The following is a 60,948-nucleotide window of genomic DNA, read 5'->3' on the forward strand; positions in this document are numbered from 1 at the left end:
CCCCCCCCCCCCCCCGGGGCCCTTGGATCCGTCAGTGGGAGTTGGTATGATTAATTTGAAAGGGTAATATCTTATTAACAGTAATTTTTTACAACAAATTACTCCCTCTATTCCATAAGAATATGTATATTGTTGTTAGCACGATTTTTAAAAGCAAATATTAGGTAAGTGTGTTATGAGTAGAAAAAGAGACCTACTTTTATTATAATGTTATGTAGTGAGATAAAAAAAAAAAAATAGGAATTTGTGGTGGAACATATATGGTAAAGTTGTGAATAAGTTGATAAAATAGGGGGAAAAATAAGGGGGGTATGTGATGGAGTAGTGTCTAAAAAAGCAAAACATACACTATTATGAAACATACAAAAATGATTTTAAAAAATGCACATTCTTATGGGACGAAAGCAATATAATTATAGAATGATAAATTGAAATTGAAGATTAGTAAACGTACATCCAAATATATACAAGTTTTTGTTATATTTCATATTGCATATGTATCCATGCACACCTACCAGAGAGAAACAAATTCATTAACTATAAAAATGAGTATTGAACAATATATGCGAGGTGGGTTATTTTTATTGATAAATTTATCATGAGAAAATAATAGTAGTTGATAAAAAAATTCTTTCTTTAAATCACTTCTTTGTTTTCTCTCGTTATCTATAAAAGAAAATTTCACCAATTTAAATTCTTTTTTTTTATAACTTTAATGAGAGATAATATTATCACATCAAAATAGAGAAATAATTTTATCTTGGAGTAAAAAGAAGGAATGAAAAATAATGATTTTTTTTTGTAAAAGATGAGAGAAAAGAAAATAGTTACTATCTAAAAAGAATTTTTTGTTTTATTATTCTCTTTAATCTTTCCATGAAAATTTTATGATGTAAAGATAACACACTCGTAAATCAAAATAGAGATGGTCTTGAGTACAATTGGGTGTACTGTATAATCGGGTTGACCCCCACTCAGACCCAGACCCAAACCCGTATTTGGACCCTGAGCCGTATTCTGATCCGAACTCACATCACGATTCAAATCGTGTAAATGACAATATTCGATTATACAAATGATATTACATGTAATTGACACTATTCTGTTATACTAATGACACTACGTATAAACGACACTATAACATTGTAAATGACACTGTGTATAATTGACACTATTCAGAAATATAAATGACATTTCCTCTAATTGACACTATAAGATTGTAAATGACATAATAATATTTTAAATTACAATATAAGATTGAAAATGACACTAACATTTGTAAAACATTACAGTGTCATTTATATAATTAATGTCAATTATAGACAGCTTCATTTACACGATTTGGGTCAGAATACGGGTTCAAATCAGGATGCGGATTAGGGTTTGGATGCAGATCAACCCCATTATATGGTACCCAATTGTATCCAAATTTTTGTAATTAAAATATTAGTCAATTTAATGAAAACAGAAATATAACTGTCGCATTCCAGAGTTCCTACATACTATTTATAAATTCTATATTTAATATCGATGATGACTGATGAGTCATGCTTGCAAATTTTTAATAAAAAATCAATTCATTAATTTGTTCTTGATGGCTTCCACATTAGAATTTGACCTTGGAATGACTTAAAAAGGAAAATAGTTGGTTAATAGTTGGCTTCCACCCCTCCCAAGCCGTTGGTGTTGGCTCAAATCAGCCGCCACTCTCTCTCTCATCTCTCACTCCGTTGCGGCCTCCCTTTCCTCCGTCAGATCCGCCCAGATTCTCGGGTCTCCCCACATCACCATCTCCAACTCCCCGTTTTCCACCGCCCAAATTCTCGGGTCCAACGGTTTGAGGGCTGATGTTTTCTCATGCGGAAAAGCGGCGAGCGAGCGAATTAGAGCTCACCCACTTTTCTCAGGCGGCGGCTCTGGTTTCCATTTGGGCGCCACTACCTATTTCGTTCTCGGAAGAACGACGATTGGCGATTTGAGAAAAGGAGGGAGCGAGAGAGATGATGGGAAAATTGTTGTCACTGAAATTTGAGGACTGCTGGTGGGGGAGGGAATTGGGAGGGCGGCGGAAATAGGGAGGGTTAACAGAGGCACGAGGTGGTGGAAATCGTGGGGGAAGAGGGAGGGGCGGCGGAGGTTGGTAAAGGAGAATGATGAGGATTTGCAGTTGCAGGGGCGCAAAAATCATAGGAAAAGAGGCGGAGGTTGATAAAGGAGAAGAGAGGTTTGAAGGGGCGCGAGGCGGCGAAAATCGTAGGGGAAAAGGGATGGCGGCGGAGGTCGATGAAGGAGGGTGATGGTTTGCTGCCCCGTGAAAGAGAAACAGGGTGGGGAGAGAGAGAGAGGGTGACGTGGGAGAGACGTGGGAGGGGATGATGGGTGTGATTTGGCTTTTTTGATGCCACGTTGGCATTCCGATTGCCAACTCAGATTTAGTTTGGCCGAAAAACACCGGGGATGCCAATTGCAATAAATTGAAAGGTCGTTCAATTTCTTGCTATAAGTAAAAAGTTTGTCAAAAAATCGAAATTTGGTATAAAGTGATGCATTTTCATGCAATTTGCCCTAATATAAACTTACATCTTTATCTTATCTTTTATCCTTGTAAATACTCTTTATTTACAAAAATACCAACCTCAATTCAAACTCAAGTTTCAATGGTGAAATCCTTTCTCCTTATAAAAATAACCACCAATTTTATTAAAATCTATGCCCATCAAAAGTGCTATTTTCTTTTATTTTTTTCCTACATTTAGATGCCTAAATTTGAAATGGCCAATATTTTTTATTGTGAACAGTATACTAGTAGCTCTCTACTTTTAATTTCACAATGCAGAAAATATGAATATGCATATCTTTAGATTCATAATTTGTATCTGATGACTATCACGTTCATCTTTATTTTGTTTTAAATTCAATATAATATTCAAGGAAAATATGATAGTCACTTAAAAAATATGACAAGTAAAAAAAAAAAACTAAAAAAAAGACCCTAGATCAAATTTAATATACAAATAACTCAAAAACAACAAAAAAAGAAAAAAAAAATGCAGGTGGAGGCTCAGATCTGTTTAGAGAAAAGAGGCAAAGAGAAAAGCAACACCGCCATGGCTGCCAATCACCGGTTGCGTTGCTACAAAAATACAACGCCATCCGAATCAGCCAAGCCAAGATACGGGTCGGATCCTCAATGCCCGATCCATTAGCTCAGAAAGACAAAAACACGATAGAAGAATCGTCATAGCCTCTTCATACGTAATCCCAAACCCGGATACATCAAGATCCGAACAGGATCTCAAGATGTAAACAAACAGCAACAACAGTCAACAGCAACAGTCGCAAATGCTCATCTATATCTCGCTCTCTCTCTCTCTGTATATATATATATATCTATATGTGTGTATGGGGTGTTTGGCATAAACAGAATCCATGTTCCAGAAATATCTGTTTATTTCTTTTACAAGATAAAGGGCTGTTGGTTATTGAATGAAGGAATCATCGGCGGACGGAGAGGGGCAACCACCCTCGAAGAAATCCCGTCTCTCCGCCGCCTCATTTCTTCATTTCTGAGCTAAAATGGATCTTGGAGATGGGTGGGAGAGTGTCCGGTTTTTATACACGGATCCGACTGCCCGGGTTGCCCATAGTTAAAGTTCGGATTTACGCTTTTGCCATCCGGCATTTTCGGATTTTAGGTTTTTTCTAGCAAAATTGCAATTCCTAATATTTTCCTTTTTTTTTTTTGCTTGTTCCCAATGTTTTCTTGGCAACTGTATAGTTTTGAAACTTTTACGTTCAAATGCTTGGATATCTAAAACTATTTTTCTTGGGATTCTGTAGTTTATCAGATATTTAAATAACAGAATTTACAAATTAGAAAATCTGGATAATATTTCCTCTATTCATCCCATTGTAAGTGAGATTTTTTTTTGGTACGAGAATTAAGAAATGTGTATTCTATTGTAAGTGATTTTTTTTTTTGGTACGAAAATAAAAAATATGTATTTTGTGTATTAATGAAAAAGCGAAAAAACGGTTAAAGAGAAAAAATTTTACCGAAAAAAAAAATCTCATTTATATTAGAATGTCCAAAATAGAAAGAGTCTTAGATACAATGGGACGAAGGCAGTAATTTTTCTTGATACATATCTTTAAAAAATTCAATCACAAAAGTTTTGAGTTTACTTCTGAATTTGTATCGGATGACTGCGATGATCAATTTTATTTTGTTTACAAAACAATCTTGTCTTATTTTTACAGAAAAGGATTAACGTCCCCAAATCAGAAACTCAAATACTATTAAAATATGAAAGGAAAAAAAACACTACGCAAAATATTAACATACGAATAAATAAAAATCAACAAAAAAGAAAAATAATTGAAGAACAAAATTGCAGTTGGAGGCTCAGATCTGTTAGAGAAAAGAGGCAACGAGAAAAGCAACACCGCCATGGCTGCAAATCACCAGTTGCGTTACGACAAAAATCGCAACGCCGTCCGGGTCGCCAAGCCAAGATACGGGTCGGATCCTAGTGCCCGATCCATTAGCTCAGAAAGAAACAAAAAGGATAGAAGAATCGTCACAGCCTCTTCGTTAATTCATACTTTAAAACCCTAGTACCCAAACCCGGATACATCGAGACTCGAACAGAACGAAACAGAAAGAAGCCAGCAGCAACAGCTCCAATGCTCATGCACATCTCTCTCTCTCTCTTGCTCTCACCACATATACATATATAGGGAGTGGAAAAAGCAGATAACCATTTTCTTCGTCTTCGTCTTCTTCTTTTTTTTTTCTTTTTTTTTTAAGATAAAGGGCTGTTGGTTATTGAATGAAGGAATCATCGGCGGACGAAGGTGGGCAACCACCCTCAAAGAAATCCCGTCTCTCCGTCGCCTCATTTCTTCATTTCTGAGCTAAAATGGATCTGCGAAATGGGTGAAGTAGGTCTGCGCTGATTTTATAGTCTATGTGAATTTCATCTACATGTGTTTTTCTTTTTTATATATTTTATTTACCAGATTAAAATAAATAACGGGCTGACGCGGGCCGGGCTCTCCATGGTCTTGGACTTGGGTTTTAGAAAAAGCTAGTTCCAAAAATTCGGATCTGGGCCGGATTGATCTGAGTAGGCTCGGCCCAGTTCTAATTCAGCCGGTAGAAAGTCCGAATAATTACATGATTTATTGCCTTTTTATTTTCTTTCTTTTGCCCCTTATTTTTTCTTCAAAGATTTTTGCTTTCTCGTTTGGAAAATAGTGTTACAGCGACAATCATCGTTTACTTTCTAGTTGAAAGAAAATCTTGATTGTACATATGTCAAATCGTTTCTTTAAAATTAAAATATAATTACTCTTAAGTTCTCAAGTATGTAATAGTGTACTTATTTTCACTTCTCCTGGCCTCCTTTGAATATGTATTTTATTTTTGTGTCATGCATCGTAATTCAAATTTCATTTTAATGTGTAATTCAAGTACTCACTCGATCCTTGTCGATACATATATATACTAATTTGAGATGCAACATTTGTGGAGACATATTTTACTTAACATTAGAAACGAAAAAGAAGACGGTTATACCCCTACCAATCTTCTTCACAAGAATAGGGATAGCCTCCCAACAAAGCATTTTGCTTTAGGGACTCAAATTACGCACGCACCTAATTAACTCCACCCCTACAACTACAATAGAATTACAAAAGAAACTCAAATAAAAACAAGCACTCCATAAATCAAATTGATCACTTCCTAAACTGCTTTCACAGCATTAAATCTTGGCTCCTTAGGTAGAAACTTCTGCTCAACATAAACCGACATGTAGTCCCCAAACAAAAACCTAGGATACTTAGGTGCTGATGAACCCTCCTCGTCCTCGTCCTCGGCCGCCAGCAGCTCAGGCGCTGGCTCAATGGTGGCCTTGTAGGAGGGGTTGTAGAACGAGGCAACGGACCTCCGGTTGCCATCAGAGCGGGCCAGGACCCGGTGCCAGACGCTCTTGTACCTCCCATTGCTCAGCACCTCAATCTGATCACCAGTGTTGATCACAATGGCATTCTTGATGGGCTGCACATCCACCCACACCCCATCTTTCAAGATCTGGAGGCCACCCACCTGATCATCTTGGAAGAGGAGGATGACCCCCCCGGCATCCGTGTGGGCCCGGAGGCCGTTCACCCTGTCCGGGTGGGGGCAGGCCGGGTAGTGGCTCACCTTGGTGCCAAAGAAGGCTGCATCTTCACCATTCAAGGCCTTGTTGATGTAGCCCCTTTCTAACCCTAGATTCTCATCCATCACCTCCATCACCTTGATTGCTAGCTTCTTCAGCTCAACTCTGTATTCCTTCATTGTCTCCCTGTTGTTGAGGTTAATTACCACATATGCTTAGTTTTTCATCTAATGCATGCACATGTTTAGTTGTCTTGCTACATTGGTAATAGGAGGCAAGGTTTAGTAGTTTATTAGCCTTTTATTCCACTTGTCTTGTCCCAACATGCATGGGCTCAACGTGCACACATATATGTCAGTTGGACCCACTATTTCGCATGTACTACATCGACCATCATTTCGCACGACTTTAATTTCTTATATACTCCCTCCGTCTCATTATAAATAACTCAAAACTTTTCGACACGAAAATTAGAGAAAATATGTAAATTAGTTAAAAGTGATAGGCTCTATGCTTTTTTAAAGGTTAAATTTTTCTATTTATGAAAACAAGCCACTTATAGTGGAACGGTATAAAACGAAATACAAGTCATTTTTAGTGGGACGGATCGAAGAAACATTTTTCATAAAGAAAAAAAAAAGATGGGTCCAATTGATTTGTGACATGTAGTAGATACGGGAACTTACTTGAATCCTGGGGTCCTTGATGGCCAATCATGAGAGTTGTCATCGGAGAGGAGGAACACCTCCTCCCAATCCACATTCTCAACTCTCCCATCACTCTTCTTCTCCAACAGCTCATTCAGCAGTTGAACCGGTTTCGAGTTCTTGAAACCGGGTTCTCGCTCCACCCGGTAACACTCCGACGCCACCTTCTTCACCCGCTCCAGCAGCCCCTCGGATATTCCATGGTTGATCAACTGTCCAAATTTTTAAAAATATATATAAAATCAAGAAAATAATCGAATCATTATTTTACTGTAATAATTACGTACCTGAAAGAATCCCCACTCCTCACAGCAAGTAGCAATCTCAGCCAGAGTTTTGGCCCTCTCTTCCCCGTTGAGCTTCGAGAAATCAATCACCGGAATCGCCATTGGAGTTTTGAATTGATCAATAACTCTCTCTCTCTCTCTCACTTATTGCCACTCAACCAATGTGTGCTTAAACAAGTTAGCCTTGGGGCCTATTTATATAGAAGCAATATCTTAACCTCCAACTTGGATGTCAACTTCACACACACATACACGTAATTAGTGTGTATAAATATATACTTACACACATATGTATGTATGTATATTTAAAATGATTAGCAGCCGTTGAAGGAAGGGAATGGAATGGAATGGACGGTGACAGAATGTCAAAGAAACCTCACATAAGGTCAAGGCGACATTTGCTAATTGCTGTCCCAAGAAGATAATCATTATCATCACCATTAAATTAAATTAAGGATTCAAATTCCAAAAGTATTTTCACACAATATTGATTATATTTTGAATTATCAAAAATACTTTTTTATATCATGAACTAGTGATTTTGTATCAATTAATTGTATCCTCCATTCATCCTTCGGCTTCGAAAAATTGATATGACTTGCTGAATGTGACAATGTAATGTATTTAAAAATAGACTAAAGACACGATTGATATAAATTCGATAGTTCATGATTTAAAAAAATATTTTCAAAAGTTCAAGATATAATTAACATTGTCGAAATAATTTGAGATTTAAAGTGATATTTATCTTTTATTAAACCTTATTCAATTCACATAGGCGTCTAACTTGTAACTTCTAACATTAGCCGAAGCATGATTCCGCCACGTAGCAGGTTTAGCGTGTATTAATTCCATTATTATGGTGCTGATGAGTGATATATTGTGTTGCTTGTTTTCCTGTTACAACTGTCATGTTTCTAACTGTCTCGATTAGAATAAAAATACTATATCTTCTTTCATTATATCATTTTTTTGATGTAATGAAATCTTTGTTTTTATGTGAATTATGATCGATATACTATAATTTTCACCATTGGTAACTTCTTAATTTAGATTTTTGGAATTGCTGAACATGGTTTTTCAACAAAAAACCAGTCTGTCACCACATGCAAAAGTTTTGGATCTTAGCTATTTAATTAATTTAATTTAATTTAATATTCCTCACCATAAGTACTCCTCCAAAAAAATATTGCTCACCATACATATATGAATTTTACACTGCATACTCCATATAGAATGTTATCTAGATGCAGAAGCGGCATGAATTAGTTGGTGAATTTTACAAAAAAAAATTATCGATCAGTATATTATAGGAATTAGTTGGTGAATTTTACAAAAAAATTTAACGATCAGTATATTATAGGAATTAGTTGGTGAATTTTACAATTTTTTTTATAATCAATATATTATAGGAAAATTCTGCTAATAATATTTAGATCGAGTGATTTACGAGAGTAACGTTTTATAGGGGTAAGATGTAGGGTGTGCTTTTTTCCTTTTATCTAAAACTTATTTAGAAGATCAAATTAAATTTAATACTATTATATATGATATTTTTACAACTCATAAGATATCATATTACATATGCTTTTTTTCGAATGAGTTGTTTAAATTTCCACGCAAAATGGAAAAGGTTATAAAATTTTATAAATGTTAGATAGTGATGGGAAAAAATTAAAAATTTAAATATAATCAAGATTAGAAAGATGTCTAAATTACGAAGAGTAATGTACGCTTTTATAATTTTAATTAAAAAGTAGATAATACCACCCGTCCTATTAAAATATGCCACATTTTCTTATTTGGACGTCCTATTTTAATATGTCACTTTCTGAAAATCAACGCATAATAAATATCCACATACAACTCATTATTTACATTATATGTCATTGTGACCTATACATAATTATTTTTCTTTACATTTAAAAAATTAATATCTTCATTTTTCTCTCTTATCTTTTGGATAAATATATTCTCCAAAAAAAATGCTTTCTTTTTATTTTATTTTATTATAAACTATTTGTGGGCTATTAATCGGGATGGAGTAATACATTTATAAACTCGGAAATACCTTCTAAACGAAATAATAATAGATCTGAATGCATTTGACTCAATATTCAAATGTGTGCTCCCTAACACATGCAGTTCATAGAGTTGACTCTCAACTAATTTTCTTTTAAATTAATATCCATTGCATTTGACTTTGTAACACATGCTCAAGCTTAGATAAATAATTGATACACACTTATTTGTAGGCATAATTTGTGGGCTAAGGAAACAGGAAGGTGAAATTCGAGATAAACAAAATAAATTACTTTTGTAATTTATAATAATTAATGTTAAATTTTGTTAGTTAATTTACTGATCTGTAATTTGAAGCAGCTCTGTTGTACGAATCGTGGGCTTCTGATCTGGATTACTCATATTGTTAGAATATAGGACACATTTATAGCTGTCACAGGTAACCTTGACTCTTAGATTAACAACATTATTCAAAATGAATCCATAATCATTTATAGTACTATTTTTTTTTAGATATTTAAGTCCCAAAGCTTTGTACTTTTGCGAATTAGATCCAGCTTTTAAAATATTTCAATAATTACTTAATCTTTAGATTTGTAGTATATTTCATCCATTGTAAATTTTACGTGTGATCGGAGCTTAGACATCGAAACTAAAATTGGTTAATTCATGTTATCAATTTTGTAATCGAAGTTTCGATTACTAAACGAATGAATTGTGCGACGAGCTGGTTAGAGCTTTCTAGCGATCCAAGTTGTAATTACGGATGTTTGGCAAGAAAATTGACGTCACGTCCAAACAATGAATTTCCAAAATTCTCAATCAAAACTAAGACATTGAAACAAAACATTTTAAAACTTGAGTCTACTTTGCAATATATAGAACCGAAAATATTGTGATTTTATTTGTGACTCTACGTGTGATTAACTTATTATTGAAGTCTGCCCTCAAAAAAAAATATTATTGAAGTTTCGTAACATTTCTTGAAAGAGAAAGGAGTTCATGCGAAAAGAAATATTTTACTATAAATTGAATTATTTGGATGAAAAATAAATTTTGGTGAGTTAATGCATGATGAGCATGTATCCCTCTAATATTAATTATTTAAATCAGACCATAGCTTTCGTGCCACCTTGCATGATTTAGACCAAATATATTGTTTAGTACGTAAAGGTACAATCCACGCGGGTCCGCGACAATGATTTATTATTATTGTCATCTCTAATTATTACTCTATTTATCGTTGACTCAATTCGTTTTAATTAATTAAGAAAGGGAGAAGGTGTGTGGTGGGGTGTAATGCATGAGTTATTAGGCATTAGGTAACACAAGACTATATAAACCTCGATTGTAGGGATGGCTGAAAAAAAAAACATGATTTTTTTGAAGTTGAGATTTTTGAAAGATAGTAATATTTTCTATGCTTCTGTTTGATAATAACGGCTTTTGCATAAAAATTTGATAGTTTAACGATTTTATTTTATTACTATTTTTTTATTTGTTTTTGGGGTTGAAGGTCCCCTCCCTCTCACATGTGTCCGCCATTGCTTCGATGAATGTTATATTTTTTAACACAAAATCTTGGGTACACCTGGGTGTATCGTACAATAGGATTGACCCATACCCAAAATAGGAGTATTATTTAGATGAGTTGGATCATGATATGGGTTCAAATAACGGTGCGGGTCAAAGTTTAAGTGAAGGTGTAACCCCCGATTATACGGTACACGCGGGTATACCCAAGACCACCTCATATTTGAATTTTCTACAAAGTTATCTGTCACAATTTTATGTCTCATGTAGCTCTTAATTCATCAACGGGGTTGGCAGAGGTGGATTCAGGATTTATCACTATGGGGAGTTGAATTTGTTAAACGTGGAGCATTAAAGTGTTTGTACAGGATTCGGGTGCAATAGGTTTCAAGCCAAATTTTTTACACAGTCAATACGATTCATTTTTATGTCCAAGTAAAATATTAATGCTCTTAGAACTAGAATTCAATCACTTATTGTAATAAATATTTGTTCTCATTTCAATGATTCAATAAAAAATACTCTGAAAACACAAACAAACTACATCCATGCGCTTTAAAAAAAATCATTTTTTATAAAATTAAACTAATTTTCATTATTAATAGTTCATAATCTCACTTTAACTAGAGAATTGACTCGAACTTAAAAATGAAAATTAACTAAGAAATGGAAAGAGAACAAAAATACCACAAATTTAACAAATTAATATAGCAACTTTACGTTTTAAAAATATATATATAGCAACCTTAAAATATTAAGCAATTAGTTTGAATACTATGATTATTAAAAGAAACAATAGGGCCGAATGACCCTATTCAACATACAACATCAAATTTTGTCCACCATTTGAAAAAACATAAAATTTGGCAATTTTTTGTATGTCATGACTATTCTACCCTTCTCTCTCTCTCCTCTCTCTCTCTCATCTCCCTCTCTCTCTCTCCAGCGGCTCATCTCTCTTTCTCATCTCCCTCTCTCTCTCTCTCTCTCTCCAGACTCCAGCGACTGCGCAGCAGCGGCGCCGAGCTTGGAGAATTCGTCGGAGCTCTCACGGCGGTGGTGGATGAGATCCCCCCCTCTCTCTCTCCAGCGGCTGTCGCTCTCTCCTCTCTCTTTCTCATCTCCCTCTCTCTCTCCAGCGCGCGGCGGCGGTGGATCTAGTCTGATGAGGCGGCGGCGGTGGATCTGATCTGATCGTTGCGCCGCCTCCTCCATCGGCAGATCTGATCTCTGCCTCCTTCGATTTCAGCCATGGCAGATCTGATCTGATCTGTGTGCTGCACGTATGGCACTTATGGCACTATTAGTTCCATAAGTGCCATACGTGCACACTTCCCCCTAGGGTTTAGATATTCCAGCCATTTAGGGTTTAGATTATCCATTTGAGGTTTAGATGTTCCTTTTAGGGTTTAGATTATTCATTTAGGGTTTAGATGTTCCATTTAGGGTTTAAATGATGTTGTTGTTTCTATATTTGTGCTGCACGTATGGCACTATTAGTGCCATAAGTGCCCAAAATGATTATTTTACTTGGTTTTATTTTCGATTTTCATTGGCACTTATGGCACTATTAGTGCCATAAGTGCCAACGAAAATCCAAAATAAAATCAAAGTAAAATCTTGGCACTTATGGATGGCACTAATAGTGCCATAAGTGCCTAACCCGACCCGGCACGCGACCCGCGTGCCTGATCCTATCCGGTCCGCCTCATTAGGGTAAAAACGTCCAAATCAATAAAAATGGCCAAAATTTGTGTTTTTTCAATGTGTGGCCATAAATTGTGTTTTATGCTTCATTTTGGCTACTTCAAAATTTTACTCTTATTAAAATAATATATTATATAATATCTCGTATTATATATATATATATATATATATTGTATATATTTATTATAAAAAAACCAAAATTTAGGAAGGGCTTCAACCCCCCCCCCCCCCCCAGCCCTTTGGATCCGTCAGTGGGAGTTGGTATAATTAATTTGAAAGGGTAATATCTTATTAACAGTATTTTTTTACAACAAATTACTCCCTCTATTCCATAAGAATATGTATGATTGTTGTTAGCACGATTTTTAAAAGTAAATATTAGGTAAGTGTGTTATGAGTATAAAAAGAGACCTACTTTTATTATAATGTTATGTAGTGAGATAAAAAAAATTAGAAATTTGTGGTGGGACATGTGGTAAAGTTGTGAATAAGTTGATAAAATAGGGGGAAAATAAGGGGTATGTGATGGAGTAGTGTCTAAAAAGGCAAAACATACACTATTATGAAACGTACAAAAATGATTAAAAAAAATGCACATTCTTATAGGACGAAAGCAATATAATTATAGATTGATAAATCGAAATTGAAGATTAGTAAACGTACATCCAAATATATACAAGTTTTTGTTATACTCCCTCCGTCCACCAATTCAAGGCCTACTTGCCTTTTTGGGACGTCCACAAAAACAAGACCTACCTATTTTTGGTAAGTTTTTATTCATTATTTAATCAAAAAAAGTCAAAGATTCTTTACAAAAAAGTGGGACCCTTTCTCCACTAAACTAATAAAAATACACTTCTTCTTAAAAAGTGGGACCCTTTCTCCACTCAACTAATAAAAATACATTTTTTCTTAAAACCCGTGTTTTTTCCCCTAGGCCTTTAATTGGTGGACGGAGGGAGTATTTCATATTGCATATATATCCATGCACACCTACCAGAGAGAAACAAATTCATTAACTATAAAAATAAGTATTGAACAATATATGCGGGGTGTGTTATTTTTATTGATAAATTTATCATGAGAAAATAATAGTAGTTGATAAAAAATTCTTTCTTTAAATCACTTCTTTGTTTTCTCTCGTTATCTATAAAAGAAAATTTCACCAATTTTTAATTCTTTTTTTTTAACTTCAATAAGAGATAATATTATCACATCAAAAATAGAGAAATAATTTTATCTTGGAGTAAAAAGAAGGAATGAAAAATAATGATTTTTTTTTTGTAAAAGATGAGAGAAAAGAAAATAGTTACTATTTAAAAAGAATTTTTTGTTTTATTATTCTCTTTAATCTTTCCATGAAAAATTTATGATGTAAAGATAACACACTCGTAAATCAAAATAGAGATGGTCTTGAGTACAACTGGGTGTACCGTATAATCGGGTTGACCCCCACTCAGACCCAGACCTGTATTTGGACCCTGAGCCGTATTCTGATCCGAACTCACATCACGATCCAAATCGAGTAAATGACAATATTCGATTATACAAATGATATTACATGTAATTGACCATATTCTGTTATACTAATGACACTGCGTATAAACGACACTATAACATTGTAAATGACACTGCGTATAATTGACATTATTCAGAAATATAAATGACATTTCCTGTAATTGACACTATAAGATTGTAAATGACATAATAATATTTTAAATTACAATATAATATTGAAAATGACACTAACATTTGTAAAACATTACAGTGTCATTTATATAATTAATGTCAATTATAGACAGCGTCATTTACACGATTTGAATCAGAATACGGGTTCAAATCAGGATGCGGATTAGGGTTTGGATGCAGATCAACCCCCGTTATATGGTACCTAATTGTATCTAAATTTTTGTAATTAAAATATTAGTCAATTTAATGAAAACAGAAATATAACTGTCGCATTCCAGAGTTCCTACATACTATTTATAATTAAATTCTATATTTAATATCGATGATGACTGATGAGTCATGCTTGCAATTTTTTTTTAATAAAAAATCAATTCATTAATTTGTTATTGATGGCTTCCACATTAGAATTTGACCTTGGAATGACTTTAAAAGGAAAATAGTTGGTTAATATTCATGCATCTAAAATTAAAAAATTAATTTAATTCCCTTCAATTAGAAGAGTCTACATAGCTTAATCATAAATTCCCACATCACAATATCACATGTTGCTGACAAATGGTGTTACTTTCAATGCATTATTAGTTTAATTTAGAAGTGTTGTCTAGGGTGGCTGTACACAGATTTGAATTTCTAATGTTATTAGTATTTTTTTCTTTTCCAATCATTCTTAGTTAATTAATGAAGTACTTACATATACCAACGTCACTTTCAGTCATTTTTATTTATAATATAATTTTTAAATTTGTATAAATATAATTTACAATATTGATCTATATTCCGTGAAAATTAAAATTGATATAATTGCCGAAATACGTTTAAAGTGGTCGAACGACAAGTTCACGTGTGCTATTAATTTCGGCGGACACGTCAACTTTTGATTTTGTTTAATTTGAATTGATATTGTAATTTACGCAAATTAATAATCGTTTTAGCCGATAAGGCCTTGTTTTAGTGACAAAACTGAGACATCCAAAGATTTTTTTTTGTGAGAGGTCTTGCGTTCAATCCTGTTTGACGGCGACGCAGGACATTCTCGCCTACATGCGGCTCGCCTGCGTGAACCATAAGATAAAATGGGTTAGAATAAGAACTAGTGGTAATATCATATGCAATCAACCACAAATTCGTACTATTATATAGTAGTTATGTCTTTCAATGATTAGAAAAATCATTAATTTGGTCCCAATATCGGACCTGATTTCGTTGAACTTGTGGATTTGTTGTACTGTACAATTGGTCTTGAAATATATTTATTTTGGAAATTTGAAATCTTTATGAGTTGTGATTTAAATCCGTAATCATACAACTTGAAGATTTAAACTCCCCATCATATATCGGAAGATTTAAATAATTAATCAGATATCTGAGGGTTAATCGCATGAATTATATTGTCTTAGATTGGTGTCTGTTAAATAATTAGATTGGTTAATCAGAGTATCTCCTGTCCTTCCATAATATTTATATTTGTCCTTTTATTCGAGTTGCTTGTATTTTGTGACAGCCTAGTACTTTCTAATCTTTTACAATCTTGCTGTAAATTTATATACATGGAGATGTTTATTATCGATATAATAGTTTTTTATCCTATACAGAGAGAACTACATTATTTGTGAGAACGTGAGAACCATCAAATCTAATGTATATACTGTAAAAATTAATACATTCGCTGTTAAAATTAATACACTCAAAAAAATAAAAAAAAAATCTTCCTTCAGAATTCAAACCCAGGATCTGCATTCATCCAACAAGATGATGCATCCACCGTAGATCTTGATGATCGAATGGCTGAAAATGGTTCTCCGTTCTTCTTTTATTTAGTGGTTCTTTCTTGAACCTATCCTTATATATATATATACTCCCTCCGTCCACGAAATGAGTACCCATATTTCCTTTTTCGTCCGTCCACGAAATGAGTACCCATTTCCCTTTTTGGCAAGTGTACCCCACACATCTCTTTAATTAATACACTTAAAAAGTGAGACCCTTAAACTATTCGCACTACACTCCATATATTTCTTAAAACCCGTGCCGTCCACAAATGGGTACTCATTTCGTGGACGGAGGGAGTATATATGGGAGATATATAGGGGTGGGCTACCGTGAGAGCACATATTAAAATAAGAAATAAAAGCAATTTTTAATGTATGAATTTTATGTAGAACACGTATGAATTCACTGTATAAAGGTATGATTTGTGAAAAATAAATTTTTGCTACCTTTGGGATTTGAACTCAGGACCATAAATTCATCCAACAGGATTACGAATCAACCGTAGATCTTGATGATCTAAGGGCTGAAAATGATTTTATTTTATATCTTAAGAAATGTTCTTATTTTAGCTCTCCCCTATATATATATATATATATATATATATATATATATATATATATGGTGCGGTTATTCAATAAACCACCCTTATTTTAAGAATTACGAACCAGCAAAAATGCATGAATTTTATGTATAACTCGCATGAATAAACTGTATAAAGGTATGAATATCGAAAAAATAATTTTTTGCTACCTTTGGGATTCGAACTCATGACCATGAATATATCCAACAAGGTGATGAATCAACCGTAGATCTTGATGATCTAAGGGCTGAAAATGGTTCTTAATTTATATTTTAATAAGCGTTCTTATTTTAGCCTCCCCCTATATATATATAGGGCGCGCTCCAATGAGACCCCCTAATTTTAGTGAGTTCTATGGCACGATCTGGTGCGTTTATTTTATCAATCATATGGCTAATATTGTACTCCCTCCGTCCCAGCTTTTAGTATCTAACTTTCCTTTTTTGGCCGTCCCACATTTTGGTATCTATTTCTATTTTTAGTAAAAGTAGGTGGGGCCCTTACTCCACTTTAATTATTTTAACTCTCACATAAAATGTGAGACCCTTATTCCACTCACAACACACCAATCACTTTATTAAAACCCGTGTCATTCTCAACTGGATACCAAAAGCCGGGACGGAGGGAGTATTTGGAGGGAGATTTTTTTTTGCAGAGTTCGAATCCTAGAGGGAGCAGAATATTTTAAATTTTGTTATTCATCAATATATACTACCTTATTCATCAGTATATATGTTTTATTCATTAACAATTTTTTAAATCTTATTTTTCATCAGTATATACATCTTGTTCGTTAGATATACATCTTGTTCATTAGTATTATATGTCTTATTCATTGTCTTCATGTTATACGAAAAATAGTGGGTCTCACTGGAGCGCGCCCCTATATATAATGAGTTTATTGTACAAATTTCAGAAAATTACCCTTAAAATTTTATTTTAATAGATAAATATTGATGTATGAACATAGAAAGTTCGTGAATGATTAAAATAAAATAAAATTACTAATAAAGAATTGGAGTCAAGCTTGTAACTAATTCACTCAAATTTCATCAAAAAATTTAAGTCGGATATAAAATTATACTCCATCCATCGATCAACTTCTTTTTGGCACAGAATTTAAAAAATTAGTATTTTAAATGTGTTTTATAAATACACAATAAAAAATCAATTTTAACTGAATATATTAGAATTGAATATTGAAAAAAATAAGAAAAGTAAAGAACAATTCACAATTATAAAAATTGATATTATGAAAAGGCCAAAAAAAGTTTTAAAAAAGAAAAAGGAAAAAGAATACAATAGATTTATTCAAAAGAAGATGAGAGGTGAGACGGATTTTTTTTTACAAAAATAATATTTAAATAAATATAACTTTTACATTTTAAATCAATCAATACACCCCCTAAAGCTCTTAATCTTTGATTTGATATGCATATTAAATAACTATAATTGATCGAATTTCATAATTTTAAAATGAAATAAAACAAAAAAAAGATAAAGAAAAAAAATATATAATTTACAAATAAACCTTCAATTTATTATAAATACAAAATTGCCGCTCAATTTTGAAATTGATGTCAAATTGAAAGTTGTTTGTTAGTAATATATTATAGATTATAGATTATAAATAATAAATTTGTTTTATAATTAAATATAAATATAAATATAAATATATAATTATTATTAATAATTCAAATGAAAAGAAAACTATAAAATATACATATAAAAATATAAATTATACTCCCTCCGTCCACCAAATATATGTCACTTTACTTTCGGCAAGGGTTTTAATAAAATGTGAGGGAAGTTGGTAGTGGAGTAAAGGTCCCACTTTAAATGTGAGTGAAATGGTGTGAACTCCACTACTAAAAAAGATGTGGCATATTTTTTGTGGATGGACGAAAAAGAAATTTGTGACATATCTTTGGTGGACGGAGGGAGTATATCACAACACACACACACACATATAAATGATCATAGCTTGTTTAGTTTAATTTTTTTTTACATATGATATACTCCCTCCATCCCGCGAATCTTGAGGCAATTCTTTTCGGCACGAAAATTAAGAAAATAGTATTTATTGTGTTAAGTGAAAAAGTGAAAATGTAAATAAATGAATTTTTTTTGCCATATAAGGAAATGACTTAAGATTCGTGGGACAGTCAAAAAAGAAAAGTGACTCAAGATTCGTGGGACGGAGGAACTATCAAATTAAATATCTTATCGCAATTTTTAATTTACAATACATACTGAATATATTTTCATCTACCAAATAGCATGATTTTGCAAAAGAATAAAATTATGAGAGAGAGGGAGAGAGATACAAATAAATCTATAATTAGATTTATCTAAAAAAAAAATCTTTAATTTATTCTAATATAGAATTTGATTTTTAGTTGAACATCGCTTTAGAATTCAATATCGTCAATGCATATATGCCAAGTTAATCAAATAATCAAATAACGGCATTAAATTATTATTATAATATACTCCTTCCGTCCATCAAATATGTAACACAATTATTCAATTGGACGTCCACAAAGAGTGTAACACTTTCCATTTTAGGAAATGATCCAACTTTCTCCTTTTAATTACAATCACTCATTTTTTATGGTCCTACCCTCAATTCAATCACAACCAGTCATTTCTACTTTATATACGTTTACCAACTATTTTTCTTAAAACTCGTGTCCATCAAAAGTGTTATACTCTTGATGGACGAAAGGAGTAGTAATTTGATGATTAGGAAAAGTATATTTTGATGGCACATTCATTTAGCATGGTCAGTAAGATATGATCTTCAAATATCTAAAAATTAGTTCCATGTTTATATGTTAGGTTGTTGGCACCCTGTCGTCAACAAACACAACACACACTATTCACTTAGGTTTACAAAATAAGTGTTTTAATTTTTTTAGAGGGGTTTACTAAACAATAAGTTAATAATTCACTTTGTCGAAAAAAGAACTACTCTCAACAGCAATTTTGGTTTATAACAATAATAAATGATTCCAAAGCTCAAATTAGTACTAATTCACTTGCAAAACATAAACATACTAGTTTGTAATACATCGAATTTGACGCAAAATGTAATTTATAATTTTTTTTTTAAATAAGTTTGTACGTGGATAAAATTCAATAATATGGAATCACTGGTCATATTGGATAATGACAAAGAGCCTTTGTGATGAAACTTACTATTTTATCACTCAAATACAATTAAAGAGTGATTTTATCGTTTGTTCTAATATACAAAATAATTTCTAGACATAATATTATTCAATATACTCAAAACAAATGTCAAACATTGAGACTAATGTTTCATCATTTGTTACAAAATTGAACAAGATTTTTCTTCGAGTAAAACTCTCATAAATAAGTAAATAACACCCAAAATATCACAACTATGTAAAGGTCATTGTTGTCCAACAACTTGCAAATAAAATATTAGCCCAAATGTAAAGTAATACATACACCCTAGCTAATTACTTGTTGACTTGAAAAGAAACACTAAAATCCCAATAGAGAAATTGAATAGTAATTGTCTGTCTCACAACTTTTTTCTAATACTCCCTCAGTCCATCAAAAATAGTCCTAGAGCTGGACTTAATAAAAATAGTTATTGTATTGTGAGTGGAGAAAAAAGTCCACTTAAAAATAGTGTTTATAATAATATTCTCTTTGTCCACTAATTCATGACTTAGGGGAGGAAACACAGATTTTAAAAAAATGTATTGTTTATTAATTGAGTGGAGAAAAAATATATATTGTTTATTGAGACCCACCAATTAAAAAATATATAAATAGTTACTAAAAATGGGTAGGACATAAATTGGTGGACGGACAAAAAAAAAATAGGACATGGGTTGGTAGACGGAGGGAGTAATTAATTGTATTGTGAATAGAGAATAAAACCCATTATGTAATAGAAAGTTTTCAAAAACGAAATAAACTAATTTTTGTGGACATCCCAAAATGACAAAAAATGTCTATTTTTTATTGACATAGGGAGTACTAAATATCAACTAGCTTTGATTTATTTTCACCACGTAGCCGGCACGCCAAAAAAATGTTGGCAAAACTTATAGGAGTTTTGACGAATGAAATCACGAACTATTTCGAAATTGTAATTTTAACGTGATCCTCAAAGTGTGACGAATTAAATCGCCACATTTTCAATTTCATTCCCCCAATTTTTTTTTTTCAATTGCCGGAGTGTTGAACTGAAGCTTACATGGAATCTAGTAAAGATGATGTCATTTTGGTAAGGCCTAAACGTCGTCATTTCATATAATTTCAATTAAAAAAAATCCCCAAAATATAAAAGGATTGTATCATGTATCTTTACCCTAATTTTCAAAATTCAACAATTTTATTGCAAACGACATCGTAACATAAATATTACGTGGCGGACTAATCCACATAAGCTCCAGTACAATATTCCGGCAACAAGAAAAATATTAGAGGGGAGTAATTGCAAAAGTTGAAAATATGGTAATTTAATTCGCCACACTTTAAAAGTTACATTAAAATTATAATTTCAAAATAATTCGTGATTTTATTTGCCAAAATCCCAAAACTATATATTACCAAATTTCAAATTTTTAAATGATATCTCAATAGAAAAACTTACATAAGTGATGACCAACCTGTTGGCAACTCATTCTTGTATATCCATATATGAGACAAACAAATAAATAATAATAATAATAATAATAATAATAAATCTATTTCTTAAACACATCATGACAGCCAAGTTGTATCCACACCAACACACAAAAATCAGACATAACAGCAACATTTTTCCCTCATAACATAAAGATCAAACACAGAATCAATATATAGTCCATATATATGGTCGGATCGCGTCGCGAGAATGTCACACAATTAGTGAAGAACATATATGGGAGGATGATAAAAAAGATTCTATAATTTTTAATATATGGTTCCTCGAGTTAAGAGCATTCCTTCTTCAGCCCCGTCCATTTTCTCACACAACTAAATGCACGAAAAAGACGAACCAGATAATGGACTAATACGAGTGAAAGGTTGTAGCATTGTTTACCATGAATGACTGCAGCTTTGAGCAGGCGTATCTGTAACTCGACCAATCATTTTCACAGCTCCAGCGAGTTGTCGCTTATAAAGATGCCGGTATTTTTTAGGGTTCCACCGTGGATAGATCATCTCCATAACTATATTTTGCAGTCACTCTCCCAAAATATTGGCATTCTGCAATATAAAATATAGTTACGAGCGTTAAATTTAATACAACAGTCACTAGTTTTAGTGAAATATGTTCGCTTCTGCACAACACTACCCCGGTGAGAAGCAACAATGTAGCATTCTAACAGAGGTAGCAAAAATGAGGTGTTTCTTGTAATTGTCCCGAAATTCTTATGTCTTCTTCAATGAAATGACTTGCCAGCCAATACGAGGAATACGGACTAAGTTATCAATCTTTGTCAGCTAAACATGATTCTTTTTATCTATCTATTTAAGAATGTAGCTCAATTCAATGTCAATGCATTATACACCATCGCCATATCAATGCACCATATCTAAGATCTTCGACTAAGATACCAGTTATCAAATCCAAGACTTTCCACGCGTTCAAGTCTTTCTGATCCTCGAGAGATTCCTCTTTGAGTATAGCATAATTAACACAAGCATAAGTTTTATCTACAAGGAGGAAGAGTGTCATACCGCCGTACTGTTTTGTCAGAGGGAGCGGCAACATATCACCCTGGGAATGAAGCAAATTCATCGTGTTTTGAACCTCTTGTGCATTCATTCATGATTCCAAAACTTTATCCAGCATCCAACTAGATAATTTTATACTGATACCACGTTACTACTTACTAGGGGAAAATATGAACACAAGAAGAAACAAAAAGAAGAAACGGGAGAAATAAAAATGTGCCTCGGTTTTAAATAAAAGAAGGAAACGAGCTGCAAAAACGCTTGCAAAAGGTTGAATAATCAGACGGTGACAATTTAGAGAGTTTCTGATGTGGAAGGACCAATAAATGATATCATTATCAGACACAGAATATATCATTACTGAGAAACTGCAGTTATAAATAAACTACATCGTACCTTTAACAGGAGAACTAATTCTGCTGTAAGACTAATTCTTCAGACTCCATAGGAGAAGACCAGTACCGTAAGAGAGATTCCACAGTCACTCTCCTTGTGGCGCTAAGCATTGAAATGAAAAATCGACAGCCATCAATTTTGTACTCCTCCAGTGGATTTCTATGCCCAAAATATCTTAAGTTCACCTATAGAAATTACAAGGCCGTAAAACGTCTAAATAAGTAGCAGTATTGTAAGCAATAGAAAACAAATCTAGAGAAGTGGCAAGCATACCGCTGAATTTAGTTTGTTCATGTTCACGAGATGATCCTTCCAGAAGGAATCAAGAGTTTTCACAAGAACTGCCCTCTAAACAAACAGACAGAGACTAAGAATGTAAATGCAGAAGAAATCGAGCTAATTAAGGTAAAAACAAAGGAAGTCATAGAACATCCTTCACACCACTCAGAATCTGAAACAGAATTTATGTACCTCAATTTCCTTTACATAACCACTGGTATAGCCTGACTCTTGAATAACATCTAGATATGAAGCGATCAGAAAGTCGCCAAGGTACTTGCAGAGAAGGTTAACAGATGATCTGAATTTCCCATCTCTAGTCGAAGCCACATAAACACGGTAAGTAAAATATGCAGAAGATAATCTCGAAAACAATGAAAAATATATAACACAGGTAACGCACTTTATTGAATCGTCAGAACATATTGTCAGACACCGTTTAAATGATGAGCTCTTCATGCGAATGCCTCGGAAGGAATTCGGTGGTTTAGGCAATGTTGGGAGATGAAAATCGTCAATGTCCACAGAACTTATCCCACGAACTTGTGCAAGTGAATGCAGCAAATTTTCCTCAGTAATTCCTGCAAACGAATCTACAGATAGTCCAAAGTTTTAGTATTAAATAAAACAACAGTCTCAAATGAGAGCATGCGACGAGGAAAAAAACTGAAACTAGCAGAAATAGTAGAAACGACGCACCATTTAACACTTCTCCAGAAATTCCAATAAATTCCTTTAATATATTTCTTAACTTCCAGCTGCTTGGATGCTATGTATGACATTCACAGTATTGTTTTAGACAGAATAACAATTGATGTGTAATGCTACGACACTAAGAGAATGTTCTAGAATGAAGTTTTTACCTTAGTTGGATCCACGTTCTTGAAAATAATTTCAGATGCCACTCCTTGCATGTACCTAAATACAAAATTTAGGAAACAAAAAAGGCAGTACACAACAACCAAGTATGTCAAAGTGAAAGGCACTCACTGAAAAATATGCTGTGAGCAACTGTCGGAATCGCCTGATAATATCAATTGGCGAAGATCGTAGACATGCTTTCTTTGCACCTGTGAAGCCAACAAGAATCAGCCAAATACATATTGAATAATTTTTATTCGGAGATAAAAACTAAAGCAATAATGAGATTACTATCTAGCATTTGTACTTGGATATACATGTAAGACAGGTAATAGTCTCTGGTCTCTACCTTCTCGGTAAGATACAATTAGGTATAAGTATAAGGGAAACTGAAATTAGTTAAGCTAGAAAGTCACATGATACCTCTAAAACTTCGTCAAATTCGATGAGGTTCTTCCTTATACTAAAGAAGTACTTTTCAGCACTGACTTGCAGATTTGTAAGCTGAAAAACCAAGATTGAAGGATTAGATATGCGAATACACATATCTATATGGATGCTATGGAAGGGGTGGGAGCACATTGATAAAGCAGCACTAGACCAGACCTGTTTCATGATTGCATGACCAACTATCGGGACATCCTCATCATCTGTGAGTCTAGATATAAGCTTCACCGCCCACTCAGTGTCGAAATTGAACTTCTGAAACATCTCGTCCTGTAAGCTGCGAGGTAGAATCACCAGAATAAATATGAGAAAATTTTTAGTACTTAAAGCAACGAAGTCACAGTAGATATATATTTGATGTTTGCCAGATGTGACAGAGTTTCAAGGCAAAAAATCACTGCCATCATCCCTCATCAGTAGTTGGGAATTTCAATTCTCTTTCCATTGTATAATTGGTAGCAATGTGAACTTGGAGGGAAATATAGAATCTGAGACATCATTTGGGCTTATACAGAGGTATTAAATGAAAAGTCTAGAAAAATATTACGCGAAAGGAGAGAGAGTGCATAGACGAATGCAATTACGATCCAACATTTGATTTAGACAGTTCTATGTAATGGGCTTTAAATCCAATATATGTCTCAGACTCTCAAATAGAACAAACAAACAACAAATATATTTGATTATACCTCACTACGAACCGTGTTGATCCAGGATCCCCTTGTCTCCCTGCTCTGCCTCGGAGCTAGACAAGCAAATTATATTATACACCCATTGCATAGCCAATAAAACAATAAACTACAATGATACGTGAAGAGGAGGAAAAAAACCAAAGGAACAAATACAACAAATGCTAAATTTTCTGTTTTGGTTCACTTTTTCCTGTAAAATCTTAGAATTTCTCTTCCATAATTGTTTTTTGATAAATTACACAAGTAAATAAAGAAATTTAAAGACCGCATGACGGTGGACTTGAACCCAAGACCTCAGGCTTTGGGCATTAATCACCTACCGCTAGGCCAACACACGCACACAATTTCTCTTCCATACTTGAAATGTAACAGGTTGGAGAAAGATCACTTTAGTCTCAATAATATATAAACTAATTGCTGCCTCAACTTGAACACATTGAAGAAATTACCTGGTTATCAATCCTTCTAGACTCATGTAGAGAAGTTCCAATCACATGAAGACCTCCAAGACTTTTCACCTCTAACCCTTCATTTAAACAGTGAGATTCACAGTCCTTTAGAACTGATAGATAAGCAAGTGCTATACATGGGCCAAGAGGGTACATCTCTGTCTCCTCATCGACAAGCTTCTGCAACTCCGTCGATCCCACAGACTGGCTCATCTCGATGGACTCAGAAATTATTTTTCTTGCCTCATCATAAGTCAACTTCTCACCCTCACTTTTGCAAACATATTTAGCTGAGGTTTTAAGAAAAAGCAGACACACCCAATTGGAACTCGGTCAAATTATCCATACTGGACTGTACATCTGTTTTTTTTCTCTTTGCAAATATACACTAGCATCTTATGAAAAAGTATTTAAGAAAAAAAGAAGAAGAAGATACTAACACATAAGAGCAGCCTTAGATAGCAAGCCTGAAGATGATGGTCCAACCTTGACCTTAGATAAGACCTGCACCGAAAAAATACTTAGAACTAGTATGAAAGTCATTATTTTCTTTGTCTCATCATGGTAGAATCAGTTATCACCTGTCCTGAAGTTAGCCCCGAGTCAATTTCAACATCAGGAACATTGTGTGCGAGAGTTGAAAGTAAATTGTCCTCCAAAATTTCTTTTGCGAGCATCTGACAATGAGACAATGCAATTGTGAACTCTTTATTGTAATCCTCATGCTTTCTGCAATAACAACAACATCCGGCGAAAGGGAACCAGAAACAAAGGTCTAAAGTTTCATCCCCCCAAAAATGCATGCTACAGCGTGAATCAGAACGCCTAAAGTAAGATCTACCTTAGGATTTCCTCCTAGGATAATATCAGTGCCCCTGCCAGCCATATTTGTCGATAAAGTGATTGCATATTTACGACCAGCCTGGGCGACAATCTCAGCTTCTCTGGCAGCATACTGCAAAAGATAAGTTATCAAAGCTCACAGATATAAAGATATCCAAGTAGGAGTCCAAAATTGGAAAGTCTCCCAAACTATCCAGGTATATATGCACCTTCGGGCGAGCATTAAGGATGTTATGGGGGATTTTTATTTCCCTCAGTAAAGCAGAAAGATGCTCAGAATTTTCGACACTGCATTAGAAATCAAAAGCCATGGTCAAATATGCTGATACTGGGAGCTCAAAAATGAAAAGAGAAAAAATTGGACAAGTATTGAATGAAATTTGCATAAACTTTACACTCAATAGCTGATTGGAGATATAAAATATTAAAAATGACAGAACACCAAACAACTAATGACTTATGCATCTCAAAAAAAAAATCCACAATAGAAAAGTAACGCCACTGGACGTGTTTAGGAGCATCATCAGGGTTGGCAATGTCTCAGCTTAAAACCTTCACCAGGCTCAATTTTGATGATTTGGTTATACAACAGAAAATGAGATAGAAGTACCTGGTTGTCCCAACCAAAACTGGCCGGCCTAGCCCAAACATATACTCAATTTCGGCACGAACATAATTCCATTTCCCTTGAGCAGTCTAACACTCAAATATGAACAAGTGAATTGATGGCCGCTATAACAATAAGAAGAATTTGAAAACAGTTCCAAAACTTACTGCAAAGGCCATGATGGGTAGATCTTCTCGAATACTTAGCATATTTGTAGGAACCTCAATAACTGGCATTTGGAAAATTTTCAAGAATTCCTTCTCCTGTAATGACGAACAAGTCAAATTTACAAACATTAGATACTCTAAAGTATCATGCGGAAATAACAGTAGACATTTATGAAGAAGCACTAGCCTCAGTTTTTGCAGTCCCAGTCATCCCTGAGAGCTTGGGGTATAGCTTGAATAATGATTGGTAAGTGATTTGGGCCACAACAACAGAATCAGCCTAACAAATTTCAGAAAGTTCCATTACACAATTTAAGAAGAGTAAACCAAAATCTCAACAAGATGACCTAGAAAGCTACAGCAATTTTAACACCTGGATCTTCAGTCCTTCTTTGGCCTCCACTGCCTGATGGATGCCGTCAGACCACCGCCTTTTCTCTTCCACTCTACCAGTCAACTGCAGAGAAAGAACAATATAGTATTTGCATATCAAAGAACCTGGATGGGTTATTCAACAAGTAAACTGCCTCAGGAAGTGTTTATATCTTCAGAAAATGAAAAGCCAAAACAGAAACTTTAAGTAATAGAAGAATTAGCATATTACAAAACACCATGCCCCATTCTTCAACCGGTTAGTTGAACCAACATATGCCTATGATTATGAATACAGAATTCCAGTTCATACTACTTGAACCAACTTTTTCCATGCAGCAGTAGCCAATTCAAATTAGGATAAACATGCCACAAGAGAAGATATTTGAACCAAATTGAGTGCGCATATTAATTAGTAAGTGTTTATATCTGAATTAGGACAGATCCCTTCTTTCAATCACATAATGAATATGAAGAAGCAGGAGCAACTGGGGAATACCTCATTGATTATAAGAGCCTTTCCATTTCGAATGATGTATTGAACATCTCGCCGGTAGAATTCTTTGGCTCTTAATGCATTCATAACAAACCTGCCATATTAAAATGAAATATTCATGAATGTAGAAGTTAGAAAATTTGTAAGCACTAAACACTGAAGAAGAACAATGCCTAAGGTTTTATTCAGTCCAGGAATGAAGAATCTATAGAAACTTTTCAGGACCCACATCGGGGCATAAGAACCAAAAATATATACAAACAGATAATCAATTTGATCATTCACCTAGCCCAAGGATCATTCTCATCCCATAAGTCATTTGTATCTAGAGCTGTCTCAGCCAGTACTATTCCTTCCTCCGTAAGTTCCACTGAGTTATCCTTAAGTTCAACAGTGTAATGCTGTCGATTGAGCACAGAATATCAAACCGAGTTCTAGACATCAGAAAGTGAGTTTATTTTTCAACAAAAAGGGGAAATGATCTTTGAGATGGATGAATGGTAAAGGTACAGATTGAGACTCACCAGACCTCGTATAAGCAACTCAGCTATTCTAGCAGCAACTGGAAATCGTACCGCATCTTTACTTGCCTTGGAAAAAAACAAATACAAGTTAGAAAAGGAGGCATTACGAAATTAACATTTAGAAGGATACAGTTATACACTGGGATCTGATAAAAATGCCAGATCTAATAACCGCCTGAAAGAAAAAATTAGTATTTCTTTTTATGTTTCTTTTTGGGGAGAGTTAATGGTTGGAATAAACAGATTCGATACTTGCGCAGATGCTCATAACATGCAAATTTACCTGTCCGCTTATCAACAAAGGATTACGTCCTTCATCAATAAGAACAGAATCAACTTCATCAACTACCCCAAAATGAAAGGGCTTTGGCCTGTTTGATAATATAATAGTCGGTCAAATATAAGAATTAGATAACGATATCTAACCATGCAGATAGAAAGACTGAAGAGTTACCATCTCATTACAAGTTGTTCACTGCTTCCAGCAAGATTATCTCGCAAATAGTCAAAACCAAGTTCCTGGGGCCATAAAGAAGAAAGCAGACAATGAAAACCAAACAATACTGCGGCCAAAGTACTTCTATGTAGAAATGATGTAAATAGAAGTATTTCTTGGTGTGATCTGTAAAGCATTTATAAACTTACGGTATTATTGGTGTATGTAATGTCACATCTATAGTTAGATCTTCGCTCCTGATTTTTCATGTCTCTCTGCATAAAAAGTAACAGTATAAGTTATAGACGTGTTTGCAACATCAGCATTTGTAAATCAGACCTCCAGTTATCCTAGAACAAACTTCAAATTGTCACTTTTGGTGGATGTATATTCAAAATATTAAAATGTGTTCTTCCTTGTTCATGATCTCTGATACAGGATTTAAGCATCTTGATGCCTTATTTAGGCTTAAAACCACTAAATTTTCTCGCTTGCATGTTTTAGTTGAGGAATGGATTTAATTGATCCCAGGAACATGTTAGAAACGAAGTATACTTCCTAGAGCAAAGCTGTTATACGGTATGTTTTCAGCAAGAAAGCCTGTACATCCGAAGAATTGGGCTAGTAGAAAATTACTTGAATAAGTCCAACTGAGAGGCCTAGGAATCGATGCACACGGCCCATCCATTCAGCATCACGCTGAGCGAGGTAATCATTTACTGTAACCACTGCCAAGGAAAGTACCATGTTGAGAAATGGACCCATAAAGCACTAAACTCTAACAAGGCGTATGAAAAATCCAAAACAGTTAATGTATTCCTGACAGAGTTAATAAAAATGTATGGCTATAGTACAAAAACTACAATCTATATTCTAATAACAAAACCTCCATCATTCAAAACCAACGATACGACATCCATATTTAACTAATGACACATTGATCATCCAAAACCAACATTGGTACAGTATGCTTCAGCCTGCTTGTACAATTAGCATGTTAGCGTTTTATATCCATAAGAAAACAAGAAACATCATACCATGGACGCCCTCCCCACTCAGAGCATTAAGATAAGCTGCTAAAGTGGACACTAAGGTCTTCCCTTCCCCAGTTTTCATTTCTGCAATCGACCCATCATGAAGCACAGCTCCACCAATAATCTGTAATAAGATTACAAGAAAGTTCCAGAAAAGTCTGACTTATGTTTGTTCTAATATCGATTATCTTACACAGCATCTAACACACCTTTTATATTCTAGATGTTATCAACTAAAGTACCAAAGGAGTAAAAAACTCAACTATTGCATTCATAAGTTAAACAATGAACAGAGGGAGGCATGCCTCACATTGGCAGCACAACACCTTACACGTCACTACAGTCACAACTTTACAACAGAAAAGGAAATATAACACTCAAATAATAGTAATAATCTTCCTTCACACTTTCTCTAATTGCAACAAAGATGATGTAACCGAATTCTTGTTCTCCGAGATCCAGAAACCAATAATGTCTTTTAAAATACAATATTGCTTACACTTTTGCATGCCCAAAGCTACTCAGCTTTAAGTAAAGCAAACCTGAACATCGAAATGACGCATTCCAAGCTTCCTTTTCGCTGCTTCACGAACTACAGCAAAAGCCTCTACAAGAAGATGAATCATGAAAAGAAAAGAAAATTAACTTCCCCAAACAGAACTACCTAAATCCATAGCTTATCACATCGACACTGACGTCGATGACCATTAGTCAACCAGAGAGAGGAGAGAGATAGAAATATACATACCAGCTTGAATATCAGCTAAAGTTGCACCCTGCTTCAACCGCTGGCGGAATTCCTCTGTCTTTGCTCTCAACTACAAGAACAAAGAGAAGAAAACTCCTTCAAATTTATAAAACTGAAATAAGATAGTATGACATTAGTTATGAGAGAGAGAGAGAGGCAGAATTTAGAAAAACCTGCTCATCTGAAAGTTTCTGAATGTGGGGTTCCAGCGCATTCACGGAATTCACAAGTCTGTAATAATCTCTAACGACCCAGTGATTTAAGCTGCTTAATTCATCCCATGTTTTCTTAACCCCACCGATTTTTTCCTGCAAAGGTCATTACTTTTAATCAGAAAAAGGCGAACCGTAATTGCGAAAAAACTTAATTCTATTGGGTTTCTGTTAAATTCGTACCTTCAAAGATGAAGCTATGCACGAGCGACTGAAGTGGTAGCTGGTGAAGAGAGAGGGGGGAGAGAGGGGAAATGGAGGGAACAAGGTGGTTTTGGTGCATAGTTGAGTTGTACTTGCATGGCGGAGGAATTGTGGCGGTGGGAGGAGCGAGGAGGAGGAGGTGGTGGCGGTGGTCATCGGGGTTGAGAGGTTGAGTTTTTGGAGCTAAGGTTTAAAACTCGACGTGAACGAGTAAGTAAATTACTACTTCTTCCGTCCACAAAGGTGATTAGAAATAAAATACTTACCCATTCGATTTCAGGAAATTTGAAAACCTAACAAAACATCCAAACTCGTTACCAATTTACCACTACCGAGATACTGTTCGTTTATGTGGAATTCGATAAGCCAAAATCGAAATGGATACAATTCTCTTCAGTAAATTACCTATTTACCAACATCGTATAGGCAATTTGGATCGAGATAATATTGATTATCTTTAGGAGGGGTTAATTACATGTAAATCCAAAATATTTTATTGAATTATGGAATTGCACCTATTCCTTTTCTTTTTTCCCTTCAGGATTCATAACCTTTCATTTTTTTTTTTTCTAATTTAGGTCCGTTGATTGGTATCCCCCAAATTAAATCCTACATGGCCATCGGAAATAACTTCAATTTTAAATCAGCGAGGCCCGATGGTGGTGGAGCGGTGCGATTTCAGAGGTACAATAGCTTCAACGCATCTCTGAGCAATGCCTAAGTCATTTGTCGTCGGTAGTAACCCTTCGCAAGAGGTGAGTATTTTGATTGAGAGTTTGATATTCTTGATGGTTGATTGAGAGATAAATCTTTCGATTTTCAAGATGAGACTATTTCTTCCGTCATCTCCAAATATTCGTCAACGCAACAGAGGACGCCAGAGAGATCAATTTTCAATTTTGTCGCGATCTCAAAGGAATTGGAGCTGCGCAGGAAATCTGGGAGTGCAATGTGACAGTATTTCTTGTTTTTCTGCAATTTCGTTGTCGAAATTGTGGTCAGGTTCAGAAGGTGCTCTGATCCTTATTTTTTTAGTTTCTTAGCTATTTTCTAATCAGCTCGCGAAGCTTTCGACTTTTCGACATCTGAGGAAAATTAAGATAATTTTCGGTGTCATTCACTCATTTTTGAGTCCACATAGAATTTAATTTGGGGAAAAACGATGATTGAACCTAAATTATATTAAAAAAAAATTAAAAAAAAAAATGAAAGGTTATAAATCCTGGAGGGGGGGGGGGGGGGGGGAATAGGTGCAATTCCCAAATTTGATAAAATATTTTGAATTTAAAGGCAATTTACCCTTTATTCTTTTACCCTCTGATTGAAAAATGTTAATTATACATTTATATTGAACAAAAAGTAATGTCATGTATGTCTTCACCGAACGAACATCCCGACGGGAAACCTATATTTCTTTATACATGGCCAACCAACGACTTTAAATCATCTGCATCTGATGCCGAAACTTTCACCCCTACAAAAATAATACCTCTAATTCTTCAACTCCAAGAAAAGGGGAACATCAAAACTATGCATTGCATCGCTCATGTCCCCCTTTCATCATTCACGCCAATCAACAAGAGACAAGTGGCATCGATACGTAGTCTCGTTCAATCAGCCTCACCAAGACCATCACTCCCATCCCCTCTCTTGGATATTTGAGCATAATTAGAATTGTGCTTTTTCTTCTGAGATGCAATTTCAGCATTTTTACGTAAAACTGCCCCAGGCGACGGGTAAGGCCGCTGCTGGAAAAGAGGGCCCTGGAATTCAAAGTTTGCAGATGAGTAGAAGGTGGGGGGAGGCACACACCGAGCACAGATGGGCAGAAAATGATAGTTTGATCACTTTAGTTCGTAAAAGAAAATTCATCGTGCTAATATGGTAACAACGTACCGTGGCAGTGGTATCTGCTGCTCTTGGCTGTACTCCTTTGAGGCCTACAACCCTGTAGAAATGTTGACCATTAGTATTGAGAACCGCAAAGTTCACTGAGAAACGATTTCAGGCTACTTTTCTGATCTCGATATGGAAAATTATAAATTGTCGTTATTTTCCAATTCTTGATATAAGAAAAGTAACATACCAACCGCCACGAGGAGCATCTGAATATGAACTTGGATCCATGGGGTCCAGATCATCTTCCTCGCTGTATGCACGTTTCTTACTGTCCTTCTTATAGTTTTTCCAAGGTGGGGGTTTCGCATCGGACCTGCATGAGTCCCTCAGAATTAACATTTAAACAGCAGAAGATATAATCATCATGTTATCCTCTTCCCTGCAAGCTACCCAATTAATTGGAACAGTCGAGACAGCATTAATACGTATGAGATGCAAAAAAGACATCCATCTGCTTTATCACTACTGGTTTCGACTGATTGTCCTTTCAAGTTAAGAAGCCAAACTTCATTGCCCGGTTCTCACTTCTCGGCGATACCCCCCCCCACCCAAACCCACCGTTTCTTTTGAAAAGAGAGTGACCTAATGCCTGAATTCATTACAGCTCTAACATGTAATTGGATCTATTTCCACAAATATCACATCAAATTCACGCAACAAAATAGAAGGGGAAATATCACCTTTGTTGGGGGGCCTTCTTCTCCGAGTGTCCTTGATTTCCAGCACTATTTGGTTGGATATGGCTTTCTGCATAGGTTGATAAGTATTGGCTTTGTGGAAGATTGTGAAGTCTGCAAGCAGCAATATAAAGCACCCCATATTAAATTTAGTTTCAGCATAATCAACGTCCTAGCATCAGAATAAAATAATTTAGGAAATACAGTACCGAGTGCAGTGATTGCAATAGCCCCAAGACTGCACAAGACCCACTCCCCAACCGCCACATCCCATGCACCTCGGAAAAGTGGATGACTTGTCTTCCAAATTTCCATCCATTGCATTAGGGGAGACCATCATCTCGTAACGCTGTGGGGTCACCTGCTGTTGTGCTCCTGGATGCTCCCACTGCGACACATTGGTCTTCCTGTTATAATAATACTTTTGACCTGAGAATGAAAATATGAAATAACTAAGAACACATTAATCTTTTGGTGATACTTCGGTGAGGAAAGTGACAAAGATGTTTCTCCTTAAGTATCAGAGGCTTAAGCCATCTAACATATAATAACATCATTCCCAATCAAGCCACACTATCATAACACGACACTACAACAAAAATAGCTGGCCTACAAATTTGACTGTCCAAAGAAGTTACACACAGAAAATGAAAAGTGAACAACTACAAACCAATTCAAAAGAAAAGACTACTAACAAAAAATATAAGCCAAGATATATTGATAGGAAAAGTTTTAACTTTAAGAGGAGCTACCAGCTTCTAAATTCAAATAAGCAAAACAGGAATATCACTCACTTTCAACTTCCTAAGAAGCAAAGAATACCAAATATATATATATATATATCCAATGTCAACGACATAAAAGAAGAAATCAAACTGCTTGATTATAACCTATATCACGAATTACAATAATTCAAATAACTCCATATACAAAAACCCTTGAAGACCTGGAATATACCATAAATGCAAATGAGTAAAAGGTTTGTAAGAATGTACCCGTTGTATCATCAAATGCCTCTATCCAATCCTCGAGAAGAGGTGAGGTTGCAAAGACAGTAGTAGGAGCCACTTCAATAGGTTTTTCCACTTCAATAGGTTTCTCCACTTCAATAGGTTTTTCCCACTGGCTTTTCCCTGAACTTGCATGGTGATAAAACACAGCACCATTTTCAGGGTCCCTAGCTTCAATCTATCCAATGAATTGAATGCGAGGAATATCAATGAGCAATGAATAATAGGAGAAGTACAAGCTTAGTTATGTTAAACAGACGTTGACTGTGAGTCTGTGATTCTAAAGCTGGAAGAAATTGAGCCATATTGTGTATTCCAAGTGGTGAAACAGAATCAATAACAAAAGCCAGCCAAAGAGTTCAGAAAGTTGATCATGTAGTTGCTCTCATGAATAAGGGAGTGAAAAACATAGGGCATTTTATATGCATGGTCAATTAAAAAAATTGTTACTTCTTTTGTGAATGTGTAAATCAATGTACTTTATGTGCTATTAAAAGAATATGTGTGTCTAGCAGATGGATCTTATGTGAATAGATTCACCAGATACAAGATAATTGATCTATTTAGTCATTTGCCCACAAATCCAACTTCAAATAGGAGATAGCTAGATGCATAATTTCAGCTGTTTCAACTTTCAATCTACGAAGGAACATTGATGTAAATTTAGTTAAAAATTCTTCACAAGGATAAAGAATCATACTCACCCATCCAGGGGGCAAATTTCCAGGTGTCATGACATGAGTTGATTGAGCTTCCAATCTCTAGAGTCCGAAATTCCAATCCAACTCAGAATTTAAAAAAGAATACTAAGACTACCTCGAGAAACTCATAACAAACATCAATAACATATTATCTTGATTAAAAAATAGCAGTCTGAGTTAATATAAGAAGAGCCTTGTACAGAGGATTAGTTTCCAAGCCCAAATACATTCACAGCAAATTATTTTACTTACATTTTCTGACTCTGACAGATATCCTGCACTTTTGTCATCTTTCAGAATACCTCTTGCTCTCAATTTTTTCTTAAGATATTCGGGTAAATCTTTAGATGCTGACTTCTGTCCAGACTCGCCATTGAGCTCAGCATTTGTTTGGCTGGTTTTCATGCCATCAATAACTCTTTTTTCTAATGATGCAGATGAAGCCATGTCAAAACATTCTAGTGAAAGCAACTTTTTTAGTGGAAACATTCTTACCACTGTGTACCGGAGCACCATAATAAGCACCTCCACCAGGCACACCATATCCATTCCCTATTTCCAGATTGCCTGACGTTAAGTTAAAGAAGAACATTAATCATCGTACGGTAAAGGGGCACCAAATTCTTAAGACAACCATATGAAACAAGATTTATAATGCCAACTTTGGTCATTCGTATTGTCAGTAATGTAAGTAAAAGAGGCTGAGAAGAATAATAAATCTTAAGACTTAAAAAATGTACCACCTTACTGAGTTAGTAACATCTTCAATACTTCGAAAAGATAATAACTCCAATCAATGCCAAAAAAATCATCATATGAAATACTTAAACTAGATTTTCTAGCACAGAATCAATTAAAAATTATCAGCCAGAGAGTAATCAAAATGCAGTAATGACAATTGATAACGAAACAGTATTAGAAGTAATGGTTCTTCATCCTTGCCGGAAGTTTAGTGGAGCAAAACTGGTAGAGATCTCATAATGTAAAATCTTGTTAATCCTCTCATTTTATTAGGAATATAATTTCCTTCTTGTCATCCCCAAGACAAAAACTATTATGGAAATACATGAACTAAAGGATCATCTGTCCCTATCTCTTGCTTATATAGAACAGAAAGAGCATCTCAAATACTTGTGTACATATTAACATCCCAATGATCCTAAAGAAACATGAAAACAAACCCCATATAGAGGATCTTCAGACAATTTTATGGTAGCTTCTTATTGTACACCAAAAACCAACGCATTTAAGAGGTGGAAACTGGAAAATATTCATGGCAGAAATTTAACCTTCCTCCATGGAAGTGGGCTTGCCACGTTTTGAGGCCATTTCTGTTCGATGTATTGTGGTCATTTTCAGAAGATGCTCCTGTTTGAATTAAGAAATCATCCAATTTAGTACTGGAGAATAATTGAAAAATAGAAAGAAAGCGCACCATAGAACAAGATAAAATGGTTAAGAAATATGGCAATATCGAACCACCTTTAGAGCATTTGGGTCGTGGCGTCCAGACAAAATGTCCTTATTATCCTCCAAATTTTCACTTGCATTATTTGACCCTCTGAGTTGACACATACACAGATGCAAAAGAACCCAGGATTAGTTCTAATTTCATATAATTTGAGAGCAGGTTATTTACGGAGAATCTTTCAGATCAAACCTCTGGCTCTGAAAGATCTTCTGGGTGGCTATTTCCTGAAATGATACAGAAACATCACATGTAGATGAGCGCTGAGGTACAAACCTTATAAAATGATGCATAATTAAAAAACAAGTACCTGTTCATGCAGCACAGCGGTCTGAGCAGCAGCTTCGATATCATTAAAGCTTTCATATTGCACACTAGAATTGTCGGAATTCTCATGAGGCTGCATAATTGCTTTTTCACCAGCATCCACTTTTGGTGCATTTGACAGGCCAAGAGGAAAAAGGCTGCTTCTAGAATTGGAACCTGGCATGGAGGATGCGTAATCAAATGATGAACACGGCAGAGATTGTACTCCTGGAGGAAGCGGCTCATCGGACTGGTCGCCCATGAGCTGAGAAATCAAATAAAGTTTAATTTATCAGCCAGGACATGACACAAATGACATGAAATGCTAATCCAAAGTGGAGTAACACTTCCTCTTTCTATTCAAAAGCAATTAAATGAGAGAGGGTGGTATAAAGATCCAGGCTGCCTCAAGAGCTTCTCCCAGGTGTCAGGTGACATGACCCAAATGATGTGAAATGCTAAAGCTAAGGCCAAAGTGGAGCAACGATTTCTCTCTTGTTAAAATGGAATAAAATGAGAAGAGTGGTATAAAAATTCAAGATCCCCCCCCCCCACCCCCCCAAAAAAAAACTTATCTCCGGTCTGGAAACTCATAAAACATAACTATCATCTGGCATGCTTCAACCAGAAAAGCAAAAAGGCTCAAGCAAGAAGACAAGAAAGTAAAACTGATAGACCAGCAAAAAGAACGCGTCACTTGAGCAACCAAGTGAGGTTTGTACTTTCATATGTGTCATTCATGAACTTAAAGCAAGAAAAGGCACAACCGATGCCTCTAAAACCATACAAGAAGGAACATCTTTCGAGTCTCCGGAAACACCTTATATAGTAAATCAAAAGGACACAAACGAATTTCAGATAGAAATAGCAGATGGTACCTCAAGGCGTTTAACCAAACACATTGCCTTCATTATAATAAACCAAAACAGAAAACAAATAATTACCATATAAACAGTACAGAATGAATAATATGCTAGATTACAGCTACCCAGAACAATTATCTCTAGAAATTTGTACACAAAAAATTAAATAAATGCACAACAAGAGCAGCAGACATAAAATTACAGATTACAGACGATTACCATACAAACCCGATGAAATTTGGTTCTCTAGTCACCAACAAAAAGTTCGTTGAACAGAATTTACTCGAAAAAAATCGGCGCCAAAAATTGCAGAACAAACATGACCTCTTGTAAGATGAAAAATGCTCACATTCACACACACGCGACGCGCGCACTATAACATATTTTTGTATATCGATTAAACCTTAAATCTCCAGAATAAAAATCGAAACCCTAAATTTAAGCGTTACCTTGTATACAGAGGAATTCTGAAGCTTGCTACTGGGAAGCTAAAGTGGATTTTTGAAACTCTCGGATATAAAAATGCAACTTGGACGTACAGCTCTTGAAACAAAGAGTACAAGACTCTGATTGTGGTTGATGCACAAGGACAAGGGGCAAGGGCTTGTTTGGCGAGTTCTATGCTTCCGATTAAATAAATAGACAATCGAATATATGCGTATTTTTGTAAATTAAAACGAGTTTACTTTAGTGTGATATGATGCATGGTTGAATATATTTATTTAAAAAATTAAAAAAAAGTTAATTTCATTATTTCAATAAAATATAAATCAAATATAATTAAATTAAATAATTAAAATAATCAATAATTTAGATATCTCAATATTTCAATCTATCTAAGAACTTCATTGCTTCTAATTTATCTAAAAGAACGAATAAATTAATTTCTTGTGCTTTATTGTCTTAGAAATATATACATATATAAGCTAAAGTTCAATTAGCATATATCAAGAATCACATTCTTTTCGAACCCAGTTCTTCCATTCTGAGAGAGATTCTAGTGCCAAAATAGGAGGGATAATAGCTTTAGAGAATTAGATCCATTTGTTGGGTCTAACCTATCGTCCATTTTTACATTTATATGGCCAAAATTCATTGGACGATCCTCATTTACAGTCTAAATCATACTATATTCGATTTGATTTAGAGGATGTTTGGCTAAGCTTATTTTAAAGAGCTTATAAGATGTTTCAAGAGTTTATAAAATGAAATTTCTCAAGAGCTTATAAGTTGTTAAAGTATTTGGGTAAATGAGCTTATAAGTTGTTAAAGTATTTGGGTAAATGAGCTTATAAGTTAGAAAGAGAACTTTTAGTTAGTGGGAGAAAATCTTTGTTAAAGAGAGATTATCGAAGAAAAATGAAATTAGAATAATATATGATGAAAATAAAAATCATAGTTGAGTTATTTTTATAAAAGAAGTGTTACGTATAAGATAATGAGAAAATAAGTTGGGGTAGAGAAACTTATTTTTTGGGGAGCTTATTTTTACAGCTTATAAGCTGTTTAGGAGCTTATTTTGCCAAATATTTTAAAGGGGTTTATAAGCCCCTAAACAACTTATAAGTTACTAGTAAGTGACCCGTCGAAATTCGACGGGATCTATTAAAATATAAATTTATGAAATTATTAATGTAATTTTTTGTTCATGAAAGTTTTCACTAAAATAAAGAATTTAATGAAATTATTTTAAAGTATAAAATTATAATATTTATTTGAAATTGACCGACCTAATTTAAATATCTTATGAAAACTATATGTAAGCAGAGTTTCAATTCAACTTTGTTATGATTTTTAAGGGATCTGTAGTCTTTTTCTATAGTAGTTTTTTTATTCCTAATATACAATAGGTATTAGAGGCAAATTAAGGAGTAATAAATTTTAAATCGTATCCATTAAAGTATTATTGATTAAGGGTATAGATTAGTTCTACATTCTTATCTTAAGAGTAATTTTTATTTTAACTCAATTAAAGTATTATATACGTTAGAACCTGAATTGGTCTGCTCATGCGGTCGAAGATAATTTTTTAGGGAATATAAATAGAATTAATAACATCAAAGTCATATATATTAAAAAGTAAATCAAGTACGTTTTTACATTGAAATTGGAGAGTTGGATATTATGAAGTATAATATTACAATAATCATTACAACCTCAAAATTACAAATATATGTATTTTCTATTTTTCGTGTATGGATATAAATAAAATTTTATTGATCAATGGAATACTAATATAAAGATTTTTAGATATTTAATAGTTTGTAGATATATAATGATTTTTATATATTTAATAGTTTTTGGATATGGAAATTGATTAAAAAATAAAAAAATAAAAAAGAATGAGAATTGAGGAAAATTAGAATGGAGTGATTGTACGATGCCACGTATTATAGAATTTATTTTGTTGGAATATTTATATAATGATTTTTTAGATATTTAGTTTTTAAATATATCATGATTTTTAGATATAGAAATTGATTAAAATTTAGAAAAAAAATAAGAATGAATGAGAATTGAGGAAAATTAGAATGGAGTGATTATAGGATGCCACGTACGGTAGGATTTATTTTGCTTATATATATATATATATATATATATATATATATATTGAGGAAATAGAATTTATTTTGTTGGAATATTTATATAATGATTTTTAAGATATAGAAATTGATTAAAAAAATAATAATAAGAATGAATGAGAATTGAGGAAAATTGGAATGGAGTGATTTAATCCATATATTTGGCTAATATTTAAATCATATTATTAAATAGGATTTAATTTTAAAAATATAAATAAAATTATCTATTACATAAAGGCTACACAACACTTATTGTGGTTAAAATAGATATTTAAAATATGCCCTATATAATTACCTATGGGAACAAGAATCATACTTGGGGCAAGAAAATCGAACAAAATGAAAAAATCACAGTTCTAATTTACTGAACTCAATAAACATTTAATGGCCTTAATTACCAAATAATAGAACACTTAATGAAGGATATTATAAGAAATAATAAAACACTTAATTACTTTAGTAAACATGGGATGGAACAAGGGGTGGCACGGTACGGTATACCTTATTAAATCGACCATACCTTATACCTTACATTTACCTCCGGTTTGGAGAAAATTCATACATTTACCTACGGTATACCTTAATTCGGTATACCTTAAGTACGGTGTGGAGAATATACAAAACCTTTACCGTACCTTTATTTCGGTATACCTTACCGAATTTTGGTATACCGTACTTTCACGGTATACCACACTTTAACGGTATACCAAAATAATCGGTATTATCAAAATCGAAAAAATTCAATTGGTATACCGTACTTTATATTCGCATACTTGTATGCATTCATGTAATATATAATAAATTATATAAATGTTATAAGTTACATATAATTTATATGTTAGAAGTAATATTATTTATAATATAATACTAATATTATAACTATGCTATTATATATGTAACTATTATAAGTTAGATGTATAATTTATTGTAAAACAATAATTTTAGTTATATATTATAACTATACTATAATATCAAAATAAATAATTTTATTTTATTGTATAACTTATACTATATACTATATTTTATTTATTTTTGTATCATTTGATGATATTTATAAATTTATAAGTTATATAGTATATACTATATACTATATAGATGTTATAAGTTATATGAGATTTATAAGTTAGATGTAATCTAAGTTATAATATAATATCAATATTAATTATAGGTATGCTATTATATACATAGATGTTACACGTCAGATGTATAATTTATTGTAGAACAATAATCTTAGTTATATAATATAGAATATTATATTATAACTGTACAATAATCTTAGTTATATAATATAGAATATTATATTATAACTGTGTTATGATATCAATATAAATAATTCAGCTATATTAAATTATATAACTTACATACTATGTTATATTTTATTCACTTTTATATCATTTGATGATATTTATATTCGCATACTTATATGCATTCATGTAATATATAGTAAATTATATAGATGTTATAAGTTACATATAATTTATATGTTAGACGTAATATTATTTATAATATAATACTAATATTATAACTATGCTATTATATATGTAACTATTATAAGTTAGATGTATAATTTATTGTAAAACAATAATTTTAGTTATATATTATAACTATACTATAATATCAAAATAAATAATTTTATTTTATTGTATAACTTATACTATATATACTATATTTTATTTATTTTTGTATCATTTGATGATATTTATAAATTCATGTACAATTGTATATATTCACATAATATAGATTATATACATCATTTTATAAAATTTATAAATATTTTTAAAAATATAGACATAAAAATAAATATTATATATTTTAAAACTATAGCTTTTGATACGATATATACCGCGATTTTCGGTATACCAATATATATGAACAACTGTGTTATATCAGAATAAGGTATTGTACCTTATTACCGGTATATACCGAATATTAAGGTATACCAGAATAAGGTATGATACCGCATCACCGGTATATGCAGTAATATTCGGTATACCAGTAATACGGTATCATACCATATTCTGGTATATACCTTTAATACGGTATTTATTGATTTTTTCGGTATATACCGCAGTATCGGTATACACCGGTATACCCCGGTATTTGGAAAATCCATACCTTTGCCTTACCGTAAATCTTCGGTACGGTATCATACCTTACCAAAAAAATCGGTATACCTTAAATTCGGTATTTTGCGGTATTTTACGGTACGGTATGGCCGGTATACCGAATTTTTGGTATATTTTTCCAGCCCTACCGAACAACTATTCTTATTGTTCTTTCTTTTGAAATATATTTATGTGTTAATATATAAGAGTACCCACTTTTATATAGTAAAAATAAATTTTACCCACTCAAATAAAAACATAAAAAAATACCCATTTTTTGTGTTAAAGGACTAAATTACCCTTCTATATAAATGGGCAAACCCTAATTTCCTCTCATTCTCTCATTTCTCTCTCTCTCTTCTCTCTCTCTACCGCTCTCTCCTCTCTCTCGCTATACACGCCCTCTCTCTTTTCTCTCTTTCTCTCGATCTTTCTCTTCCAAGCGGCGCCGCCACATGCTCCCACGGCCACCGCCAACTCTGTCGCCCACGACGAGGCCAGAAGCAGAGCTACCAACCCCGGCAACGGCGCATCCGCCGTCGAATCTCAGCCGGCGCCGATTTCTCTCTCTCTCTCTCTCGATCTGTCTCGATTTCTGCTTCCAATCGCCTCAACGCTTGTCCTTCACCACGTCGCCGCCTCAGTACCGCGCCGCCCCGAATCTGCATCGTCGCCGGATCTGCAGCGCCCGCGCAATCTGCAGAGGCACCAGAGACTCCGCCTTCTGCCGCGCCGCCGTCTACTTTACTGAAATGCAAGAATAGTCAGTACGAAAGCTATTGTGGTGGAGCAGCATGTTTAAAGATGAATTTCATCTCCGGCTATATTTTTTTTTAGTTTTATGGTGATTTGTATTCATAATCACGCAATTGGAATTCGAAATTTTGAGAAATGAGCTTTTACCTTGATTCAATTGGCAATCTCGAGTTTTTCTTTCTGTAATTATTTGTTCTTGGTGGATTCTGGTATTTGTGTTCCAACTTGCATGATGAATGATGTGATGAGATCGAGGCTCATGATTTTGTACAAATGTTCTTGAATTCACAACTAGGTTTATGAATTCACAACTGAATTATCGGCGTTGGTTGTGAATTCACAATTGAAATAGTGTTGATTGTGAATTCAAGTTTTATTGGTTGTGAATTCATAACTTGAAATAGTGTTGATTGTGAATTTAAGTTTTATCGGTTGTGAATTCACAACTCGAAATAATGTTGGTTGTGAATTCACGCGAATTCAGAACCAACACTTGTTATTCACAACCAATACTTGAATTCAGTTGTGAATTCGAGTCGAATTCACAACCAGTGAACAATGGGTATTTGTAAAATTTTATATGTAAGGGTAAAATGGTAAATGTGGGTATTTTTTTAAGTTTTTATATTAGTGGGTAAAATTTATTTTTACTATATAAAAGTGGCTATTTTCAAAATACACTCTATATTTATTTGATTTTAAATATTAGAAAAGAAAAAAAACTATTTGCATTATACATCTTGGGATCTATTAATTTGACATCTTCTATACTATTACATTTTGTAATTGAATAAGCTTTTCATGTTTCCTTGTCTTATAGAAAGATAAGAAAGAACAAAGCAAAAAAAAAAAAAAAAATTGAAGATAAATATACATTGATATCGATACTTAATATTATTTTTTAGACGTTTATTGAAACATTAGCACGTAAAGATAAACATATATTGATATAAATATGAAGAAAAATATGAAGTTAATGATGTTTCTACATAGAGAATAGACCAAAAAAATATAACACTAATATTTTAATGGTGAATGTGTGTGTCGTTTAGGAAGTATTCATAATTTCGTATTTAAATAGGCTACATAGGTAACTAATGTTGTTTTTCTTGGTATTATTTAACTTGGTTTTATTAATCACGTTCTTCTCATAAGACGTTTCTGCCATAATTAAGAAGTTAAGGGTTCGAATCATCTAGATGATTAGAGTGTGAGTGTTTTTTTTTCTTTCTTTTCTTGGTTAATAACAACTTACAAAAAAAATCACATCATTCCTAAGCATATCTACTAAACACATTCTAATAATACTATATTTTAAATTATAAGAATTTAATTTAGGCAGTATTCATAATACTGCACACTCGCGCGTGCTCTCTTTCTCTCTTACAAAATAAATGAAACAGAAAAAGCACACACTCACTACTCCTGCATATGTTGAACAAGAAAGTTGTTCTTTATCAATCCTCTGCCATTATATGCATATATGATTTTCCTTTCATCTCAATAAATTGACTCCAATTTCATATATTATTTTCCTTTCATCTCAATTGCTGTAACTTTAAGCGAAGAATTAGAGCAATTACTCAATTGGTGAGTTTGAATTTTGAAAGGTTATGCTTTGAACTTTTACTCTTTTGCAGTGTATTTACTTATGGTTTACTTCAATTAGGTTGTAATAGTTTTAGTCTCAACTAGTAAATAGTCCGTCGAAATTCGCTAAGTTTTATTATTATTATATAAATTAGTATTATTTCCACGCGATACACGGACATACCTATTTAATTAAAATAGTAATAAACTTATATTTTTAAAATATTATATTTAGAAAATAAAATTTTATAAGTTACTTATATTATTATATGAAATAACTAAAATAAAGATGGTAGCGTTTTAAATGAAAATGAAACCATCTTATAGCTGGAGGTGTACCAAATGAATGACTAAAATCTTGTCAAAATATTTTTATCTAATGATGATTATTATCTACATAAAATTTTCATCAAAATATCTAGATATTTTTCTTTCAAATTTTCAATTAGTCTTGAGGATTTTTGAAACTTTTAATTACGTTTTACTTATTTGCGTTTCACAACATATTATTTTGAGGTAATATTTAAGAGATAAAAAATTAATTAATACTATAAATTATAGTGTCATGATTATGTTATACTCCCTCCGTCCCAGCCTAATAGGCTCAGTTCCTTTCGGCACGGAGATTAAGAAACACACTATTTGGAAGAAAAAAGGTGGGTTCCACACCAATTAAACATTTAATCACACCTTTACTTTACAATTAAATTAAGCAATTTAAGTAATGGAGATCAACCACTTAAAAAAAATAGTAATGCAGATCAAACAAAGGCCAGCCTTCGACAAACCTCAACATAAATCACATTAAGAAAAATTGATGTTCAAAATCCATAATCACAAAGAACTTTGTTTAATGCTTCCAGAAAATCGAAAAATTGATGTTTGAGAAGAGAAGGGGAGGGGGTGGCGCACGCCCTGTTGTCGCCGAAAATTGAGGAGAGAAAGGAGAAGGTGGCCGGAGTTCTGGACAGTCGCCGGAAATTGAAGAGAGAATGGTGACTTGGTGACTTGGGAGGAGGAATGAAGTCGCCGGGATCTGGAGTCGGGTGGGAGTTGATACTGTTGAGCCGAGAGATAGAGAGAGATGGTGGCCGGCGGTGAGCTAACCGCTACTGTCGGTCGGAGCTAGGGGGAAGCGAGATCTGAGTATGAACGCGGTCGACGAGATCTGAGTATGAACGTGGAAACGAGATCTGAGCTAGGCGGCGAATCTAATTGATAGTGCAGTCTGGGGGAGTCGGTGGCGGCTGGCAAGAAACGACGGAGGTGCAGTCTGGGGACTGTGTCGCCGGAGCTCTGGAGTCGGCGGCGACGCTCTGGTCGTTGAAAAGGGGAGGGGAAGTCGAAGAGAGAGAGAGTGTGTAGGGAGGAATGAAATTAAAGTGAGAAATGAATATTAGAGTTTTCAAATCAAAGGGTATATCTTCCCTTAATTAAGAATTAAGAAGTCCCTAATTATTTCTAATTTAAGACTGAGCCTATTGGGCTGGGACATCCCAAAAAGGAAAACGAGCCTATTGGACTGGGACGGAGGTAATTAACTTGGTGCTATTATAATTGATACACAACTATAGTGGTTTGATTAATTTTAAATGTCTATTTATTTTACAGTTGCTAACTATTCGTTCATAAAGAAAAGAAAGAATAAATAAATAAATAAATTTGTGAAAAGTCAATATATAAAATTATAAATATCGACCAATGTTGATATTTTAATATTTTTATTTAGGTTTACTAAATATCGTATATAGATTAACTCGAGATTTATGATCATTTTAGACAAAAATATATCATTACATATTTCATTAAATAAACATGTAACTGAATATTGTATATACGCTTTGAAAACATTTTATGATCATTTTAGATAAAAATATGTGATTACATGTTTAATTAAATATGTAGGTAACTAAATATTATACATACATTAACTGAACATTTTATGATCATTTTAGACAAAAATATGTTGTTACACATTTCATTAAATAAACACGCAATAATACTCATATAAGATAGTGATAAGCTGCAATTCCATTTTGAATAAGAACTATGTGGTAAAAACTATGAAAATGTGATATACTGTATCGATAGAAAAAATATAACAAAAAAATATATATCTATATAATCTAGAGTAGACGAAATGAATAAAAAAAATTAGAAACAAAAAGGTATTCTCTGACTTGGTCTTCTCTGGAAATTGTCTGAAGATGAGTGTTCTCTGGTACTATCTGTCTCCTTTAATATTCTGGCTTATCTGAGTAGACCATGTGACACGGTCTTGGATGAATACATATTTCACGCCTCATCACAAAGGTCTTGTGATATCTCAAAGTTTTAATCCATCAAAATAACAAAAGATTAGCTTCACTATTTTTACTAATTGCATTATTTATGAAAAAAATATTCAGTATACATCTTAAATTAAAGATCGTGACAAAATCTTTAATTTAATATTAAAAAATTACAAATATATTTAAAATGAATAATATGTGATTGTTTAAAAGATTTTAAAAAATTATCTCTCTTATTTCCTCCCTACCCCTTTTTATCTTTCCTCTTGTGCGTGTGTTGGTGATTAATAAAAATGGTTTAAGTTCAGCGATTAATTCGTGTGCGTGCGTTGGTCTAGTTGTAAGTGATTAATGCTTAAGACCCGAGGTCATGAGTTTGAGTCAATCGTCGTGCGATCTTTAAATTTCTTTATTTATTTCTGTAATTTATATAAAAAAAATGGGGAATCGGTATAACCTTAACTTATGGGAAAATAGGGAATCATTATCGATCTACTTAAAAAAAAGATCTTAAATTACACATGCACAACCAAAGTTGTAAATCTCCATTCTAAAAAAAAATGTAAATCTCTATTGTGTGACGCATAGGGATGGCAATTTACCCGCGGGTAATGGATACCCGTGAAAACTCGAACCTATTAGGGTGGGTTTGAGAGACATTTGATATTCACTGATAGTTTCGTGGTTGCAATTCACTATCCATTTAGTTCATGTGTATGGATTTGGATACTTACTACCCATACCCGCGAAATCCGTTTACCCGCGAAAAATATCCGCGAAAATATCCGTCAATTACCCGTGAAATACCCGTCAATTACCCGTTAAATTTGTTATAAATTTATAATTAAATTTTATTTCGTGGGTATCCAATGGGTAGTGGGTAACGGGTATCCGGCAGATAGTGGGTGACGGGTATTCGACAGATAGCGGGTGACGAATACCCGACGGGTAGCGGGTTCGCGGATACCCGACGGGTAGCGGGTATCCGCGGGTGGCGGGTTTGGATACCATTTGATATCCATGGATAGTTTCGTAATTAAAAAATACTATTCTCTCCGTCCCGGCTTTTGGTATCCAGTTGAGAACGGCAAGTGTTTTAATAAAGTGATTAATGTGTTGTGAGTGGAATAAGGATCCCACATTTTATGTGAGAGTTAAAATAATTAAAGTGGAGTAAGGGCCCCACCTACTTTTACCAAAAATAGAAATGAATACTAAAATGTGGAACGACCAAAAAAAGAAAGTTGGATACTAAAAGTTGGGACGAAAGAAGTATTCATTTAATTCGTGGGTATGAGTATAGATAGTTACTATCAGGAACCGTCGTACCCGATTGCTATCCCTAGTGACGCATCAAATTTGGTACTATGATCCCTTCTTCTCCCACTATTGTATTGTGACTACTCATTAACAAATCGATCTTAGAGAAAATGAAAAAATGAAAAATATTTAAAGCAAACCGGATCGGGTTAAAGTCCGCCAGCCTTCCAGCTCAAACCAATACTCAAGCAACACAGACACAGTTAGGGTTTTCCGCCGCCGCTGCCGGAAGTTTGACACGATCTGCTCACTGCGAAGCGAAGCAGTTCATTGTTATTCGGTGAGGGAGTGAAAGGAAAGAAGGAATCAAATATGAGGCCGATTTTGATGAAAGGTCACGAGAGGCCGCTTACGTTTCTCAAGTACAATCGGGAAGGTGATCTTCTCTTCTCCTGCGCCAAGGATCACGACCCCACCGTCTGGTTCGCCGACAACGGCGAGCGCCTCGGCACCTACCGCGGCCACAACGGCGCTGTTTGGACCTGCGATATATCCCGTAATTCCTTTACTTTTTGTCTATTGGATTTCATTCGTTGTGAGACTTGATTGATCAAATGCCTGCTAGTAATGATGCGAATTTGAGATTTGTATGAGCTTTTAGGTCGATTGTTTCGGGTTTATGTTACTGTGTAAGCTCATAGACTGAGTCATGTTTCCAGGTTTTTATTTTGAACTTTGATAATTTCTTCGGCGATGCTAATTTTTGATTGTTTGTTTTGAAGCCATTTTTCTTTTCTATTCCCCCCCCACCTCTTTTTCCTTTGGTTTTCATTCCTAATAAGACATGCTCGATCGATGCCTGTCGATTATCAATGCGGATTTGGAGGTTTTTATGCCATTTTTCGTCAATTAGTTCCGCATTTATGTAGCTGTAGTCATGTTGAAGGTTTTCTTATAAAATTGGATCATTTGCACGGTGATGCTACTAGTGGCTTCAGGCTTGTTGTTTGGTAACTTTGGTTGCGTATTTGAAGCCTTATGATGATGGTTTTTATTGTTGTAGGGGATTCCACAAGACTTATAACTGGAAGTGCCGATCAGACTGCAAAGATATGGGATGTCCAAACAGGAACTCCGCTGTTCACTTTTAATTTTGATTCACCGGCGAGGTCTGTCGATTTTGCTGTTGGTGATAAGCTTGCAGTCCTAACCACAGATCCTTTCATGGGGTTGCCCTCTGCCATTCACATCAAACGCATAGCAAGAGACCCAGAAGACCGTGAGTTGTTAGCATTGTACATTTTGTATTTTTGAGCAACTATGTCATATTTAACTATGCTAACAAGAGGTCATCGACCTCTAGTTTATAGCAGCATGCTTACCTGTACAGGCAGATGAGTTTCTTTACTTTTTTAATTTTATTCTGATGAACATGGAAGTTAGAGAAACTATTGCACTGTTCAGATGCATGATTAGGGTATCGTTTAGGTTAAATGGGAAATAAATTATTGAAGTGAGAAAAATGTGTTATGGAGGAGCTAGATTAAAATTTGTGAAACCAATGAATGTTTCATCTATGAGCTGTTGTTTGTTTCCCCAAGGTTCCCTTGCTTCTGATTTTCGTATCAAATAACTTTACCGGTCAGTTGGCTAAATTATTATTGGTTGGTATTGCAGAGACTGGAGAATCAGTACTCACTCTTAAGGGGCCACAAGGAAGAATCAATCGAGCAGTTTGGGGACCCCTGAATAGGACAATCATAAGTGGTGGTGAAGATGCTGTAGTTCGCATATGGGATGCTGAGGTTTGTATTTTTTCAAAATTGGTGCTAAATGAAGTTTATCTTCTATAATGAATTGATCCCACCATATCGTTTTCCAAATTGCAGACGGGGAAGCTGCTAAAAGAGTCTGAAAAAGAGGAAGGGCATAAGAAAACCATTACATCACTTGCAAAGTCGGTAGATGGTTCACATTTTCTCACTGGATCCTTGGATAAATCGGCAAAGGTTTGTCAGCTGTTCTTGACGTCTTTTGACATCTCTATATCACCGTAGTTCTTGCAGTCCTCTCGTGTTGACTGATCTATCCTTATTTTTCAGCTCTGGGATGCAAGAACATTAAAACTTATCAAAACCTATGTGACAGAACGCCCAGTAAATGCAGTTGCAATGTCTCCACTTCTTGATCATGTAAGTCCAGGAAGGAGAAGGCAGATCTCTCCTTGTCTTCTTTTTCCATTCCCAATTTTTTTCTTCATAAATACATTATCTGTTTTGGGTCTGTGCTTTCGGATATATAGTTCATTTAAAGCAGTTCATATAGTCATATCTCCTTATAGTGATTTTGACTGTCGTTGCATAAATAGGTGGTGCTTGGAGGTGGTCAGGACGCATCATCTGTTACGACAACTGATCATCGTGCTGGAAAATTTGAAGCCAAATTCTATGACAAGGTAGACTCATGTTGCTACACGTTCAAAAAAAAATGTAATGTGCACCAAAGAAGTAAGAGCTCATCCATGATTTCTCGCTCTCTCTCTCTCTCTCTCTCTACAGATCCTCACCGAAGAAATAGGTGGTGTAAAAGGCCATTTTGGACCCATTAACGCCCTGGCATTCAATCCAGATGGCAGGAGGTGAGATTTTTTTCGTTGTACCTTTACATCCCATTACCTATGATATGATCAATGTGTGTCTTCTCTTCCAATGACTCTGCATGAATATCGTTTTGTGTTTCAATCTGATGAAATTTTCCTTTATCATGTCCATAGTTTCTCAAGCGGCGGGGAAGATGGATATGTGAGGTTGCACCATTTTGATCAAGATTACTTCAACATCAAGATTTGAATATTAAGTGTTTGGTCATCTTCAAATTAGTATTACATTATAATGCAAATTTAGTTCTTCAAATTATTACTACCATGTTATGATGAAATTTTGGAACATTGAGCTCAAATGTTTGTATAGAGGTGGACCTGTACTAAATTGATCACCAATTTTAATTTATTTTCGACTGGTTATTGACCTAATTGAACATTTAGAATTACTTTTGAGAGATTCAATAAATTATGTTCAGGTATAGTAGAGCATCTTGAGTCCTTGAGAGCTAGCTGTGTAGCAATAGTAAAAAACTAGTACTAATAAGGATTTAATTCTCTATTTGGTTTGAACTAAAATTAAAGGTTTCATGTACATACTTGATAAAATTCGCAAGGCATAGCATCTACAAATAAAACATAAATGGGTTACTCATCTTAAAATTTAAATAAGATTTAGATCCATTAAGTGACGTTTTTTTATCAAACTAAATAATTATCATTGTTCCCTTGGGGGATCTAATTGGTTGAAGTTCTTGATTGAAATATCTTAAATATTCATGCTCAATGTCAAGTATAGTACAACTTGCCTTTAATTTGTGGTTTATGAAATTTGAAACTAAAATACGACATAAGAGGGACAAAATTAGGTAGAAATCTTCTTTCCGTAGCACCATATATACGTTTTATATATACAATGATGCATCTCAGATGTTAGGGTAATAATCTTTTGATGATAATCATAAATCACAAAAATGATCCAAATTGAGTTGTATATACCATAGAAGGAAGATTTTCTATTTGATCATTTACATATATGACACATTGACACTGCAATTCCTATGTTCATTTTAATCGGCATAGTCTATTCTCCCCACACATAAAATAGTAGCCAACCTTCCCCACAACAAAAAGAGAAAAGAGACGACCAAATTTAATCTATGAGCTCTAGAACTAATCTAGGAGTAACTTGTAATAGAGAACCTTCAAAATCCTCTATAAACTGTAGTTCAGTTGCAATAATTACAAAAATTACCACAAAGCTTTAATACACCATAACAAAAAATCTAACTCAAAACTACTAAACTATCAACTGTAGTCCAATCAACTATCAACTGTAGTTCAATGCTTTACACAGATAAACAACACCCAAATGATTATCAAGTTCATGCCGTTTCTCCGCCCTGCGAAACCACCAGCTTCTCGAGGTGGAGTGTGGCTTCGACCACCTTGGCATCAGGCTTCCGTTTAACTTTCTTTTTCGGTAGCAAACTTGACAGCTTTGGATCAGTATGATCTGGGGCGCTGCTGGAGATCAACTTCTTGGTTTTCTCCTGCTTCAGACTGCCCGGATTGGGGCCGTTCTTGGTTTTCTCCTGCTTCGGATTGGGGCCATTTGCAGAGGCAACAACAGGTGCACGAGCAGCACCTGGAACTGGATTGCTTGCCAAGTTAGAACCACGATCACGAGACAGCAATTTCTCGTGAGAATTCATTGCCCGTATATCGTTAGAGGCATCCTGTGCCTTTGATGCTAAGACCTTTTTCTTCTTAATTTTCTCTCGATCCTAAGCCAAGAAACGATGAGAAGTGACAGTGAGCATAACAATGAAAACCTAACACAGGATTCCATTGAGTAACTAAAAGAAGAAAAAAAAACCCTGTGAATATATAAACCCCTCAAAAGCCTTGTGATATCATTTTACCAGAACAAGAACACATTGCAGTCTAATGAAATTAAAAATATATACCTTCCGGAAGCTGCAGAGTCCTTTCCTGTCTTTTGCTCTGTAAATAGCTCGTTTAATTCCATCAGTATTCATGAAGCCACTGGGCCATAACAAAGCAAGCTGCATTGCAACGAGTTATATCAAATAACAAGAGAAGCCATCCAATAATTAACTGATCTCCGAGCATGCACGAAGGAAAAATGACAATAACACGGGCACCATGTGAAAACTGTCAAGAATCCCCATCGTGACAAAGACACCACCAAATGACGGAAATTCAAAAGTTAAGCATGAACCATACATGAACACTAGATCATGCAATTCAATTACTCCAACACAGAAACTGCATATGCACAAGTTTCATGATTTCCAGATATTCATGTTGGAGAAACTTGCAGACAGATACTGGAAATATCATCAACTAATTTTATAAGATCTTCTACAGAAACCTCACAATAGGTAATTTTTGCTTCCCATGATAAACCTCTAGAGATGGAAACTACGTTAATTCAAAAGTTCAACTACCTCTTCGTATAGCTTTCTGACTGGAGGACCTGAATCTTCTTCTAATCTCTGGAATGGAAATCAAATTATTCAATTAGGTACTTAAACCAATAAAAACAGAAAAACATTATTTCTTTCTTTATGTGGAGCAAATGGTGTCTATTTTTACTTGTCACTCATTTTCTTTTTGTTTTGGGAGGATCAAAAGTCACGTGAACTACGGAATCTGTTGCATACCTCAACATAAAGGTCATATAAGTCACAAATCTTATTTTCCAAGACATCGTCCAAGTTGTATTTACGTTTCAAGGCTTCTCTCTCTTCTGGACAAGCTTCCTGAAAATCATCTGAATTTGCATCATGCTGTTCAAGCTACGAAGCAAGTAAAAAAACGTTGAGCATTAGATATAATCAGATAAAGCAAATCCTCACTCATAACATTAAAGGCAGGATTCCTTAGCAGTTATTGCGAGGGGATGGTGGGAGGAGATTTGAGGATTAAAAGAACATCAGATATGTTCTGGCAGGGGAAGTCATCTTGGGACAAAAAGAACAATATTTTAATTGATATAATTTGATAATTTCTGTGTAACATGCGAATGTTACAATCACAGCTAATCCAATAAAGCTTCAGGAAACTGAATTAGTTAATGTATAAAGCATACTTTTGATTTCATGCGCGCAGTCCGCGACTTGACCATTTCGGAAACTTCTTGTTTCATCTTCTGTATTTGATCATCCTTCTCTTGTTTAGCGGATAATCCTGAATTAGCCATGGCTCGAAGATTTCTCTGACAATAAAATATGATTGATGGATCAGTAATTAGTGGGGATAATCACTCTTAAAATCACATTGCATTGAAGGCTAACAACACCAGACAGTAATAATAATGACAACAATAATAAAGCTAACATAATAATAATAATAATAATAATAATAATAATAATAATAATAATAATAATAATAATAATAATAATAATAATAATCAAGAAGCACAAAAAATGATATAATGTATTTCCTAAAAAGCAGGTTACATTGCAACAGTTACCTCCCTGACAAATCAAGAAAGTTATACAAAACAAGAAAAGACAAATAACCAGGTTCGCTTTGAAGTGGAAAGGCAACAAGAATAATGATAAAAATAAAGATACTGGAAATAAATGCCCCTATACAACCTGGCTTAGTGGCTTATGCTAAAAAAGCACTAATCATAAACCAACCTGCTAAGTATAAGGTCTCGGGTAAATTACCCTCATTAAGTCACCACCTTCTTCCCCATACATAATTTAATTTTGTGATTCAGATGAAGGTCTTAAAGATGCTACATTAAATGGTATATCAACCACAATTTTTTTGAAATAGACAAACACGTGTAAATTCAAAAGTAATAAAGCACCCGATTGAGTCCCCACTTTAACTCACTTTTAGTAAATCCTTACTAAAAGACATCCCATCAGCGTAAATGCCAAAACCACCAAAGCTTTTTTTAGACATATACCGGCTTCCAACAATAGATTTACACAAACACATGTAATCTAAAGCTTATGAAATATCCAGTGGAATCCACCACGTGTGACATGGAATAGACCTTTAGATGACCAAAAGATGTGAGCATGCAAGAATCCTAGTCATGATCGCTAGAACTCACTTTTAGTAATTCCTTATATGAAGACATTTCACGCACTTAAACGACACAACCCACAAGCGAGTTTCTTTATAACATATCTTAGATACAAAAACCGGAGAAACCACAACAAATACATACGAACTTAGGCAACTTAATGTTACAAACTTACAATGAGAACGGTCGTCTACATTATCTTTTACTCGTTTCATGAAGTATTCCACCACTCAATAGTTGTCCCCCCATAAGTGAAGCTAATTTCTTGTTAAACTCTAAGGGGGCGTTTACGTTTGAATTTTAGAATAGAAAGATAAAAATAGTATAGGCTAATCAATTGTTTACGAACTTTGAGATATCACAAGGCCCTTGATAATTTCTATCTTATGAGAAAATTTTGCTTGATTCATATCCCATCGAAAGGGTATGATTGGAGAAATCATAGTAATGAGGATAAAAATACTCAATCATGTATCTTATCAATCATGAAAAGTAAACGCCACCTAAGTATGTAGAGACATTAAAGAGTGAACACACGACTTACTTACCTAACCATACTTGGATATATATCTCAAATGTGGTTTCTAGTGTAGCATAGTTTTCTTTTTCGGAACATTCTACCATAGTATTGTCGATTGGCCTCATTCCATCTCTTCACATGAAATTCTCGATCATATTACCATATACTAGATTACGTATAAAAGTTTTAACAACAAAGGAAAGAAGATAAGAGTCACTCAGCTATGTGACAATAGGATGGATGGATAAAGGAAAACATTAATTAGATTTTCAATTGCCGATTCTGATTAGGACACTCGACTCCATTAAATTCCTTAAAGGCTTGTCAAAGAGAAAATGGATTGCCAATTACGGAAAATAAAAATCCACAAAACTCCATCACGTTGATCTTTGGAAAATGCGTATAACATCATACGGGTAAGGTAATTAAAGTCTTCACTTCGCAAACATAAACATCTTACTTTAGACAAGCCATTATTAGACTCTTCTAGTGAACTTCACAATTCTCTTTGTTCGTTACTTGAAGAATTAAGCTAAGTTGATAGGAATTCATTAACTTCATATGATCATATAAGTTCAAGATTCAAGAAAAAATTCTTCCCAAATATTATAGTACTAAAGGAGTTACTTCCACAACAAGCATTTATTTCTAAACCAAGCATCTCACAAGAGGAGATTCATTTGGAATACAGGTCTCTAACATTTTGGATTTCTCTCAGCCAAGACATAGCTGTCCCCCTCGACATACTCTGTAACATACTTCTGTCATCACAAAAAAATGTCAACAACAGCAAAAATATTTAAATGGAGTATCATAAAAATGCCATAGTAGGACCAAAACTATCTAGCAAGTGTATATTCTAGGTCATCAGAGGCTGTAATAAATTATCGAACATGTTTTAAAGGTAAAAAAAATGCGCACACGGCTATCAATCCTCTCCAACTAAAAGTTTTCACTTTCTTCAAATGATAATAAATTTAGAAAGAAGGGATCCCAAATTACAACAGCCTGATGAAGAATGAGCAGATTCTTCTAAGAGACAAAATTCCAAAAGACAATTTGTAGCAAAAGAATATAATTTTGAACGACTTATACAGTCATAGAATTAACTGAAGGTGCTTACGAATCAGCTCAAGATATGTGAACCCTTGACTTTTAAGAACTCTGGAGGTTCTGCTAATCTGGAAATGCGATTACATCTGTCAAAATGTCTATTTATCTTCTCAGCTAAGATTCACCGAGAGATTTTGCACTCACCATAGCAGCTAATAACAAAGCTTACATGTGGTCAGAACATGTTGGCACCAGCTTCTCTTCTAGTGTGGCTTACTCAACAACACGTGACCAGCTTATACACACACACATTATCTAAATGACACTATCAAACAGAGTTGTTCCTCATCTGAAATTTCTTTGATCTTAAAGGCAATGGAATTCAAAACAATTATCTGTCCAGTAATGGAGTACCATTGTTTGCCACGTCATTGCGCTATCTAATCCATACATTTCTAGCAAGTTGCAATAGACTGCTTTTCTGAACAGAAGATTCATATATTTTAGGAGCATTCAATTTATACATACACAGTTGAGAAACATTAGATATACGTAACTTTGGCACCAAAAAGATAGAAGCAAACCAGCAAGAAGATGAAAGCAAAATTTTCTTGTGAAAAGTGGAAACTTAATATGACCTTAAAATGCAAAATCTTGCAAAGAGGAAAATACCTTCAGTGTTGTAATTTGCATCAAGTGGCCCAGAATGCTCATCAGACGGTTGATTACGTCCTTTGGAATCCGTCCATAGCAGGAACCCTGCAACAACCATAAAGGACACAGTTTTGACTTATTCTGGGTCATTAGTAAGCTCTATAACAAAGATAAAATAATTCAATTGCTTTTGAGTACCGCTATTCTAGCAACTTTTGCAAGCTTCAGCTTTATTTCTGGAGGCAATCTCTTTTTGCCTGACTGGGATTGATTAACAGGATCCTGAGCATCCGTAGAAGGTGGTCTAACTGTTTATGCATAAGCACATAATGATAATTAAGGCATGAATCACGCTATATAACAATAGAAATAAATTAAGATGGAATACAAGCAGTGAGATACATTGTTCAACTATCTTCTCTAACTCTCTAAAGGCCTTCTCAAGATTTGTATTTTTCGGTCTAACACTAGAACCTTCCTTTCTCTGCACGAGAGATTCTTCCTGTAAAAAATGGTAAAAGATTTAATTCAGGATGATAGAATCAAAGTGAAAGGATAATTAAAAAAAAAAAAATCACATAATGATCCCAAGATTATGCATGTAAAAGAGCAGCATCCCTCGGATCCTTCTTTAACGAATTATAAATGAAAGTACAAGCATGCTAGCCAAGTTTTATCTATTAAAAGCAGCCAAGAATAATTATCCCACTACTCCTACATGTTAATGCATCACAAAGGCATAACTTAGATCAAGATTGTTCATGATATCAAACTTCATAAGTAACCAAACTTCCTGCGAGTATGCGTGGAGGAGTTACTCACCGCCGCTGGCAAGGAAGCTCTACATGCAGCAACATTAAGGTCGAGTTTTTCTACAATTGCACCTTTGTCTTTTTGTTGAATCAACATATCCAGACCATTAACATTATCTAGTTGTTTTCCAGAATGAGATTTACGTACATGTGAGATTTTATCATTTGAGCGCTGAGTTGATGTATTTGAAAGTTCACTCTCTTTCGATTTGCTAAGATGCTTCTCTGATGGGTTAACTCCTGGTTTTTGTCGGTCCTTATACATATCCTGGCTTATGGCATCACCATTCTGCAATCCTGAAGAATCAGCTGCAACTTGGATAATTGCTGTCTTCTTTATTGAAACTTCAGTAGGATTTGCTGGAGAATCCAGACCTAGCTTTTGTACATTGGATATAGCCTCCTTGTAAACCTGATTAGTTGAGCTTCTTGGAATGGATGATGCTGCTTTCTTCCCTTTATTTTCCATTTTCATAATTTTATGCAGGCTATGTCCATCACCACTCCCACCACCTTGGGCCAAATCTTTCCTTCTCCTCTTTTTTGGCTGTTGGTCCATGGATATAGAAGGTTCACTGCAGGAATAGTTACAGCAGCTTAAATAGGACAGAAAAACCTTCATATCATGTAACAAAGACAAACATATTACAAAAGGTAAGCCCTGAAATTGGACGTCAGCGTTTCCTATTAGGTGAAACCAGGCAATTCATAGTTATTTTGGGTACACAATCCAACGAAATAGCACTGAAACACAAAAATTAAGTGTATTAACAATTAGAATAATGCATCATTGATTTTAACACTGGGATTTTTTATATTCATCCCCGTACACCCAATTAATTTGCATTTCTTCAACGAGAAGCCAACTGCAATATGCATAGTTGGAACTTCAAGCAATATGTAATTCCCATTTGGTTAAAAAGTGAATTACCATGATAGAAAATTAATCTGAAATACTTCTCGCTTCTTTGTTCTGTTTATCAAATTTGAATCTCTAAAGCACAAAAGGTTTATGCTGGTCTCATCAAGGCTCAAGCAATGTAAGAGGCAGATTACAGGTTCCAGTAAACAAACCATATCAAGGCCAACTAAATCAAAGACAAATTAAAATATACTCACATGCGTTCTAACTTGCCGCGATTAACAAAAAAACCATCATGTTTAATTGCAGATTTATCAACCTGGAAATAGTCATCCTGCACAGACAGAAAACTAATTTACCATAGAACCATGAAATATCAAACAGGAATAAGCTAATCGCCTGGGCATTATTATATTGGAAGAAATCAAATAAAGTTGCATAGAAAAATAAGGCAACTTGATAAAAGAGAAGTACCCACCAACTCAGTATCATCAATGAACGAATCATCGGTATCATACTCATCATCATCAGGCATGTTGTCAAGAACAAGATCCTCCTCATCGCTGCTGCCCTGCAAGTTCCATCACACATCCACATACACAAAACAAAATCCAACCCCAGTCAAAACAGGACTTAGTATCCGAGCTAAAACATATTAAGAAACCATCAAACCAAATCAAGGCTAAGAATTCAAGAACAATTTTCCAAACCACAGTGTTAAATGAAAGCTAGGTCAATAATATATCTCTACTCTACTGGAAGCTCAACGGGAAAATAACAATATAGAAAGAAAATTAATGAACTAAGATATAATTAAAACTAAGTTCACACACCCAGTCCAACAAAGAAAAAATCTTTAACATCAGCTTTGACATAACTGCACCACTAAATTTAATTATCTAACAAAATTAACCAACATGCAAGATTTTTTTCACTGAACTTCACAAAATCATCAAGAACAACGCTGCATGCAAGATTCCCGCCATAAATCCTTCCAAATAATGGCAACATTTAGCGAACGAACACACCAAGAAATTGAAAACCTCAATCAAGATCCCAACGAACTCGCGTTCAATTTCACCAGTCTCGTGCAACTTACCGCGTACATCCTCTCAATCCTTTCAATCACGTTGCTCAAACGGTTCGCCTGCGATTCCTTCGGTTCATTCTCCGCCGTTTCTTTTGTATGAGAAGCCGCCGCAGGAGGGGGCGGAGGGAGCGGCTCAGAGACGACGCCACCATGGGCTTCGAGAGACGGGCCCGAACCCGACGGGCCGGGCCGGGCGGTCTCACTCAAATTGGCCTCCTTGAGAAGCTTTTTCCAAGACACAATTGTGGTCTCCCCAGGCTTCAGGTCCACCCTGAACCTCACCCGGCCGCCGCCGACCTCCACCGACGGCGCCGGTTTCGAACCGGGCCCATTTTCGGGCCCGCCGGATTCAGCGCCTTCCACCATCAATTTTATGCTCTATCAATGAATTGACAAGGCTTTCGGGCTACGGTTGTAACGAAATTGGGGGGATTTTTGAAAAAAAAACCCTAAATTTGAGCTGATCAGAGAGTGAGTGAGAGAGAGGGAAAGAAGATTTTCATTTTTCTTAGTATTTTTTTGTTTTATTTTTGTTTTAATTTTATTTATTTATTTTGGACTTGTAACGGTTACAGCTATGACTGATACGAGGAATAATGGAAGACTGAACTTACGTGTCGGAAGGCCAAAACTTCCCTAATTTCCAGATTCTACCCAAATTCTTTTAAAAATTCATTTTCTTACCATCTGTTTCTTCTAGTTCAATATTTCGAATTCGTCGAATGATGTCAAAAATTGATTCGAATAATCCTGATAATTAATAAATCTATCAAATATTGTGTTTTTTTTTTTCGCTGAATAAACGCACATTTTGTAATAATTTTTTGACCTTAAAAAAAA

At 34.4% G+C, this 60,948-nt stretch overlaps 5 protein-coding genes and 1 long non-coding RNA gene across 14 annotated transcripts; 2 read left to right on the forward strand and 4 right to left on the reverse strand.

Moving 5' to 3' along the window:
- Positions 1-5,526: 5,526 nt before the first annotated feature.
- Positions 5,527-7,421, reverse strand: LOC130992648 (1-aminocyclopropane-1-carboxylate oxidase 5-like). The gene is made up of 3 exons (XM_057917376.1): positions 7,162-7,421; positions 6,854-7,086; positions 5,527-6,353 (listed from the first exon to the last, which is right to left on the reverse strand). Exons 1-3 carry the CDS (start codon positions 7,261-7,263, stop codon positions 5,750-5,752), a joined length of 939 nt encoding a protein of 312 aa, XP_057773359.1. The 5' UTR covers positions 7,264-7,421; the 3' UTR covers positions 5,527-5,749.
- Positions 7,422-21,281: 13,860 nt separating this feature from the next.
- On the reverse strand, positions 21,282-31,528 carry LOC130992547 (protein translocase subunit SECA2, chloroplastic). Of its 3 annotated transcripts, none has more exons than XR_009091307.1 (33): positions 30,915-31,528; positions 30,693-30,827; positions 30,520-30,589; positions 30,314-30,378; positions 29,775-29,895; positions 29,374-29,465; positions 28,947-29,012; positions 28,756-28,820; positions 28,585-28,672; positions 28,302-28,367; positions 28,063-28,178; positions 27,781-27,871; positions 27,283-27,366; positions 27,097-27,189; positions 26,910-27,005; positions 26,746-26,831; positions 26,345-26,423; positions 26,134-26,247; positions 25,874-25,969; positions 25,733-25,796; positions 25,293-25,582; positions 24,841-24,896; positions 24,311-24,428; positions 24,128-24,208; positions 23,834-23,913; positions 23,707-23,761; positions 23,543-23,612; positions 23,247-23,436; positions 23,036-23,159; positions 22,838-22,912; positions 22,565-22,749; positions 22,172-22,290; positions 21,282-21,697 (listed from the first exon to the last, which is right to left on the reverse strand). XR_009091307.1 is itself a non-coding variant. In XM_057917221.1 (32 exons), exons 1-31 carry the CDS (start codon positions 31,089-31,091, stop codon positions 22,579-22,581), a joined length of 3,174 nt encoding a protein of 1,057 aa, XP_057773204.1. In that variant the 5' UTR covers positions 31,092-31,528; the 3' UTR covers positions 21,282-21,697; positions 22,565-22,578. The 3 variants fall into 3 exon arrangements, 1 of the variants encoding a protein (XP_057773204.1); XR_009091308.1 differs by having other exon boundaries at positions 22,172-22,305; XM_057917221.1 differs by lacking the exon at positions 22,172-22,290.
- LOC130992709 (uncharacterized) lies at positions 31,275-32,051 on the forward strand. The gene is made up of 2 exons (XR_009091355.1): positions 31,275-31,412; positions 31,514-32,051. It is a non-coding gene; the product is annotated as an uncharacterized LOC130992709 (long non-coding RNA).
- Positions 32,052-32,211: 160 nt separating this feature from the next.
- LOC130992589 (uncharacterized) lies at positions 32,212-38,498 on the reverse strand. 4 transcript variants are annotated; one of them, XM_057917280.1, is made up of 14 exons: positions 38,309-38,498; positions 37,001-37,261; positions 36,883-36,917; positions 36,705-36,783; positions 36,512-36,590; positions 35,718-35,789; positions 35,475-35,647; positions 35,226-35,282; positions 34,507-34,699; positions 33,721-33,940; positions 33,515-33,625; positions 33,022-33,147; positions 32,832-32,883; positions 32,212-32,698 (listed from the first exon to the last, which is right to left on the reverse strand). In XM_057917280.1, the coding sequence occupies exons 2-14, from the start codon at positions 37,256-37,258 to the stop codon at positions 32,546-32,548; spliced, it is 1,608 nt and encodes a 535-aa protein (XP_057773263.1). In that variant the 5' UTR covers positions 37,259-37,261; positions 38,309-38,498; the 3' UTR covers positions 32,212-32,545. The 4 variants fall into 4 exon arrangements, with proteins under 4 accessions (XP_057773263.1, XP_057773264.1, XP_057773266.1 ...); XM_057917281.1 differs by having other exon boundaries at positions 38,079-38,315; XM_057917283.1 differs by lacking the exon at positions 35,226-35,282 and having other exon boundaries at positions 38,309-38,489.
- Positions 38,499-48,540: 10,042 nt separating this feature from the next.
- LOC130992642 (eukaryotic translation initiation factor 3 subunit I-like) lies at positions 48,541-51,474 on the forward strand. The gene is made up of 8 exons (XM_057917365.1): positions 48,541-48,999; positions 49,507-49,722; positions 50,121-50,248; positions 50,333-50,452; positions 50,546-50,635; positions 50,812-50,898; positions 51,002-51,081; positions 51,217-51,474. The coding sequence occupies exons 1-8, from the start codon at positions 48,816-48,818 to the stop codon at positions 51,290-51,292; spliced, it is 981 nt and encodes a 326-aa protein (XP_057773348.1). The 5' UTR covers positions 48,541-48,815; the 3' UTR covers positions 51,293-51,474.
- A 757-nt stretch (positions 51,475-52,231) lies between these two features.
- On the reverse strand, positions 52,232-60,726 carry LOC130992561 (ubinuclein-1-like). 4 transcript variants are annotated; one of them, XM_057917242.1, is made up of 12 exons: positions 60,118-60,726; positions 59,497-59,589; positions 59,276-59,352; positions 58,305-58,731; positions 57,747-57,846; positions 57,543-57,652; positions 57,363-57,449; positions 54,161-54,286; positions 53,733-53,831; positions 53,517-53,564; positions 53,013-53,111; positions 52,232-52,829 (listed from the first exon to the last, which is right to left on the reverse strand). In XM_057917242.1, the coding sequence occupies exons 1-12, from the start codon at positions 60,472-60,474 to the stop codon at positions 52,428-52,430; spliced, it is 2,025 nt and encodes a 674-aa protein (XP_057773225.1). In that variant the 5' UTR covers positions 60,475-60,726; the 3' UTR covers positions 52,232-52,427. The 4 variants fall into 4 exon arrangements, with proteins under 4 accessions (XP_057773225.1, XP_057773224.1, XP_057773223.1 ...); XM_057917241.1 differs by having other exon boundaries at positions 53,733-53,867; XM_057917240.1 differs by having other exon boundaries at positions 58,167-58,731.
- Positions 60,727-60,948: the final 222 nt, after the last annotated feature.

This window comes from Salvia miltiorrhiza, chromosome 7 (assembly GCF_028751815.1).
Source record: "Salvia miltiorrhiza cultivar Shanhuang (shh) chromosome 7, IMPLAD_Smil_shh, whole genome shotgun sequence".
Lineage (NCBI taxonomy): Eukaryota > Viridiplantae > Streptophyta > Magnoliopsida > Lamiales > Lamiaceae > Salvia > Salvia miltiorrhiza.

What these genes read in the sequence shown, in the direction of transcription:
- LOC130992547 (XM_057917221.1), bottom strand. Translation starts at nt 31,091, where the DNA reads ATGACCACCGCCACCACCTCCTCCTCCTCGCTCCTCCCACCGCCACAA. An exon ending in GCATAGCTTCATCTTTGAAG is followed by an intron (nt 30,828 to 30,914) that starts GTACGAATTTAA and finishes TGACCTTTGCAG; the next exon opens with GAAAAAATCGGTGGGGTTAA. An exon ending in GTTATGTAAAGGAAATTGAG is followed by an intron (nt 22,913 to 23,035) that starts GTACATAAATTC and finishes CTGTTTGTTTAG; the next exon opens with AGGGCAGTTCTTGTGAAAAC.
- LOC130992561 (XM_057917239.1), bottom strand. Translation starts at nt 60,474, where the DNA reads ATGGTGGAAGGCGCTGAATCCGGCGGGCCCGAAAATGGGCCCGGTTCG. An exon ending in GAGCTTCCTTGCCAGCGGCG is followed by an intron (nt 57,847 to 58,166) that starts GTGAGTAACTCC and finishes CATTTTTTACAG; the next exon opens with GAAGAATCTCTCGTGCAGAG. An exon ending in AGAGAAGATAGTTGAACAAT is followed by an intron (nt 57,653 to 57,746) that starts GTATCTCACTGC and finishes ATGCATAAACAG; the next exon opens with TTAGACCACCTTCTACGGAT.
- LOC130992589 (XM_057917281.1), bottom strand. An exon ending in ACGACCCAAATGCTCTAAAG is followed by an intron (nt 36,591 to 36,704) that starts GTGGTTCGATAT and finishes TAATTCAAACAG; the next exon opens with GAGCATCTTCTGAAAATGAC. An exon ending in CAGCAGATACCACTGCCACG is followed by an intron (nt 32,699 to 32,831) that starts GTACGTTGTTAC and finishes TTTGAATTCCAG; the next exon opens with GGCCCTCTTTTCCAGCAGCG.
- LOC130992648 (XM_057917376.1), bottom strand. Translation starts at nt 7,263, where the DNA reads ATGGCGATTCCGGTGATTGATTTCTCGAAGCTCAACGGGGAAGAGAGG. An exon ending in AGGAGTGGGGATTCTTTCAG is followed by an intron (nt 7,087 to 7,161) that starts GTACGTAATTAT and finishes AAATTTGGACAG; the next exon opens with TTGATCAACCATGGAATATC. An exon ending in TCAAGGACCCCAGGATTCAA is followed by an intron (nt 6,354 to 6,853) that starts GTAAGTTCCCGT and finishes CCTCAACAACAG; the next exon opens with GGAGACAATGAAGGAATACA.
- LOC130992642 (XM_057917365.1), top strand. Translation starts at nt 48,816, where the DNA reads ATGAGGCCGATTTTGATGAAAGGTCACGAGAGGCCGCTTACGTTTCTC. An exon ending in TTCGCATATGGGATGCTGAG is followed by an intron (nt 50,249 to 50,332) that starts GTTTGTATTTTT and finishes TCCAAATTGCAG; the next exon opens with ACGGGGAAGCTGCTAAAAGA. An exon ending in AAGCCAAATTCTATGACAAG is followed by an intron (nt 50,899 to 51,001) that starts GTAGACTCATGT and finishes CTCTCTCTACAG; the next exon opens with ATCCTCACCGAAGAAATAGG.